Consider the following 66,948-nt stretch of genomic DNA (forward strand, 5'->3'; position numbering starts at 1 on the left):
TTTTAYACGGACTACTTACCGATATAGTAGGAACGATATCGTCCTAATTAAGATAGTTTAGGGGTAGTAGAGGGTGCTATAGTACTAATATTAGTAGTAGGGCCCTCTAGCTTCCCCGCGGAGGAGAGCGAGGGGTAGTACACGTATTAATTAAAGCATTCTACGAGGGCCTTAATTGTAGCACTTAAAAACTACTTTTAAAATATATTTTCTATTTTATAATTACTTGCTTCTAYACCTAAAATATAACTCCTCCTTGCTTTATAYGTTCGTACAATTTGTCCCTATAAATATCCTACGATTTATATTACTATCGCTCTATRTTAAAGAAATATACTACCCTAACCCTAACCCTATAGTTTTTAGCAAAGGTTTCGCTAAGGTTTATAACCTCTTACTACGCTAATTCCTTTCCCGTCTACCCTCTACCCTATTATACGCACATTCTATATAATAGGCCGCTCCCCTTCTATCCCCCCTAATCTTTATCTAAAAGTCGTTAAAMTCTAGAATAATAATACGAGTATTACCGACATTTAAACCTTCCTCTATTTATAATAGCTATATGCCTCCGAACGGACTATCCGTATAATCGTCGTAAAGAACGGTAGCGAACCCCGATAGTCGTTAAAGAACAGTCTTTACGATAATCCCCTTCTTTACATCCGAATAGCCGAACTCTTCTACCTTAAAGCTCTACTAGATATATATATCGTAGACAAATTAAACGAGGAGGGATTTGCGATTAAGTACTATACCTTTATACGGCTTCGGCGGAGTATAGGCATTAAGAAACGACTAAGAGAAGGAGAGTTCCTTAAGCGTTAAGAGGAATATAAAAAGATTATAAAGAAGGAGATTAATCGCTCGAACCTTAGAGCATATAGAACAATATTACTATAAATATACTTCCGTACAACCGATCGTACGCGGCTTGCGCTTAGTAAGTTAGTATATTTATACGATATATATCTATAGGGTAGAAAGGGGTTTACTAATATACTACTATATCGTAGGAAGCGACTATACGAGATAGCCCGCGAGGTCTATCCCGCTAGCCCGTATAATAGGGCTACGAAGTTTATACGTCGCCGTAAGAAGTATGTTACGCCTAGCCCTAATATAGTCTAGAGTATAGATATATACTATAAACTTAAGGACTATAGCTTTTAGATCTATGCTGCTATTAATACAGATACATAGTTTATTCTATACACCTATCTTAGACCCTCTGCCCGTATAATAGTGTCTATACTATCTAACTTTGCGAAAGCTTGCAAAAAGCTTACGAGAGTACCTCGTATTATTCGGATAGATAAGGGTAAAGAGACACTCCTTATCGCGCAGGCTTAATACTAATACGTAAGGATTATTCGTAGGCGTAAAGTACGCTTTCGCCGCTGCTTTATATTTAGAATAAGTACTACTAATGTCCGTATCGAGGCATAGTAGGGCTAGCTTATACGAGGAAGGTTTAAGGCATAGCATATAAGTATATAAAGCATATTATCTATATATACTTTAGCAACGCTCCCGTTATATCCGAATTTAATTATACGGGTTAGGCTAACTAATCTTAATATTATAGGGCTTCTTTATAATATTAAAGAAGAAGGGGTAGTTTTATAAAGCAAAGAAGGCTAACCGCATTRCTATAAAGTATATCTATATACCTATTATGCGGAAAGAACTAGCCTCGTTTATATATATATAGAACAAGCACCCCGTACGAAGACAATCTAATAGACCGTACGTAAGAGGTAGTATACTAAGCTATCGCTATAACTAGGTAGAGAAGGAGGGAAGGCTAAGTATTAGGTATCTAATCGATAAGGCCTACTTTAATAGTCTTATAGAAGCTTGCGTAAAGTAGGGTACGTTTATACTAGCGAACGTATATAATAGATCTTAAATTATTTGCTAATATATATAGATTCTAAGGAGTATATTCTATAGGAGATGCTTAAGCTCTGCTTAAGTATTCTAAAGATAAAGGGCTTTCCGCTCGGTCGACTAAGCTCGTACAAGTTTATACTAAGCGTATAAAAGCCGTAGTACTAGATCGCATACGAGAACCTCGTAGAAGAGCTACGTAAGGTTCCTAAGGATATGCTATATAAGATATTAATTCCCCGCGGCGGTAGGAAGTAGGAAGGATTTTAGGTCGACTCGGAAGATATTATATAGGCGTTTCGCGATTAGTGCGATAATAACCGCTCGCGTAAAGAGCTTAAGGAGGCACTAGAGGGTTTAATTAATAGAGAGCTTTTAAAAGAGGATAACTCGGAAAGTAGTAATAGCGATATATCGGAGGTTAATTATTAGTCGGATAAGTCGGAATAGATTATCGGTATAATAGGATTACGTTGCGTTCTAATGCTCTAATAGGACTATATACACCGGGGATATATAGCTAATATGCTTCTATCCCTACTAGTATTAGCGGCCTCGGCTACAATCTCTATAAGAACTCTATAATAACTATATAACAAATTTATGCGCCTATATATCTATATAATACTTATTAAGTAGCGTACGCTCTATCCCCCGTCTTTACGTAGTTATACCTATAGAGCGATAAAGGGTTGCCCCTTTACTAAAATYCTCCTCTAACCCCCTTYCTATAGAYRATATTCCTTCCTTTATACGAACRTATACGACGCTATATCTACGAGTCCGCTTTATAYYRATAGGTTCTAAGAAGCAAGCAAAGAAAGTATAGAAGCGTATATRCCCTACTYRGCCCTAATTCGAYTATATAAAGTATATACTAGATAATAAGAAATATTACTTCTAYRGCGATTATAACCTAATACCGCCGGCACCTTCGAATAAACCGATTATACGGGCGATACTAATGCCGCTACGGACGAATACGCTATCCTTAAGCACTATGCTAATTATTATTAACTCTAATAAAAGCGAGATATTAGACGACGAGGTTCTTAACGGATATATTAGTAGGAGCCTCCTAGATAAAGCGCAGCTTACTAGTATAAAGGCAACCTATATACGATAGATTAAGATCGAAAAGGAAGCGGTAATAAATCTACCGAAGCATAAGTACTATATAGGTAATCTACCCCCTAGCTAACGGTCGAAGGATAGTGTTATAAAGGCTATCTCTATAATAGCAACCGTATAAGTTAGGTTTATTATTACGATTGTTATTACGAGATACTATATTGCCCTAGATAATCTAGATAAGATACTAAAGTAGAGCAGGTTAAAGAAAGGTAAGGGGTTCTCTAAGTATACTATATATATTATATACTATTATTGCATTTGTCTATACCGCCGTACAATTAATTGCTAATAGGATGTAGGAACGCCTAAGAATATCGCGGTACCGGATTATAATATTAAAGACATAGCAGCTGCTATTCGTAGCTTCGGTAATAAACCGCATATTACTAAGGAGATAGAACATCCGGATAACACCTATATATATATTACGTAGTCGTATAATAACCGAGATAGGCCTATTTAACCTCTAGATATAGACTTTAAAGATAGGAAGCTAAGTCGTATCTTCCTAAACGATATTAATATAAAGGGCTAGCTATCTCGAAAGCAATATAAGGTGTTTCTTATCTTTAAGAGACGTTCTATATCGTAGCCTACGGATAACCTATTATACGAGGCCGAGGTTAACGTAAATCTTACTAAGGCTGCTACTACTCTAAAGAGTAAGGGCTCTTAGAAGAAGAAGAAGAAGGTAAAGTAAGAAGTTAAGGTAGAGTTAAAGCTAGTAGTTAAAGTAGAGCCGACCTTAGAAGTATATATACTATCTTTCCGTATAAACGTTAGTAGATAAAGTCTAATACTAAATTCGATAGGAGAGTAAAGAGCAGGTTAATACTACTATAGAGTATAACGCTACTAATAATAGTAACGACGAGTCGCTACCTTCGTTTAGTAAGATATTTATACGTTTCTAGCCTATATAATCGTAAAGATAGCTACTTACTCGATTATAGATTAAGGGAGAGCTAGAAATTAAGGGAGAGCTAGGAACCGAGGAAGTAGAGTAATAATATCCTACCCTAGAAGGTTTAAGCTATAAGCGGACGATCTCGAAGGTTTCGTAATTATCTAAGAATACGAGTAAACTACCCGTAAATTATACGCGTAATCGGTCGAAGCGTCGTTAATCTAAAAGGTTGCGATAAGAATAAAGATAGTAGGTACTTCGTAAGTTTAGAGAGGAGTTGTTTTTAGTAGTTTCGTTCGTTCCTTTAATAGATATCTATATAGTACTACTTTAATAGTCGTAAACGCATTATACGGGCGTATGTCTACTTCTCGATCTATCTACTATATAAAGGGAGTGCCTAATATATAGTTATAGATATAAGCTTTAGATAACTTTACTTCTACGATTAATCTATCGATTAGGACTATATCTACATACTAGATAAAGAGGCTATATCGGAAGCGCCCGTATAATAACTAAAAATCACCGCTARCCTCTCGGAACGGTTATATTCCGAGGTGGCGTAAGTAGTGTACCTTAGTTCTACTAAAAAAAGATTRTTGCAGAGTTGTCGCTAAAAGCGCACCGTAGTCGCTGAGTTTGCGGGGCAAAAAGCCAAAATATCCCGGTCAGATCATTACAGACTGCACTTTACGACACCTACTCTCCATCCATCTACACACACACCCCAACCCCTATCTACAACACCGCCTGCTCGAACCGCTGCTCGGGCTTGCTTGCGTCACCGGCCATTTGCTTCAGCACGCTTTTGGCGACGCAATTACTGCGCTCGGCCATGTGGCTGAAGTCGTCGCCGCGCTGCTCAGCATCCCCAAGCGAGCCTAGCATCCACATGCCACACTCCTGCGCCAAAGTGTTCCTCCGAAAATTGACACGATAGTCACGATCCACTGACATTGCTCCGCCGTCGAGCATAGAGATGATGGGCGCGACGAGTTGCTTGTCGACCACAAAGTTGTATCCCGTTGCCACGATGACAATGTCGAATGTCTGATCCGACATGGACATCTCACCTGTCCTCGGATTTTGGACCACCAAACGAAGTCGACCCTCCTCTTGCTTGGCATCCAGTACCTCGCTGAGAGTCCTCATCTGGAAGCGCCATTTGCTGGCATCTGGCTCTGCAATTTGCTGCGTGTACCTCGCCAGATAGAGACTCTCAAGCACCGCTAGGCTGACTGTTGATGAGGGCCCCCCTCCCGACTGGAGACGTTGACGAAGCTCGGCTGGAAAAATGCTGGGCTGCGATTCGTCCTTCTCGAGCGCGTTGCCTTCAGGTCGTAGAGCCGAATCGGCGACGAACAGAGTAGCTGTGTGCTGTCCTCTCCGCTTGTTTAGATCTTCGAAAACTTCGGCGGCGTCCTGGTCTGCTCCAACAACGGCGATGTTGAGCTTGCTATCGGTCACTTTTGCGAGGACATCGGCGCAGGCGCTGGCATGGACCACCAGCGGCTTCAACTGAGGCGCTGCCAACGCTGCCGGAACATGTGGCTTGGCTCCGGTTGCGATTATCACCCTTTTGGCCTGATACATGTCAGTACACACTCTCTGCAACATCCAGAACCACTGGCAGACTGCTCACTTGAATCTCTGTCATCGCGCCCGTCGTGGTATTCCGAGTTCGGATCGCCCATTCGGCTACTCGCCGACCAATCTCTACTGGTGTCACACGGACGGCCTCCTGTCCATACTGAACCCAATCCCGCTTCTGAATAATGTTCGCAGCCCAACGGAAATAATGGCCCATCAGTCGTCTTGAGGGCGCCAGCCTCGAGTTGTTCGCATAGTCAACTAGTTGTCCCGTCGCATGCAGGTAGTTCATAAAGGTAAACTCGGAGCGGGGATTTTGCGTCGTCGTCAGATCGCGGAGAAAGCTTGTCCCAACTGGTTTATCAGGCAGGAGACTCTCTGGTCTCCAGGTGAAACACTTCTCCCTTTCAACAAACAGCACACGTGCGGTGATGTCCTTGTCCGCCAGAACCGCTGCGATGGGCAGAGATGTTGTGCCAAATCCGATGCAGACGAGATCGTAAGGTGGCTGCTGGCCTGCTTCCTCTGTTCGATTGTCACGGACATGTTGGATGGCATACTCGTGCTGCTCTGTATGGAAAGGCATTGTCGCTGTTGTTTTGCATACAAAGCACTGTGCTGTTTACCGTGCGATGCATGGCGCCGCGAAACACAAACTCAACCCTAACCTAGCTATTACGTCTACGGACACCGCCGATCCCAGTCCGAAGCATTTGCCCAGCTCCTCGACATCAGATGCAAATTTAATCCCGCGAAAATTTGTCCGTCTTGCGAATGACGATGTCTCTTCGGCTCGGGGAGGACGCCATGCAGGTGTGGCACCCTGTTCCATGCGCCGCCATTCACGAGCGAGAGCTTAGCTTGTTGGTTCAGGGCATTGCTTCCACTTCCACGCAGCTGTCACTTCTTGGCGCTTCGGCTACTTCCAGGCGACGACTTTCACTACGGCGTGGCTAAACTAGCACCCATGGTCTCTGCAGCCAGGATTGTCTGCTCATCGGGCATATAGAGGACCCACTCAGCCACGTCCCACCCACGCTATAAAGATCGGCGGCGAACAGGATCGAAGCGTCCCGTATGGATCTATCCACGTTACATCTGATAAGATTGTACCCGCAATATGATCGCCTCTTGCATGGTGCTCCATCAGAATTTTCACATGTGTTCGAGCTTCCGACGGTAAAAGGGTCCGTGTATCCGCGACGGGCATTGCCTCTGACACCGCCAAGGCTTTCTGCGGGTGGGTAAAAGACGGATATGCAAATGCCGTCAAAGGCCGTTTACCAGAGAACCGCCGATTTCGCAGACCCGTGGTTCGAATATTTGCCGACACTCGTTGGCCTTTTTACATGCTGGAGCAACCGACGCAAGGGCTCATCGAAATCGATCCCCGGCTACTCTGGGTTCTTCGGGATCCTCAAGGCTGTACATTAGCCTGGTCAACGACAATGGAATTTCTCGGGGCAAGGACTTCATTGTAAGCCGTGCTGGATCAAGCGTTATGAAGGACTCAGTCATGTGAATGTTGACGGTGTGCATTAAGGCCAGCGTAATATGCCCTGATCTACTAGCTGAGTATCGCAGCCCGAGATACCAACTGGTGAGCGCTATTTCTACAACCTCGCTTCCTTCTGCCCTTTGTGGACCAATGCAATGCCGTTTGACAACACAACCTTGTCCTCAACCTTGACATCGAATCGGACCTCAATACAGCCGTCTCGTTCTTCGCCCCTCCACATCCGAATGTAGAGAACATCGGAAGGACGTACTGGACTCGCGAAACTGGCTCTGACATATCGAAGATCGCTTCCAAAGGCGGAGGTAACGGCATGAGTTGCAACGTTCCRGCTGTAAAGCCCATGCATAATAGGTGTAGGCTGTACGACTGCAGCTGTCACATGTGTGGCATGTAGGGGGTTGTAATCGCCGTTCAGCCGGTAGAGAAGGTGTGCCGTCGATGGGATATGATGTACGTGGGTGGCGGTAGGAGTCGCTTGTGTGGGCAAGGATACCGGGGAAGGAGACTTCGACGCTTGCAATATCTATGATCAGCAAAAGCAACGACGACGATGACGAGACTTTGGCGTTACCATTTGGACCTCCCCRTCCGCCCTGTCCCATGAAGACTGCAGTTTCACTCATTCGGGTGAAGGGAACTTCGATTCCCTTATCGAGTAYCTCGAGGAGTAAGTGCTCGGTTCGAACAATTGTGCTTTTCCCTACACCTTTATCCCAGATCTGAACAACGCTACTTTTGATCACGAAAGTGCGGTCTTTACTGGAAGTTGGAAGCGTCTTGATGACTTCCAGAGTCCGCTCCCCATCGACAACCCGAGCGATGTCTAGTGCAGGAAACCCAGGGATACAGTCTGGAGGAGGTGTCAAGTGTCTCGTGAAATGTTCCTCAAAAGATGATGTAGAACTGTAGTCGTGCTTGAATGTGAGCACAACTGGGAATGTTGGGAATGTAGTGAAATTGGGAGAAAGTTCCTACGGAGGAGTGTCAGGATTGCGAATGGTAGGACAAATGTTTAATAATTCGTACGTATAGATATTGTAGTTCTGATTCCGAGCAACCAATGCTGTATGCGAATAGTATGGCATCACGCTCATTCCAGGATGCGGGCTTGAGAGGATATTGGTAAAGTGTAGACATGGCTGCTGTTGTGGTCATTGGAGGTTCTCGTGGACGTATTTGTGGAGGAGCAAGGCGGGAAAAGAAGGTGGAAGATCTCGAGTTATATATGCACTAGTGACACAGCTTTCAACGTTCTAACAATTAATAAAACATCGAGAAGTGGCATGAATGGGTAAGTCGATACTTCTGTTGCACGAGCACGAGTGACATCCCTTGGAACTCAATTTTTCAAGATTGATCATACATAGCTACACCGCGCACTCTTTCCTCCTCACGACTCTTGGATTCTCTCACAACTTCGCAAAAAGCTTGATACTGGTACCGGCCACATTAGTCTCGCCATCAAAAGACAGAGGACAGATCTGAAAGAATCTCTCCCGGGAGCATTTCATAGCCGCCGAGCGCTTATGTCCAAGATCAATCAGTTTCGTGCTATCAATGAATGTCAGCATTGGAAGATAAATCATGAAAACAGCAAATCACGACTTACATATTGAAGCCGCAAAGAAGATCGTACGACAAGACAGTCGCATTTGTGGACTTTGGCTCTCCGACTAGCATTTGAGTCCTTGGATCATCCAGCCACATGTAGTGCATCAGAGACGACCACCACGCACTCACTCGATGTTTGCCACGGAAAGTAGTGTTTCCAACAAGTGAATGTCGGCCACGATCGAAATCGCCAGCATCGCATAAGACACCCATGTGATCCTGATCGTTGTTAGACTGATCGCAAAAGTTGATAGACGGGACTTGGACTCACTTCTTTCGCCCAGTAGACCTCATAGTATGCAAAGAATATATCATCGAATCTTGCCAGCATTGTGAGAACATGCGGATCTTCATGCAGATTGCGAAGATATGTACGATGCTGTTCTAGCGTGCCCGTCTCGTTCCATCCCGCGGCGACAAATGGATCATTCTGCCACTTGTTGAAAAGACCGAGATGCTCTTCATCATTGTAGTCCAAGGCAACCATGCTGAAATGCTCGTCTAGATGCGGGATGTATCGGCTGTAGATTACAGAGCCTGGCTTGGGCTTCTGTGGTCTGCGTGGGTGGAAGGCATGGACGCGTGACTCGGGAAACTTGGTGGTTGTAGTATAGTCCACTGGTGCCAGGGGGTATGAACAAAGCTCCCGACCCGCAAGATGATTTGTTTCTGGAGCCCAGACTGGGCGAGGTCCGAATGGAGAGCCTGCTCCCTGCCAAAAAGCACTTCGAAGTAGGACGACTTCGTTTGTGGACGTCTCTTTCGAACCTTCTGGAGTTGGATGCTGCACCACTAGACCCGTTTGTTGGAGCTGCTCTGCCAACGCATTGCAACCTAGCCCGACGAACTCAATGCGCAAGTACTCTAAGTCTGACCTCAATGATAACAGGCCGTAGATTATCAACCAGAGTTGGGCGACTGTGGGCGACTGAACTTCGTTCCAAACCACGGAAGACTTTGGACTTCGACGTACACGACCCCAGAAAGAGTTGATGTTCTCTGCTGGGAGTTCATTGGCACTCTGTTCTTGCTCGGGGTAGGTGAAGTTTACGTTGCTGTGTAGCTGCTCCGCGAGAGACTGTCCATCCTTTTGGGTGGGAGTCTTGCCAGAAGTTCGTGGTTCGTGACGGATGTTGAGGAGTTTGCTGCCGTACCGAGTAGGAGCTCGAGATTGGGCCACTTCATGTATACGATAAGTCGTCAGGTATGGATGCGGTAGTCGCAGTGTAAATGGTAGCGATGGTGAAGACATTGTGACTGATGGGTAGAAGAGTCACCAGACTTCGATGAAGAAGACCCTACTACTACTCTACTCCCCGTTCACGATACCGGGAAGCATTCTACAATACACGATCCAGCGGACACATTGCCAATACGGAAACAGATGCCGATGGCTCTCTTCTGCATGCTCGGCAGAAGTCACAAGGCAACAATTCTCACAGTCTTTTTTTTTCTCCCGCTTCCGAACGTGCAGGGCATCGCTGCGGAGTGAGGCGAGATTAATCAGGCGAGATCGTGATGGAACGTAACATCGTCCCACCCCAGAGTGATGTCAGGGTGTGGGACGTGGGTGCATGTGAAGAAATCTAAGGCGGACCCACAGCCCTCTTCCTTCCCCCTTGCTAGCGTCCCATCAGATAAAAATTTTATCTGATCACGCTAAGGTATGTTAGTTTTGCTCCACTCTCGCTTGGCGCGAATGCCGCCAAAGTGTAGCAAGTCGAAGCGGGCGAGCTTTCATCTCCTCTCGCATGWTGCATCGTACGACTGAATGGGGCAAGATGCTATTCTGGCTGGTCAAAGTGCACAGGACGCATCCACACCGCGGTAGCAGGATGGCTAGTGCCTGTTTCACCGATATCGCCGAAATGTCCGTCGCCCAAATTCCAGTGTCTGGACGCGACCGGACAGGAGAACACGTCCACCCAGTCGCTGCAATTGGAGTGCTTTGCAAAGATGGGCATCTTCTCAAAGACGGTGAGTATATGTTGATCATGTCAGGAGACAGCATACTAATTGCGTCGGTCAACAGAAGGCTGCGGCGGATGGAGAGAAAGGGGCGCCGGAGACCAGTTGGTTTGCCTATTTTCGATTGCTGTTCAGTGAAGGATACACAGTCTGGGATGTACTGCTCCTTTTCGGCGGCGTACTTGGTTCCATTGCAGCTGGTATTCCATTCCCTCTGCTTGGTATCCTGTTGGTGAATCGAAATTGTCATGATCGAGACCATCTGCTTATACTACTTTCTGCAGATTCGGCCAGCTCATCGATGATCTCAACAGCGCTTCGTGTGCTGAAGACGCTGGTGGAGATACATCCTCTCTCCAAAGCTCCGTAGTGCAGAAAGTTCTGTACATCATCTACGTAACAATCGCCAACTGGTAAGGAGATGTCGAGTGCGTCCTTTCCGAGCCCAACAAGCACTAAACCCACCCGATCTCCCTAGGTTTTTCGTCTACTGCCATACCACATGTTGGAGCTTGTTTGGAGAACGTCTGGTTCGGCGCCTTAGAGGTCGTTATCTTCGCAGTCTGCTGCGCCAGGAACTAGCATTCTTCGACACTCTGCCCGCTGGCGATGTTTCCTCAAGACTCTCGATTGATTTGGAATCCATCCAGACAGGAACCTCCGAAAAGGTCGGTATCTGCATATCGAGCGTCAGCTACTTCGTTGCATCGTACGTCGTTGCATTCATGAAGTATGCGAAACTTGCCGGCATTCTGGTCTCTCTGATTCCGGCATATCTTCTCATGGCATTCATTGGCTCCTACTATATCAAGCGCTATTCTGGTCGGGTCTCGGATCAACTTGCTGCGGCAACTTCCATCGCTTCTGAGAGCTTGAGCAAGCTGACCATCGTGCATGCCTTTGGGGCCAGTGCTCGCCTGGAGGCAAAGTTTGGCGAGTATCTTGGAGAGGCACGCACTCAGGGGTTCAAGAAGGCCATCACTGCTGGTGTTCAGCTTGGACTTCTGTACTTTATCGCTTATTCCACCAATGCCCTCGCGTACTGGCAGGGTTCGCGTGGTATCGCAGAGTCGGTAGGAACGGATGACAGCAGCGCACGAGTCGGTGCAGTATACACAGTCATTTTCCTGCTCATCGACGGTATGTTGTCACTTCCAATCGCTGTGGACAAAGTCGTCTCGTCTATCGTTGAAGTCAACTGACGTACGCTCAGCTTCTTTCATCATTAGCCAGATCGCTCCTTTCATGCAGATTTTCGGCACAGCAGCTGGTGCTTCAGAAAAGCTCAAMAAGGCCATCGGACGCAGATCAGAGATTGATGGCACCGACTTGACATATGGTCAGCATCTTGACACCATCGAAGGACGCGTCAAGCTCGAGAACATTACGTTTGCATACCCGAGCCGTCCGGATACGAATGTCCTCAATGGTCTCTCCATCAGCATTCCTGCATACAAGCACACGGCCATTGTCGGTCAATCTGGAAGTGGCAAATCTACCGTGGCTGCATTGTTGGCGAGGCTGTACGACCCTCACCAGGGATCCGTTCAACTCGATGGGCATGACCTGCGCGAACTCAACGTCGCCCAAGTCCGCGGATGCATTGGGGCCGTACAGCAAGACCCTTGCTTGCTGGACCGTAGTATATTAGAGAACATTTCTCACGGCTTCCTCAACTCTCACTCGTCTACTGCGGAAGAGACGGATGCGATTTTGGACGGATCAATCGCTAATTTCGCTGCCAAGGTAAGGGATGGCAGCTCATTTGATGCTACCCTTTCTACGGAAGGTCAAGCTGTCAAGGACGTTGTCGAACGTGTCATCAAAGCTGCGACAATTGCCGATGCCATTGGGTTTATTCGCCGCCTAGAGCATGGTCTTGCAACCAACGTTGGTTCTGCTGGCAACCAGCTGAGGTGAGTGCATATCRAACATAGTCCCACTCGATAGGGTCAGCACTGACTCATCTACCAGTGGAGGGCAGAAGCAAAGAATCGCTCTCGCTCGCGCAATGATGAGAGACCCTAGGATCCTCCTGCTCGACGAAGCTACCTCTGCGTTGGACTCAAGGAGTGAACGGCTGATTCAAAAGGCTCTTCAAGATGCATCAAAAGGTCGAACAACTATCAGCATCGTTCATCGCCTCTCGACGGTGAAGGATGCGGATCACATCATTGTGATGCGAAGTGGCAGAGTCATTGAGCAAGGCTCACACCAAGAACTTATGGCTGCCGACGGGGATTACGCTAGTATGGTCCGCCTGCAAAACGTCAGTCAGCATGATGATACAGCTACCGAAGGCGCACCAAGTGAGACCTTGGATGATGCCATCTCTTCCACAGCTGCAAGTGTCGATGCCAGCGAGGAGCACTCAGGAGAGAAGTCAGCCATTGTTCCACATGGCGAGGAAAAGGCCGAAACCCTTGACGAGGACAAAACTGCAGATGCCAAGGAGCCAGCGAAGCGTGGTATTGGATCCACTCTTCGGGGCATGGGAACTCTTACTCGTTCCCAGGCGTTATATCTGCTCATTGCATTCACGGCATCTGCAATCGTGGGAGGTTCATACACCGGAGAGGCGGTCATCTTCGGCCATACCGTCAGCAGTTTTAGTGCGTGCAGGACAGCTGAGCAGATCCTTACGTCTGGTCGCTTCTGGGCCCTACTCTTTTTCGTTCTTGCCGTGATTGAGTTCTTCGCCAACTTGATCATGGGCTCTCTATTTGGTCTTGTGTCGGAGAACACCCTATTCAAGATTCGAATACTATCATTTCGTACTCTGATGGGGCAAGACGTAGACTGGCATGAGTCGGGTGGGAGAGATGCTTCATCACTTCTATCGTACATTACGACGGATGCTAACGCACTCGCTGGTCTGACGGGCACTATCCTCGGAACCTTGTTCTCCATCTTGCTCAACACCGTCGCGGGTGTAACGCTCTCATTGGTCATTGCTTGGAGAATTGCCATTGTCCTTGTGGCTTGCATTCCGTAAGTCGATAGTCCAACCTGCATATTGCATTTTACTGACTATTGAAGGATCCTTGTCGGTGCCGGCGTGATGCGACTACGTGTGTTTGCCAAGTTCCACGAGAAGCACGCAAAAGCATTCTCCAGTGCTACTGGATATGCTGTCGAATCGGTGAATTCGATCAAGACGATCTCAATGTTCTCTCTCGAGCAGGTGTGTTCAATAGTCATTCATCTACCTCTACCAAAGCTGACATTCGAATAGGAATCCGTCAACGTATACCACCGTGCTCTGAAAGCGCCATACGAAGCAACGCTCAGAGCCATTCTGTGGAGCAACGTCTGGCTGGCTTCGGCATACAGCATCAGCAACTTGGTTTATGCACTCGCCTACTGGTGGGGTTCACGAAACATCATTGAAGGGAGATATAGCCAGCAGGACTTCTTCATCGTCCTACCGGCGCTGCTTTTCAGCGCGCAAACATGTGGGCAGCTCCTTGCTCTCGCACCCGACTTTTCCAAATCTAGRGTCTCTGCAACTCGCATCCTGGACTTACTCGATGTTGGCACCAAAGCAATGGTAGTCTCCCCAAAAGCCATACGGTCCAAGTCTCCTTGGGCCGGCGACGTTCGTCCCAACGAGAAGGACGTCGAAACCGCCAATGATCTTGGAGAAAAAGCACGCATCTCCGGAGGAATGCACGTCGAATTCAAGAACGTGGAATTCTCATATCCAGCTCGACCAAACGTTCAGGTCCTGCGCGGAATGGACATTGACATCAAACCAGGCCAATTCTGCGCGCTTGTCGGACCCAGTGGAGCTGGTAAATCCACCATCATCTCTCTAGTAGAGCGCTTCTACCGCCCCTCATCTGGCAAAGTCGAGCTTGATGGACGATCAGTTTCCGACTTCGTAGGYTCGGATTTCCGCAATGATATCGCACTCGTACCGCAAGACTCAGTCTTATTCGAAGGCACCTTGAAATTCAACCTATCCCTCGGAGCCAGACCAGACAAAGACGTTACGGACGAGGAAATTCAAGAAGCCTGCAAACTAGCAYACATCCACGACACAATCATGGCATTACCAGATGCATACAACACACGCTGTGGACCCAACGGCAATCAATTCTCAGGCGGTCAGCGACAACGATTATCCATCGCAAGAGCACTTCTACGTAAACCCCGTTTGCTGTTACTCGATGAGAGTACCAGTGCCCTGGACTCTGAGAGTGAGAAGATGGTTCAGGATGCTTTGGAGAATGTGCGCAAGGGTATCACGGTTATTGCTATTGCGCACCGACTACATACTATTGAACGTGCGGATCGAATTTTCGTTATTGAGGATGGGAGATGTACGGCGAAGGGTACTCATAGGGAGTTGTTGCTGAATAGCGAGAGCTATCGCACGAACGCTTTGCATCAGGTCTTGGGGGAGTGAGGCACTCTTCTGCATGATGGGGGAGTACTGGGAAGGTCTAATATCGGGGTCGTGCGCCATTACTAGTTTCAAAAGTTCTATATCAATGTTCCTACCTATCAAATTCTTCTACTTCCTGATGATTGCTCCCTTGTCTCACTTTATTCAACGATAAAGGTCATATGGGATTCAAACGCACATGCTGCCTTGAAGAATCGAGATCCGGCCTCCGGCCTTGATCGATTAATCTTCACCTTCAGATTATCACCCAGACCACTGCGAGCAGATTTCGGAACTCACATCCTCAGACAAAGAAATCAAACAGCAAACATTCTACCATTAGAATCATACCACTTGCTAGAAAGAAGTACGATGAATATGTTGTGCATATTGAACCGTGAACAGCGACTTGATATTCCCCTCAAAAACTCGCTCTCTCCTTCTACCGCTCCTCTAGCTTACCCCTATCCCAACAATCCCTCTACGCTGCCGTCCCAGCCGCATCGATCTCTTCGAGTGGTAAGTCGTGTATTAAGCTAATTCTCCGCCGGCGTCTAGAAAAAGCCATGCAGTTTCAATTTTTTTTAGAATGGGCCTCTTGTCACGCATTCATGTTCAAAAAAATGCCAGAGCAGTCGATATGAGAGATCATCAACAAGAGTAGCGAGCGCACTTCATTGCTCTCTCGATTGAGTTAACCTTAAGGAGGCCGTTTGGTGGCACACGAGTCATGTAACGTTGGGCGAAAAGATGTCACTCTGGACAGAATACAGGCCTCAAAAATTCCCGCCCTCAATATTTCCCAACTCCTACCATGTACCTTACTTAGACTCTCGACAATGATATTAGACGTCGCCATCAAATTCGGATGCTTTGAAGCTTCTGTACAACGTCCCGGTGCAAAGCATTCGAGAGTCGCACAGCCATGGCATCCTCTTCATCGTCAGCGTCATGAGGAAGGAAGCTGCCCTCAACGCATGTCCTAACGACATCGGAGTATGCCCAGCCAGCATTCTCGGCAATCACCCCAAGGACGTCACGTCGTTTATCCAGGACGATGGATCGAACAGATGGGAGATTTCTTCGTCGTAAATCAATCGCGGTAATGACCTCGATGGGCTTCCACATTGCAATTTCCGCCAAGACTAGGCCTAGACTGTAGATGTCATGGATTTTCCTGGATCTCCCGGCATTGTAGGACAGAAGATCGGGATGCCGGTAGAGATCATGCTGTAGGGAGAACTGATGCGTGACAGTCACTTCGCTGGGGAGCGCAGGCCGGGAGAATTCGTATCCCGACAAGAACGGCGCGTAAGGATTGATGGACTGATCCGCTCCTGCGGCAAAGAGGACGTTGTCGCTCTGGACGTCTTTGTGCACCCAACCTACAGCATGGAGATAGAGGATTGATGCCGCAAGTGCATTTGCCATGGCGAGCCGAGCATTCAACGTCGGTTTGCGGGTGCTGAGTATTTCTCGCAGGGATGTAAAGGGAGAATTTCGACTATGCACAGCCGATGGCCATTCATACACCAATGCATATCTTGGCCATCCATTCAGCTGACTCTCGTAGCAACCCAAGGCATTGTGGAGAGCGAAAGGCTCGGGGTTTGTCTTTCGCGGAGAGCAATGCGGCCAGCTCTCTCACCCGCTTCTCGACCGTCTCGCGGTACGGTCGCTGAGAGAGAGGGCTTCATCCACGCTTTCTCGCCACTCCATCCACACTTTTTGACCCCGGTACTCTGCTGACTGACGTCCTGTGGATTTAGCACCCTCGGGCCAGGAGAACTCGCCACTTGACAAGCTCAACCCATCACGCCGTGCTGGATTCAGCGTCAACCTCAAATGGTGTGCTTTGAACTCAGCCAGTGACACCAACACTAGAGATTGCGACTGTCGTGGCTCCTCGACGAGCGTTTCCGCCTGAGAAAAGATGCTTTCGGATTCGGAACCGCCGTCCAGTCCTCYATTCGTGAAACGTACGGCACGTACGAGGTCATGTATCTGTCCTAATTCGTTGGCCACTTGGAGCAATGCCAGATGCGTCTGTATTTGCTCCACACGGAGCTCCTCTACACTGCTGCGATCAAGGAAGGACTCCATGCGATTGTTATACTGGATCAGTCGGGAAATCAGTCTCTCCAGGCCACCTTTCCTCAGCATCGCCCAATTGACTCGACTTGCGACCCGGCTGCCTTTGCTCCAGACCGTCAACGTTTTCTCCAGAAAGTTGAGCTTCCGGATGTCCTCGACTCGCTGACTGGGAATCTGATTCACCGAACTTTGTGCAGCGGTGAGAGGGTCGTATTTTGTGGTCACTGCGAGACACGCTCGGAATGAAGACTGGACCTGTTGCAGGATCTCCACCACCAGATTACTGTTCAGCTGCAACAGTTTGCTTGGTTGATCGAGTAGGTCCTCTGCCAGGCCAACCTTTTCACCCCAGAGGAGACATCTTGTCTGCTCGATCTGAAGACAGGTTCGTAAATGTTCGTACTCTTTGGGCATGTCTTTCACCTCGATGAACATCTGGTAGCCTTGCGGTACGATGAGTTAGCGGTTTTCAGACTCGGTTGTACTGTATTTACCCACCTTTAATGCAACCTGAGAAGACCTGCAATGCAAGAGAGGTTGCCCCCCAGCCCTATGCCGGCCGCTGTTACTGGGTCCATGGCTGCGATTGGAGTTCTTTGCGGTGGTTTCTGCGGCGTCGTTGACTATACCTTTGTAGGTATGGAGTTTTGCATGACTCGATGGAGGCCTCGCTACACTGCTGCACCTCAGCCTCAAGGGCGCAGTTCTGGGGCGAACTAATCCTGCCCACTCTACGATCAGCGGCAAAGGCGCAGCGTTCGAGGCGAGCAGTGTTTGGCGGCCCAGCGATCGACTTATTATGACGACCAAACTTTTGACACCACACCGATCACCATGCGCAGCTGATCTGCAAAAAGTGGCAGTATGTCTGGATAGTGGACAAGGACAAGGCTGAGCATGCCTCGGATAAGCCCGTCAGCTTGTTTGTACGCGATGGATGCAGCCAACATGCAGGGTCAGCACTGAGAGGTGTGCACCATACCCCAAAGTTATATCAAAGTCATCGCACTCGCCGGGCTTGCATATATTTTCCCCTGCGGGCTAGATCTTTACTGGCAATGAGGCACCACCGCGCTAAGACCAAGCGCTTCTCACCAGATCAGAATACATACATTTCCGATTCGATGCGTACAGATGGGTTTGGAGGAGTCATGGGCGCTCTTCAGTGCATTATCTCGCTGGAAGAATTTCGTACTCAGATCAGCAAGCTTTTGCCGTGCCCTGGAGAGGGTCGAGCTCCCCGAAAGCGACTGCGAGAAGGCGACTACGATGGAATCACAGAGTTGTTAAAATTACGTGGCAAGAGAGATTGGTCTTTGTTGCCCAGAACCTTCGCAGTATTGTGGCCGCTTGGTCTTGAGCACTTCATGGACAACTTCATTGCCGACAACTACTCTGACATATACCTTCCTTACACCGAGCAAAATCTTCCCGACGCTATGACTGGAGAAGCTCGACAACTCTTTCTAGACTACCAGAATAATGTTCTGATAAGTAACGGGGCCAAGATCGAGTCTGGACTCTATTCACATATGAACCTTGAGGGCAGTGCTGCGGACCTGTTCTACCGCAAGCGACTACTGGGCAGGGGTGGCTTTGGAGAAGTATACCATGTCATCGGGAAAGCCTCCCTGAAGCACTTTGCGTGGAAAATCATCTCTAGACGACACTTTGACATGAAGAAAGAGCGACTACTGCCGCAGACCTTCCAGAACGAGCTGACGGCCCTCCAGTCACTTCGCCATAGGCATGTGGTCCGACTGGTAGGCTCTTACAGCGATGCGGACCACGTTGGTCTCCTAATGCAGCCGGTAGCCGATCAAGATCTTTGGAAGTTACTCAGTGAACCAAAGGGGAAGCAAGAGCACCGTGAGCGTTGCCTTTGCTTGCGAGGATTTTTCGGATGTCTTGCTACTGCGGTAGACTACTTTCACAACAACACCACGAAAAAGGTACAGCACAGGGACATCAAGCCTCAAAATATCTTGGTAAAAGGAACAAAAATTTACATCACTGATTTTGGGACTGCCCGGCTGCGGGATGTGGACTCGGGCGACGTGACAGAGCCCACGGCTTCCACCATGGTTGCTATCTCCTGGAGATATGTGGCACCCGAGGTTGCTCACGGAGTAAGCGTTGCTGCGTTTTGAGGTCAAAGATTTCGTCGCTGATATATATATATACAGGGTACGCGAACATATGCCAGCGATATATGGGCGTTGGGCTGTGTATTCATTGAGATGTTGACAATATTGGCCGGCAAATCGCTCTCGGATCTTTCAACGTTTATGCAACAACGACAATCGAAGCCGGAAAAAGACCAAGGACGCTTTAAATTCTTCGGAAATTACGAGTCGATTGTCTTGTGGCTTGAGATACTTGGTGAGAGCATCAGGAAAGGGGAAAACTCTCAGGATATTCAGATGATCGAGGTGATTATGGCTATGCTTTGTATGGAACGGCGCTCTAGAATCACAGCACCACACCTGGTACGGCGTATTTTCCAGCTGGAGGGACTTTATCATGGACACTGTTGTAGAGGTACGGCGACCCCATCGGGAATTGGAAAATGTGTGCCGCTCCGACAGGACTCGTGGCGAAGCGAACGACTCCACCCTCCAAGAGGTTGATAGCAACTACTCAAGTGAAGCTGAGGCTTCTCAGAAGAGTACCGAAGATGAAACGCTACTGGGTGCTCACATCCTACTGGAAAAGCCTGTGGAATGCTATCAGCCGCCTAGAGTAGAAGACAGCGAGAACACCATCATTACTGTGGCGGCTCAACATCCCAAAGGAGATGATGTTTTGATGGAAGACGTGACGGTACTGATCAGCAATACGGGCCGCATCACAAACAAGAATCATAACAGTATTGGGGCCGATGCCGTCGAAGATTCCCAAGATCACCCGACTTCTCAATCAAAGAACGAAGCAGCTTTACCTACGACGTCACTTATGGAAGAGCCCAAAATTGGCCTACCGTGTACCTGGCCAACTTGTAGACCGCTCAAAGGATTTGTTCTACAAACATTTGATGGCATAGAGTATCTTCGACAGCATTTGAGAACGGTTCACATGGTCCACGATTTTGGGAGGTCGTATCTCATACCGGACAGCAGATATGTACCAGCAATGGAACTGAACGAAAAGAGCGGCGCCTTCAAGTTGCCGGAGTCTGTTTGGGGAGAGAATGCAGGAAATGTCAAATCCACAGACATTCCTTTGGGAAGACGACTTTCGTCCCTGGCAGGAGTCTCGGTAAAGCCAGGGCTCGAACGGCCCCATGTCAAATACGCTATCTGCGCAGAGATTCCCACAGCGCCAGAGATTGCCAACGCAGACCAAGTGGGAGCGTGTAAGCTGGTTGACGTTCCTCCAAGCACGTACGTACCGTCGTATATCCTCGGTAAGTCAGATCCACCAGAGTCCCGGAAATGTTTTGAACGTTGACATATCGAAGCAACCAAAAACAGATTCTCCCAGCTCGAGATGCTCAACAATAAAAGGAGTGCTCGGCCTCCGATTTTCCTATATGGCACCATGATGTTTCCAAGTGTGATACTTGCCTTGCGCGAAAGATTCATAACATCAGAGGGAACGTACTCAGCGCAGCTAGGGAGGCGTTTGTTCACGGTACCGACAGACTGGGGTGGAGCAGATACATCCTTGCAGGCTGTCGCCGCACAGATGACACCTGCAATGCTTTCTGGATATCATCGGTTCCAGCTCCCTCGATCTAGCGTAGCTTATGCAAAGCCATCGTCCGAACCAGGAGCTCAAATAACCGGGATTCTGCTTTTTGGATTATCCTCAGATGCTCTAGCATGCCTGGATACCCTTTATGGGAGGAATGGCCCGCGACACCTATTCGACGAGAAAGTCCGTCCAATGCGCGAGTGGAAGGAAATGAGACTTTTCCGAGAGCATGTCAAGGTCAACATCAACATCGCTGGCGGCGAATCGCTTCAATTGTCCGCGGAAACGTACATTGCAAACTCATTGGAGATCAACCTCCCAGACCAGCTCAAGCCTTGGGACATGGATCGCTTCATCAAAGGTCAAAGCTTTGGCAAACTAAGCGGTCAGGCACAGTATCTGGCAGAAGAAACCAGTATCGCAAAGACCTTGAGAAGTCAAATGGTCCTCCATGGCGACAATCTCGTTTCACTCATCCTAGAGCGTAATCTAGACGGCATGAACCGAATGCTGCAAGACGGCCACGATATCAATGCTTCATCGCTCAAATACGGCACAGCACTCCAAGCTGCCGCCTGTATAGGAGACTGCCAAGCAATGCAAACATTACTTGATCATGGAGCGGACATCAACGCCCAAGGTGGCGAGTACGGCTCAGCAATCATCGCCGCAGTAGTAGAAGGCCACACAGAAGCAGTGAAATTCCTCCTCAAAAACAACGCAAAACTCTTCCTCCCCGGAGGAGGAGGAGGCAAATACATCAGTGCGATTTTCCAAGCCGTAGATTTTGAACGAGCGGAAATTGTATCCATGTTGTTGGAGAAAGGTGCCTGGTTAACTTCCGACTTTGATGAATTACTTGATCTTGCCAAGGAGCGGAATTTTAACGAAGAACTATATCAGAAACTCTTGGAGTATGATGTTCGTGATCTACATGGAAGAAAACGAACCAAACGTTTAGCARGCCCCCAACACGGGAACTCATCTCCTACTGCYAGCAGCGATACACTACTCGCCCCAACAACCCTCTCAACAGGCCTAGCATGTCTCCTCGAAGTCCAGCGACTACACAACAAACCCGGGAAATGGACGGGCAAGAAACTCGTGGCTATAATGCGCATAGGGGGGATACAAAATGGCCTCGATATAAGGATTTTGGAGAAAATTCGTCCTTTTGCGCATTCGTTTCCTAAAATTCAGAAGTTCTTCGTGGATGCTCTTGGAGCGAGTTTTGAGGGCAGGTTTTTGCCTGTAAGGCATACGGATCCTAGTGATGCTGGGGATGGTATGGGAAAGTTTACTAGTACTACTACTACTACTACGAGGAATATTGATGGGAAGGAGATTAGGGATGCGGTTTTTGAGTTGTTTGAGGGGGATTTGTGGCGGGGTGGATAGTGAGGGGGATTGAGAGTATGTTTGTTTTTTTATGCTATGTATACTATACCAGTGAGATAGATCCCCTTCTTGGCATTTTTAAATCAGAGCTGTCGATGTGAGAATCATTCATTAGGATAACAGGCGTCCTCAGTCCTGTCCTGTCCTGTCCTGTCCTGTCCATAAATATCCTGAGGCCGCCGAGCTCTCTACGGGCTCGATGGATTTAAAGCGCTGTTATTAGAATTCCCTGGTACTAACTAGTAGAGTGGCCGCCCGGGATATCGGGTAGTCTTGCTTAGTTAGATCGTACCTCTTAATACTATGTTAAAGGGTTCATTGTTCAAAAATGCCATTTATGTCGCAAATTAATAAGGCCGCTTAGGCAGTGTTTTAGAAACCTCCATCGCATAATAAAAGAGAAAAAGTTAAGTAAGGTGAAAGTGAAGTCGGCCGGAAAAATTTCTTGAGCACGGGCCACAATTTTGGTTGTCAGGCCTCGGATCAACAATGGCAACCAGGGCATACTCGACATCGACATCGACATCAACATCAATACCAGAAGACGTAGCCAAACGATAGCACTACTGCTCCATCAACTTAATTTCATCATCATCATCATACTCCTTATCCATCAACATCAATCCACACCAACATTCCCTCAAAAAAATGTGGCAACCCTACACAGAAGAAATTCAACGACGTATGTTCATAAAAATCAAATCCCTCGTCCATCAACCTCATCCTAACATCCCTCCCAGTGCAACAAACAGCCGAAGACGCAATCGAAAAATGTATGTAACCCCCCTACCCCATCCAAAAAAAAAAAAACCCCCCTTCACCCCAAAAACTAACCCCCCTACAGTCCACTCAACAGCCCAAACAACAAGCCTAGCCCTCCTCATAACCAGCCTCCTAATAACCCTCCTCCTCTCCCTCATAACCCTATCCCTTTTCATGCTCCTAATAACCACAAACCCCGATCTCTCTTACGAAAGAAAATTCTACATAACGCCTCTCATGCGAGGTATAACGCGAGTCGTGTTTTTCGGCTGGCAGATTTTCGCTTTGGGGGGTTTGACTGCTGTTGCTGTGGGGTGTTGTTGGTTTTTGGATCTCGGTTGGGTTTTTGGGGGGGTGATGGTCGTGGTTTTGGGGGGGTGTTATGGGGTTTATTGGTCGGATTTGGGGCCTGTGCCGCCTCCGCATGGGGGTGATGTTAAGAGGGGTGCTTGAGATTTGTTTTTGGTGAGGTTATTATTATTATTTTTTGAGGGTTGAATAAGGTGTGTAGTGGATGGTGTTAGGGAATGGAAGAATTGTCTTTGGGGTGAGGTTTTGATGGTTTCGTTTTGTGATTATGTGGTGTTGGATTCCGCTAATATTGCTTCAGACACGGCAGGTACTGTTTCCTGGCGTGCATTATATAGTACATTGTCGTCCTCTATACCTCGGACGTCTATCATATCTTCCGGTAATCTTCATGTGACCTCCTTTCATGTCGAACAGAAGTTGAGCATATATCACTCAAAAACTCCTTGCTCTGGTATTCCTCCCCCAGAGCTTCGTCCCGCATCTTTCTGGCGCTCGACATCCAATGGTGTCATCGGTTATACCCCTCTCGAAGCTCTCTCGGGATGTGTCCTTTCACTCCCGATCAGGTTCAAGCTCTTCCAACAGCTTGAATCAATTCATCGTGATTCGGATCTGTTGTGAGTTCATTTCCGCCGCCAAATCTGCAGCATACTCACACAGCAAGAACGGCAGTAACAAATATAACCATGATGAAGGAGGTGACTGCGGGTGCCGAAAATGGTGAAGCTCCAGAACCAGGGTTTTGAGAAGATTGAGCACCACCCCCGGTTGCATCAGCCTTCTCAGTCGTGCTCGGACTCACTCCTGTGCCACCAGTAGAGCTACCGTGCTGCGCAGAGCCGGAATCGCTTGTAGAGTGACTGTTCTTCACACTCAACGTGCTCTTCGAATAAACCGCCACGCCGCCCGTAGCAGCGCTCAGAACCTGTCCGTCCTCCAATGTCACAGCACCAGCTCCTGGAGTTAAAGTGTACGTTCCAGCAACAATCACCCCGCCATCCGAAGACTGCACTACAGTCAATGCACTACTTCCAGAAACCGTCACGACAACTGTATCCGCGTCTGGAGTGGTGGGTCCATTTGTAGGTTGGGCATCGTCAAAAGTAATCATGGTGGTATGGTCGAAAACAATTCCATCGGATCCATAACTTGCGACAATCCCATTCGGCAGTGTCTGTGCCGCGGCGCCGCTCGAGTATGTGACGCTGCCGACAACTGCGTGATTACCCGATCCGGTCGCCATGTATGTTTGTCCACCGATCTCGACAGAGGCTGTCCACGGCTCGTTTGATGGGACGGGAGCTTTTGCTGTAGGTAATGTTGGTGCCGCGACATTCGGCTCAGTAGCCTGATCTCCGCTGGAAGCGGTCTGATCACCGTCGGAGGTAGCCTGGCCTCCATTAGAGGAAGAATTCTGATCCTCGTCATGGCTAGCGGCAGAAGATTGAGTCTGCTCGGCCGGGTGACTACTATAGGTAGGAGGAGGAAGCTCATTTGACAACGCTGTAGCGGTCGTTGTGGCCGTGGCGGTTGGTGCGACCACGGTCGACGAGGGAGAGGCAGGCTCCTTGGTCTGTGTGAACGACGCCGGCAATGTAGGCTTAGCCACTTCCGAACGCTCAGTCAGCGCGAGTGGTGGATCCCAAAGACCATTGTACCACATTTGACATCCCTTGAATTCAGGACTGAGGTCTGTAATTTGAGGTGGAATGGCCAGCTGCGGACGAAAGTAGTTCTCTTTAATCACGTTGCACCAGCGATTGTCTTGCTCGTTGAGACAGATGACCTGCCCATTCCACGCCGACCAAGGAATTGGCGTGTGGAAGTCTGCGTAGTTGACGGGATAGCCAGTGATCTGATCCGTCGTCATGACTTGTTGGAAATGATCTTGACTATAGCGGAGACTCAGAACGGACTCGGACGGCATCGCTAGGATGGCGTCTGTAACTCCAGTACCGAAGGTTTTGGAACATCGATCCACTGCGTAGACGGATGAAATCGAGATGTAGGCTGTACCGGAGGTGAAAACGTGCCCGTCAGCGACAATGGTCTCCTTCCCATCAGCTGTGGCATACCCCCGGAGTGAGGCGTCGGTCCCAGTGTTGTTTCCAACAGACTTGCCGGCATACGCTGAGATGACTGCGCCCGGTCCATAGTGTGTGCGGCTGGCAGTCGGTTCACTCGCGCACATATCTCGGCTGACGGTAGTAGGCACCGGCCAGAAGACGAGCTGAACGCCCTCGCCGTAGATTGTGCATTGACCACAGCCGTAAACGTCTTCGGTAGCACTCGCATATGATGACGCCTGGGTTTGGTTCATACACGGAGGCGTTTGCAGAGGTGGTGCAGTAATCTGAGGAGGTCTCGCCGAGAGAGATGAAAGGTATGTGGCCCAGAGGGGATCGCAGTCCGATGGCGAGATACTGCACGTCGGCGCCGGCTGCATGAAAGCCGAGTTGATGGTCCCTACAATCGTGCTGTAGCCGGTCACGGGATTCACATAGGTCAGTGTTCCAGAGGACAGCGTGGAGTAATTTGATGCTGTGACGCGAGGATGTCCATCGCAGAGCGTACTAGCATTGGCAATGTAGTCGACGTAGGAATACGACGTGCCTCCGAGTGCCAGAATTGTGGTGGAAACGTACTCGTGTGCCTTGAGGTACGCGCTTGATGCAGAGTTGAACGAGGAGTACGCCGATTGACAGGCACTGGCATATTCGGGCCCGGACCCTGTCGAGGCAATCTGAGTGATTGTGGGGGTCGGTGTTGACAAGGCCTCAATCAGATTGGAATATGCAAACAGCGCCACCAGCAAGCCCGCGGGCAGTTCGAATGGCTTCATGTTGAATGCCTCGGGGCCGTCTTTGAAGGCACAGCTCCCTCTCCGGGTTTCAATTCTCTAGCCGTCGGGTCGATGGTCCTTTGGTCGTGCGAAATGACATTGACCAGCAATGGTTGGTTCGCCGTCTGCTGGAGAAGACAAGAAAAGCGAGTGAAATGTCTCCGCAGCGATGTTGTTCAGAGGGCGAAGTTGTCAAGACTCAAGACTCAAGAGACAGACTACTGTGGAGGCGTGCGCTATTCGACGTATGCCGGTCTTGCTTCTCGTATACAACTAACTGCGCTAGTCCTGCGCCCAGATCCAAGCTTCCCGGTACATTTCGCGTCATCGAGGCTCGTGCGCTGTATAAGTCGCATGGTTGTAGAGATTGCATTGAGGATTGATTGTGCGGAGGGCGCTTTATTGGCGTTGATCGATTTAAGAGCCGTCCGCAACGGGTGTCTGGCCATAATATATTGGTGATGCAGTGTATTGCATGTTGTTTTTTGGAATTCCTTTGGAGCTCTCTCTAGCTCTGCGCAAAGACAAACGCCGAGCAGCCAAGGATAATTAATTGGAACACTGATGGGCCACGGCAATRCCGATCCGCTGTCCTACCGAAGGAATGGTTTCTCGCAGACTTTTCGGCATGCAGGCCACCGCCATTGTTATTAAATAACAATGGACCTCCCTGCAGGCCACGACGACCCACCACCGATCGTGATGACMGTAATAATGAGAAGAACATGTCCTTGAGCAGGAGGGAGCGACGAAGCAAATCTCATTATTATTCTCCCACTATTTAAATGGAAACCGGCATCTGATGGAAAGCATCCATATGTCGACAAGGTTTTGCTACTTCCTATTCTTGGGAATCACCACCCGTCAGTAACCTTAAACCTAACTTACGCCACCTCCGTCTTCTTCTCGACCATGATGATGACCGCAGCTGCTGCTTGTTGGCTGTTAACACCAAGCTGTGTAGCGGTGCGGTCGATACGAAGCAGCTGTTCGCTGCATCTCTTGATGATCTCCTGAAGAAGCACACCTCTCGTTCGGCGAGATTCGAACAGCGGAATCAACCTTTTTTCCATGACACGCGTGGCAGGTAAATATTGATCAACCACCCTCGTGTTGCAGAGTCGGATGCCTTCTCCACGCTAGCGCTGCACTCCAGGTTACACTAGCAGGCTGCTCACCGATCATCAGTGTATGGTGCAGCCACGCAATCGATTTGGAGGACCCATACCGGATACTCCGTCGTCGACTTGACTGGCTGGTCTACTCAACGGATGAGCCAGACGACGATGAAGCCGGCTTTTCACTGCTGCTGCGTTGCACCCGTCTAAGCAACTGCATTTCTTCTCGCTCTCCTTCTGCTTCACCCTCGGCGGTCTCGGCCACCATTTTCCTGCTCATCTCTCCAACCTCCGCCCTCATGTACATACAGCTTCTTGTCGTCCTCCGTTTCCGCCAAATCCGCACGCCATGCCTTCCCAATAGTAGTACTCATCACGATCCTCCAACCCATCTCTTCTTCTCCTTTTCTCTGCGTCAGCATGTACGCCGATCCTCTAGCATGAGGACTCGCAGGGAGAGCTTTCAACACTTCTGGGTGTGACTCGTGGGTAAACACCGATCATGACCACTTTTCGAGCGAAGTCTTTGTCCCTTTGAGATTCTCATTCAGGATGGCTCTAGTATCGACATTCTCCATCTTACACTGAATGAGTCGATGAAGAAATCTCGACGGTCACCAGGGGTTTTTTGGCCAGATTGGCTCACTGCAGATAGGTCACATATGACCAGTGTTGGAGAGGTGATGTAGTCTCCGGGCGAGCTGGGACGTGCGAGGCGGGACTTTTGATGAGTTCTGTGTAGATGGTATGACCGGGGATGTCGCAAACTTGGTGGTCATAGACTGTGACTGTTATGAGTAAGTTGGAGTGCCGAATACGTGCCAGCTTTTGAAGATGTGGTTCCACACGGCTTTGAAGTTGTCGTCCTTCAATGGCTGATCTGGTGCGTATTGTACGCATTCCACAGTCCAGGATCTTCTTCCTCACGGACAGTTTGCCCGGTTTGCGAAATATACCTCCTTTTTCAAACCGTAGCTTGAAAGGTCGTCCAAAGTTTTGAATCTACTTTACGTGGATTGGGATGATTTGAGCGAGGCTAACATGGCGGCGTAGAGCATCGTTCCCCTTTCCACTGCTTCGGCAAAGGTCATGACTTGCTCGTTTGGCATGTCGTGGTCAGTATTGCGTTTTCACCTGGGTGAGAGCATCTTCGAATCTTCTGTTGTACYACACATGCTGTGCTCGCGTGCAGCGAGGGCTGGGACTGGAAGATGTGGTTCATATGTTTTAGCAGGGTCACTGTGTTATGGAAAGACCTTGGTATCTCGAAATAAGAATGCAACGGAAACGGCTTTGAGAGGAGTGACCAAAGCAGCAGTCGGTGATCAACAACAACATGTTACATGCCGGTATAACTTCCAACGAAGCTCGTAGTGTTCGCTGTCCGCAAGCCACAATTGCTTGACTATACTCATTGCAAGCTTGTTGTAGTCACAGAAGCATCGCGTGCTGTGGAGATTTGGATATACATCCGATATAAAGCGTTCTCATCAGTTGAGTCGGTCTTGCGGTGACAATCTTCCTCTGACCTCTCCTTTGCTGCGTGTGCTCTGCTACCCCAACCCTAACCCTGTAATTATGACAAAATGAAATCTCGACGAGTCCTAGCTCACCCTCAGCACGCATCATCTGAAGAACTCACCAAAGACATTCTCTGCCGCGAACCAACTGAAAAAGGTGAGTATATTGCAACAGCATGTGAAAGTGGAGACACGCGACCTTATCTCCGACAATTCTGACGCACGGGCCACTCGGGTGAATAATCTCTCCGTCATCGAGCATCTCTCACAAACAAAGCTCCACGCTCGACGACTCTCCGTCGGCCTCATCCCTCCCCCGTATACTTGCCACGGCAAGTTCGAGGTGGAATGCTTCGCCCTCTCTCAATATGCCAGCGATGCGTAAGCAAAACGCTGTCAGCTTCATCTGCAGCAGCTCTAGCTTCCCAGGTCGCGCGAGGTAGCACACGAGCATATTCTCGCCCGCATTTCTCCCCTCGAAGAATCTCCCAAATCACCACTCGAAGACAAGCCGGTCAATTCCAACTCCTCGCACCGCCATCACCTGCCTCGCTCGGAGCGCCCGCGGCGGCAAAGACATATCGCCGCTCGCGCAAATGGACTCGTCGACTCTTTCGTCTGGCCCTGGCCACGGGAATCATCTACGCTATTGATACTCAATTCTATGACTCGAGTCTGACGAGATCGGCGCGAACTTTCTCCATGGGCCTGCTCATCGCGCTGGATTACAAGCTCAACTTTCGCGCGGATCCCTGGATTGGCGATGGGGTTCAGGATTTGCATAATCGAAGTGCGCAGAGAATATTCGATTTGTTAAGGACGAACGGAGGGCTATACTTGAAGATTGGCCAGGCAATTGCTATGCAGAGTGCCGTGTTGCCGCCGGAATTTCAAAAGATGTTTGCAAGAATGTTCGACGATGCCACACAGAATAGTTGGAAGGAAGTACAGCAGGTGATTCTGGAGGATTTCGGGAAATCTGTCGAGGAGGTATTTGGTGTCTCTTTCACTGGAGATCCTTCCAAGGGTGTCATGGAGCGGACAGCCCGTGCCAGCGCTTCCGTCGCCCAAGTGCATTGGGCTCGCCTTCCAGATGGCCGAGAAGTGGCCATCAAGATTCAAAAGCGAGAAATCGCTCGTCAAGTTGGTTGGGATCTCTGGGCTTTCCGTGTCGTCTCGAAAATCTACTCGTGGTGGTTCGACCTTCCACTTTACCATCTCGTTCCGTATGTCTGCGAACGCCTCATGRCAGAGACGGACTTTGAGTTTGAAGCCTCGAATTCTCGCAAGATGCGGGCTTTGATTCAGAACGAGCCACGTCTAGCAGATCGAGTCTACATTCCAGATGTCTATCCTGAGCTCAGCAGCAAACGTGTGATGACCGCAGAGTGGATCGAAGGCATCCGGTTATGGGATAAAGAAGGCAWCACAGGAACCTGGAATGGCGGCTGGCGAAAAGGGTCGCCAGGCGCGGGCGCTGTGGGACTTCCTCCGCCTGATGCCTCTGTCATCCGATCAGTTTCCACCAACGACCCTCTCAACGAGAAACTCAAACCAGTACGCGATGCATGGCGAGGGAAAGACCAGAAAGGAGGCTTGGGACTAAGTCTGAAGCCTGTAATGCAAACAATGGTTGATCTGTTCTCCGCCCAGATGTTCCTTTGGGGTCTGGTGCACTGCGACCCACATCCAGGCAACATCTTCATCCGACGTCTTCCCAATGGAAAGCCCGAACTTGTGCTCATCGACCACGGCCTTTACATTCAAATGTCACCAAAGTTCCGCAAAGAATATGCGCTCTTCTGGCGCTCACTCATGACCTTCGACAACGCGACGATTGCTCGAATCACCAAGGAAGAATGGGGCATCGATGCTCCCGACATGTTTGCGTCCGCAACATTGATGAGACCATACGAGGGCGGCGATCATAAAGTGATGAACGAGATTCGGAAAATGTCCAACACCGAGCGCAAACAGAGACAATTCGAGATCCAGCAACACATGCGAAAGTCCGTGAGAGACATTCTTGCGAATCAGGACCGATTTCCCCAGGAGTTGATTTTCATCGGGAGGAATTTGCGGATTGTGCAAGGGAACAATCAGTTTCTCGGTTCTCCCGTGAATCGCATCAAGATTACGGGATATTGGGCTAGTCGAGCGCTTGTAGAGGACCGCGATAAGAGCGTCACGCAACGATGGGGAGAGTTTGGAAGGCATTTGTTGTTTAGATTCGTGTTGGCCAGTACGGATTTGTGGTTCTACTGGTCGAGGTTCAAGCAGGTGTTTGGGAGAGGCAAGGGAATGGATGATGATGTCGAGGAGTCTATGAGGAAGATGGCTGAAAGGTGAGTCCTTCTTTTCTGGGCTAGGTACTTTCGAACTCTGGAGTGTGATTGCTGACATTTCTTCTCTTAGCATGGGCGTTGAGCTTCAACATGGTGTCTTTGATGGATGAAGCATAGAAGGGGATTGAAYTGAATTGCCATGATAGACTAGATTCCTGATATCCAGCTAATCAATCACAACATGCTGTGAGGATGACAGCGCAACCTGCAACCTTCGACCTTTCAAGTACATTGTGACTCACCTTCAAAATGCGTGGTCTCTCAAAGGAAGGTCACATCATGTCCGGGCGCGCCCCGCAACAACGGCATGCAACCACACACGGCCCGAATATGAGTCTTTCGTGTTCGCTAGGTACCTGTCGATCAGTCATCACCTAAGGTATTGATGAACAATCAATATCATCCATCCATCATGACACACACAGTAGAGTAAAGCCATTAATTGCTCAGGGTAAGGTAAGGTAGTGCTCTCGGTGATGCTGGCGGACATGACCTCCGRGCGTGGCGTGGCATGGCTTATGTAGGGCGCAGCGGATGGATGTTGCCGTGGACCGGGGGGGGRGGGGGAGCGCGGCTTTGACGTGACGGCGTTGATGGCACGTCGAGATCCGAATTCCGCATTCCGAATCCTTCCACCGAAGTGGAAAGTTCGCTTTATAATACACTGATGATTCCTCTTTTTTCCCTCCTTCCTTTCCTTTTCCCTCCGTGCGAATGAATGGGACCTGAAGTTTGCTGCCAACAATAAAATATCTTTTTTTTTTTTCTTACGGTGGAATAGAACTAATGGCGAAGATGATTATTTCGGGTGCCACCGCTACATGGCGCTGCTCTAAGAGGTTGTTGTTGTTTACTGCTACGTTGGGATTATTTACTGGTGAGTGGGCTCTTTTTACCTTTTTTCTTGTTTTTTTGCTGGTTGAGGATTTATTTGGAAAGGATGCGGACTGGGGAGATTTTGAGAGTTTTGAGGGCTGGTGTTATCGAATTCTGGATGGGATATGTTGTCTGTCACTTTGCTATAGAGGACCGTCTTCAGAATCATTGGATCCAGGATCATTGGCTCTCTCTTCAGTGGCGAAGTGGCGTACGTCTGGCCTGAGATATGGGACTATCCCGCAAAGCAGAGGACTTTTGCGAAGAGACGATTTCCAAACCACGAGGCTTGGATAGTGTGACGGAGAGGGCTTCGTCACGATGGATGCTCCCGCTTACTCTGAGAAAGCGAGCAAGAGCGATCTATATCCAGCGACTGAGCCTGCAGTTGATACAAGTCCATGGATCCTTCTAACGCCTGGTACCTTATTGAACGAACATAATGTCGAATGCTGACGAATTTTGGATCTTCAGAAAACTTCCTCTATGGCTTCATTGTCCCCCTCTTACCATACATGATTGAAGTTCGCCTCGGTCTTCCCCCTTCCTTCACCCAACGAACCACAACCGAGCTCCTCTCCGCCATTGGTGCCATATCAATCGTCTCGGCACCTATCATAGCCCATCTCGCGGATCTCAGTCCCTCTAGAAAATTCCCACTTCTGCTCTCCCTCCTAGGTTGCGCAGCTGGAACTTTGCTTGTAGCTACCACCATATCCTTACCCGCTRTTTATGCAGGCCGGTTGCTGCAAGGAGTTGCCGGGACTGGCGCCTGGATCGTTGGGTTTGCCATGCTTACAGATTCGGCCAAAGGAGAGAACCTTGGCAAACTGTTGGGATTCGCGGGAAGCTTTATAACTGCAGGGATTGTGCTGGGTCCTGCTGCTGCGGGTGTCTTACTTGAAGTGGTGGGGTACTGGTGGGCGTGGAGTCTGCCTCWATTCTTGCTGGCCATATGTTTGGTTGCAAGATTGGCAATGGTGGACAAGCCAGTCTCTCCACAAAAGGAAGGTGCTCCCGCATCTCAGGACGAGGACGAAGGAGATGTCGAAACGGCTGCACTGCTACCTAAAGTCAGCGACGAGGGAGACACCAAGACTCCGTCCTCCACCAAAAAGACTGGCTTCTACAAGATCATTCTGAAAGATCCGACCGCATGGGCCGCAATGTTCAACGTCGTAGTTCTTGCACTCATTATTTCCGGATTCGACGCCACCCTTCCTCTCCACCTCCGCGATACTTTCGGCTGGGGTCCAGCGCCCATCGGATCAATCTTCCTGGCTCTGCAACTCCCTGGCATGTGTTTGGGTCCTTTGGTCGGTGGGCTACGGGATCGTATCGGAATTCGCTGGCCCACAACAGTGGGCTGGGCACTGATGGTTCCTATATTGTGGTTTGCGGGCGTGCCTGGGAAATGGGAAGGCGTTGGAGAAGGCGCCTTTGTGGGCTGTATCATCGCTTTCGGGACCATGAGCGCCCTTATTAGAGGTGCTGGCACGTTCCAATTGACCAGTAAGTCAGCGCTTCGCGAGATTGAGAAGTGGAGCAGGGTTGTTGTACTGATGTGTGACGTTCAAACAGCCACACTTCATCGCTTACGATCAGAGGATCCGGATATCTTTGGACCTGGAGGAGGAAGTTCCAAAATGTTCTCGTTGACCGAAATCTCCTTTAATGTAGGCCTGATTTTGGGGCCGCTGATTTGTGGATCTCTCTCCGAAGCTTACGGGTTTGAGTATACGGCATGGACATTGGGTGAGTGATTTATTTATACATTGCCTGTTGAAATTTCATGTTTGCTGACACGGCTGCTTACCTTTTTAGCTGGAATATCGACTTTGGTGGCGTGCTCTTCTTGTATCTTTTTTACACACAAGTCGGCTGTACGTGAGGAGAGGGTGGATGAGGAGACTACTTGATGTGATATATATATACAAGGCGTTTATGAAGAAATGAAGTACATGTATGAGTGTCGGCGAGGGCCTGAAACGATTAGATTCGGTGGAGAGAGATGAATTTCAAGCTCGGGTGTGTATTGTCAGTATATCAATGTATGAAAGATTCGAGGACATTTACTTGGAGGAGTCCATTCACTCACTTGATCTGTAATACGGGATTTTCTGAATATTGAGCTAGTGGATGTATATAGGGGGTGTTATTCACTTGTAGATAGGCAAGCAATCTAGTTATCGATTCTTCATACAATAGTTATTTAACAAAGAGGTATAAATGCATAGTAATAGAACTCTGAGAATTTCAGTACTAGTTAGACATGACCAGATTTAGCGAGTTCGACAGGGTAAGAAGCCTACCATGTCTTGGATCTTAGACTAGGACCGTTTAAAACTTTGTCAAGACTCCATCTACTATCTCTACGCTCCGGGCATGGAGTCATATGCAAGGAGTTAACGACACAAGCCTCCAGATAAGCAACGCGGAAGTCCCGCCTTCTCCTAGAGTATTCCAACACACACCTCTACTCCCCTATTACGAAATCAAGAACCCTAACTATACATCCTCCATCCCTCCCGACATTCCTTCTTTCCCCTCTTCTCACAGCCCTCCACATCTCTTAACTACGTATCTACTCGTACGGTCTTTATAGCAGCAGCATTCGCCCTCTTGTCTCCGCAGCATGACGTTTCGATGATTGGCTCGGAAGGACCCGGCGCTAGCTAAAGTCCAGCAAAAGCCCATTTCCTCCCTGCTCATGAAACAAAATCTCATCTTTGGAGAGACAAATCGCGAGAAAAGGGCGGATTTCTACCCCATCTTGCGTGGACCCAGACATCATAAGTTTCATTGGTCCGGATAAACCCGGCGCTAGCTAATGTCCACCAAAACCGCAATTCCTCTCTCCTCATAAGAAAAGTTCCAATTTTCAGAGAGACAGACCACGAGAAAAGGGCGGCAGATTTTCGCCCTCACCTTGCGTGAACCCAAAGGTCGTGAAATGTCATTGGCTCGGCTCGATCCGGCGCTAGCTAAAGTACAGAAAAGCGCGGTTGTCTCGTCGCTTCTTGATTTCGTGGGTCGTTGTGGAGAGCGAAGCTGAAGAGGGCGGAAAAGGGCGGATTTGGCACCACCTTTCCTTGCGTGAAGATGTCGAAAATCTCCGGGAATTGCAGAATTTGGCGATTATGGGAGGAGTGTGGTCATATACGCCGAGTAATTGACTATGCCTAGTGATGYCGTCGTCGTCGTGTCACGAAAGGACAAAGGGGATCTCTTCTATTGCGTCTTCGCAATGTGAAGAAGGAATGAGTGAGTCGGAAGAGACAGAGCAGGACTTAGGAGGATTCGGCGGCCAAGACGAGTGTTTGGGACGACGTCAAGTACCGTCTGGCACTTCCTCTGATAATCAGAGAATGATCATACACATCACGATCTAGCATTCTATCACATCTATGAACCCTCGCATTAAATCTCTCTCACAACTGCCTGCCCCCTACCACACTCTCCCTCCCTCAAAATCTACCTTACTTGGAATATCTCTCCCTCCCCTCCGCATCCCTCCCAACCTGCTGCCTCCCCTCCTCCTGTCTCTGCCAAGGCGCCTTCCCCTCTCTCTCCTCCCTCCACTCCCTCTGTTCCCTCAGCGCCCCTTTACCCACCTCCGTGTGCGCCGCCACACGTTTCAAAAAGTCGATCCCGTAGAAGCCCGTCATGGCGGCTTCGGCATAAGGTTTCTTGCCTGCATCCAAAAGCCTCCCGTTTCGCAACGCACCAATTGCAACGCCTGTGCAGGATGCGATGATGATTCGACGACCTTTTTGGCCTGTCCAGGGGCCGGGTTCTTTGCGACATCGCCAGGCCTGGAGTATATACAAAATTAGTGGGGAAAGGGGAGGGAAGGGAGGGAACGTCAACGAACCTCAATGGCAGCGGGCCAAGCAGCTGCTTTCGCCGCTTTGAGAATGGTGTACGCTTCAGAAGGTTTATATGGATCTTCTCCCGGCGGGTAATCATCTCTCCGACGCGATCCCGAGCGAGAACGCTGGGAAGTTCTCCTTCGATCGTTGCTTTCACTTTGGGCTCGTTGACCTCGATTGTTCTGCTGTTCGTCTGCATTCCTGTCGGTTCTTCTTTCTCTATATTCTGTTTCTTGGCCTTCTTCATCTTCATCCTCGGACGCTCGTCTTCGATGACGCTGCGTATTTCTCCTTCTAGGTTGGTAGTCATAGAATTCGTCGTAGTAATCTGCCCTCTGTCTCCTGCCACCAAGGCTACCGCTGGTCAGAGGCATAGATTGCATGGGAATGTAGACTTCCTGATTGTTTTCATTGCCGGAACGACCCCTTCCGCGGCTTTTGGAGTCGACTCGCTGATTGCTATCGGGGTCCCAGGGGTCTTCTCTGCCGGCTAGACCTTCATTCTCGTCGGACCAGCGGCTACCGCGTCTGCCCAATTGTTGGTCATATCTCTCATTGGGCTCGTAGTAGCGGGAAGAGTAGCGCTCGCGGCGTGGCGAGTACATGTTTGGCGGGTAGTCATTGTCGTTGTAGCCGTTGCTGTTGTTGTTTCCATTGTTGCCATTGTTGCCGCCGGTGTAGTACACTGCGTCTTGGTATGGTACATAGGGAGTCGGTGCGCCAGAGTTGTAATTGTGAGATCTGCTCTTCTTTCTCCGTCGTCGGTTGGGATCTTCCCCAACATCCGAGACGTCTGATTTGATTTCTTGGTCGCCGCCTCCATAAGCGTTCCCGTTGAGGGCATGTAGGTTGTAGATGCTGTGTATTCCGTCCTGTGCAGAAGTCATGTTGTGATGATGAGAGAGTTGGTTTGCGTGGAGGTGAAGTTGCAGTTCTTCGGAAGATGGAAAGATGGACAGGTGGAAAGTGAGGCATTGAAATGAGGAACAGGTGGTCTATTCTCCCAAAATCAAACAAACCTGCACGATTCCCGTGATCAAATTGCATCGAATTCGTTTCATCACCGTGACGTTTGATCCTTCTCCATCGCAGCGCTGTGCTTACTATCCTTCTCTCACCGTGCTTGAATGCATTCAGACCGCCTGGTTTGAATCACGATCCGTAGCGTCGCATAGCGAATGCTTGGAAGGAATTCCTGCCAACAAGAATAATTTCGAAAATAAGCCAGCCCAACCAACTCACTCTTACGACTTGCAGTGTCATGGAATGACACGCCACCAGACATGAATTTGATCCTGTCCCTCATGTTCACCAGGGATGCCCATGGACTTCGGATTGCGGGTTGCGGAGCCCCGGATACATTTTGCTACACCACATATTTGCCGTCGCGAAACCAGTTTTGAATGTTGATTTACAAGGATATCGCTGGTGTCGGCGGAGATTCTTCGAGGCCGGACACGACACCGCTCTTGCGCCGGCAACACAGCCATATTTGGTTGAGATGCAGTCACGTCTTCCATTCTGATAGGAATGTCCTTGATTGGGAAGCGGCTTTCTGGTGTTCTCGGATTGAGGTGGCCATCCATCCCAAAACCTCCGACAACAAATAAGATGGTCCAAGCAGCAGGAATTGGGACGGCGGACGCACTCCCCGGTGGCAGAGTGGCAGGCAAGAACGACTCGGAAGTTCCAAGCTGGCAAACGACTAAGGTAACCGCCGGGGCTATTCTTGTCTTGTTGTTCGCGCAACCAGGTTGATGGGTCCAAGGTTGAGGTGACTCTTCCATTTCCTCCATGGAGATGAAACCCGCCGTGTTTGGAGACTGCGTCACGGCACAAGGTCTGTGCGAAACATCAATCCAGTGACCGCGTCCACATCTTGTCGATTCCCGTGTGCTTCTCAGATACTTGTGTGTGTCTTCATGGATGCATTATTAATGTTATGCATGCCGCATCAAAGATCGGGCCGTGTTTTTTTTCCGGCAGGCGTCTTGATCGGCGCGGTAGACGGTGTCCACTCACGAGACATTCATCATCCAATACCCATCGGATAACAATTCGTCGGCTTGACCATCCAACACCTCATGGGATGGAATGGGTCCAAGTCACGCGAGCACCAAACATGATGGGCAACACGTGCAAGGAAGCTATGGCAGGCTCACCTTTCCTTCCGTCCTTCAACACCAAGCTGAGCCATCTCATCTCCCCGCCTTTGCTTTTGCTTTTGCTTTTGCTCTCCCTCTTCCTTTCCCTCTTTTTCTCCCCCGGCAAGCGCTGGAGAAGGCGATACGCCACGCTTCGCATCGTCCACTCCCGCATGAGAAGTCATGACTCTGTAATATTTGGCCCTGCAGGCAGCGATACCGCACTGAAGCGTCGCCGCGACCACCTTCCAGCGCACCTTTTCTCGCCGCAATTCCACCAGCTGCTTCACCTCCTCCTCCGACCACTTATGAAATGACCTCTCCGTGCCAGTGTGGCGGTAGGAACGGTAGTAATTACAGGCATGGCGGACGGAAGACACCGTGTATTGAGGGAAATGTTCGGCGCACACACGATCCGCGGTCCAGCCCGCATCTCGGAGTGAGAGCATCGTCTCCTTGTCCGATGGAGTGATAGCAGGAGATTTAAACTTGGGCTTGAAGGGCGTTTTGGTCTGCCGCAGCTTTAAGATTCGACAATAGATGCTTCTTATGGTGCGATTCAAGCGCGCCGCTATGAGGACCGGGGGAAAGTTGACGGCGTAGAGATCGAGCATGTGGTGATGCTCGGCCGGTGTCCATCGTCTTCTGCGGACCAGTTCTTGCCCATCTCGTCGTAGAACCCACAGGCGATTGACCACCGCATTATGTGAGCGTCCAACGGCCTCTGCGATCGACCTCTTGTCCATCTTCTTGCCGATCAGCTCGCGCAGCACTGCCTCCTCCTCCCTACTCCATGCCACGTTCCTGATCTCGTTCGGTGTACGTGTGCGTGTAGGTGCCGCGCTGGTGACATGGTCCACACGGGCATTGTCATGTTTGGTGGGATGATCCACACGAGCACCGTCATGTTTGGCTCGCCATCCCTCTTGGAACCGAACTGTGTGCACCGCCCTCCACACGCTGCCATCAGTCACCGTGCCGAGCCTTCGGACGGCAAGCATGTCGTAGGCGTGTGATCAGAAAGGTGCCCATGGACGACACCGTGGGGTAGGTAGGTAGGTGGCGTAGTCGGGCGGCTATATTCATTAGCTTCGGTCAATTCAGCTCGTCATTTACCGACATGTTTAATCAACCCCACGACATCACTCCAACGCGTTCAACTAACTCATCCTCCACACCTCTCCCACAAGACAATCATAGTCTTTCTCACTCATCACCATGCCGCCCGCCAACACCCCCCAAAACAAATCTTCCGAGCGCAACGAATACATCCCCTCCTTCATCGCCAAGAAACCCTTTTACATCGACGACGCCACAGCCTCCGACTCCGACTACCTCGAACATCAACGTCTCCAGTCCGACGCTCTCAACACCAAGGACTCCCTCGCAACCGCGGAATGGTATGCGCGAGGTTCCAAGAAAGGCCCCGCAGCGACCAAATACCGCAAAGGCGCGTGCGATAATTGCGGATCTCTATCTCACAAGGAAAAAGATTGTCTGCAAAGGAAGAGAAAAGCGGGAGCGAAGTGGACGGGAAGGGATATCGCTGCGGATGAAGTCATCAAGGATGTGAAACTAGGGTGGGACGCGAAGAGGGATCGGTGGAATGGGTTTGAGGCGGGAGAGTATGGGGAGGTGGTGAGAGAGTTTGAGGAAGTGGAGGCCATGCGCTTGGCAGCAGCGAAGAAGGATGGTGAGGGGGAGGGTGAGGATGGGGAGGATGGAGCAAAATATGAAGCCGAGACGGACATGGGGAGGTCTCAGAAGAACTCGACAAGAAATTTGAGATTGAGAGAGGATACGGCAAAGTATTTGAAGAATCTCGATTTGGAGTCGGCGAGGTATGATCCCAAGACGAGAAGTATGGAGGCTGGAGCGGAGGGTGCGGCAGGGAATGATATGGTTGCAGAGGAAGGGTTCGAGAAGGCTAGTGGTGATGCGGGAGAGTTTGAACGGGCGAGCACGTATGCGTGGGAGACACAGGAGCGGGGCGACAAGGACAAGATTCATATGCAAGCCAATCCAACCGAGGCGCTGCTGTTGAGGAAGAGGAAGGCGGAGGATGAGCTACAAAAGGCGGAGACGAAGAGGAAGTTGCTTGCGGACAAATACGGCGATCAAGCAGCCGTATCTACGAAACCCAAGACTCTTGCTGCGGGCGTGGAGGCTAGTGAGCGATATGTCGAATACGACGAGCGAGGAAGAATCAAAGGTGCAGAGGGGAAGAAGAAGGAAAAGAGCATGTACGCCGAAGACGTCCTGATTAACAACCACACTTCCRTCTGGGGAAGCTGGTGGAAAGACTTCAAATGGGGCTACGCGTGCTGTCATAGTATCGTTAAGAATTCCTTCTGCACTGGGGAAGAGGGATTGCAAGCTGCGATCGAGGCGGAGAACTTCAGCAAAGGACTCATGCTTCCTGCTGCTCCTCTCAAAGAAGACGAAGAGGTCTCGCGAGCAGAGGCTTGGAAGGAGGAAGAAAATAGTGAGAAGCATGTTCCGAATGGACAGGATCGGCCTGAGAAGAGCAATCTCGATGAAAGTCGGAGACGGATGGAGGAGCTCACTGCTGGGGTGACGGAGGCTGAGATGGAAAAGTATCGCAGAGCGAAGACGAACTCCAATGACCCCATGATGAAGATGTTGGGTAAGGATGAGTTGTTGGATTGATTGCTCGAAGTGGGATGACAATGGGGATGGGAATGGGTGGATGTCATGGACTTGCGAAGTGCTCGTAGTTCATATGGCAGATGCATATCAATCGACTCCTGAGGTCGGGTTAGTGAGACTGAATCTTTCCGTCGCTCAGAGCCATCACTTCTCCTCATCATTCTCTGCTACCTCTCCATCTCTCACTCTTTTGACAGTGCACAATCCTCTCGCTCCGAATTCCCGCAACTCCCGCTATCGTAATGCTAAGAATCAGGTATGCACTAGGGTAATCTATCACCCGCGCGGTGTCGTCCTTTCCCTCTACCTTCTTCACCTCACCTAACCACATCGCTCACCTGGAATTCCAACAACCAGGTACCTAACCTAAGATCTCAAATCTGGAAAACACAGCCACGACAACCAATCATGTCATGCCAAACCACTCGCAAGAGGAGCAAATGCAATGGTTGATCCTCGCTGCCCCTCGGCCGATGTACATACCGCTGACGTTGTGAGATAGAGGAGTGTCTAGATCGCATCGCTGCCAGACTACACCGTCTCGATGCCGAGTCTTTTTCGGTTGCGGGACTGATGAGCAGTCAGGGCGACTCGGCTGCGTGCGAGGATTCGTGCTGTGTTGAAGAAGCTACGGTTTCGTCTGCTGATGAGATTGGCAATGACTCCTGCTGTACCGTTACGAAGGCTTCTGAATCCGCATCATTCGAGGGAAAGATTGAGGGCGTTGGATCTGGATCTGGATACTTCAATGATGAGAAGGCTGGTGAGACGAGCGATGGATGCTGCAGCAAGGACGAGAGCGGGGCCGCTGACTACTGCTGTTCTTCTGAGAAAGTCACCAAAGTCACCTCTGCATGTTGTGCAAGGTCTATGAAGCCGAGCAGTGGTTGTGATGTTCAGTATGGGAAGGAAGCTGCAGATGACTGTTGCTCTTCTGATAGAGCCACCCAAGCGAACTCTGGATGCTGCGCACCGACCACAAACGCAAGCCGTGGATGCTGCAGCGAGAACGATCTTCCCGACAAGGCAGTGATTACAGGCTCCACGGCCATGAAGCAAAAGTGCAACGCTTCTCCCTCAACGGTAGAATTGAGCTGCTCTGCGGGTGAGAAGGCATGTGGTACTTCCCCTTCAAATAAGTCTGATTGCTGCATCAAGTCCCCGAATTCGAGCTTGATATCAGTCAAAGACTGCAACGATACTTGCTTCCAGGAGGAGGACGCTCCAAGCTCAGCTCCATCAGCAGATGTCAACAACTTTCAGTCTACGATGAATCGCCTCGAGGCAATGCTGAAAAAAGGCCAATGTCTCTGTCGTCGTGTCAAAGAGCAGTATGGCTTTAATTGCTGCGACCCTGCATCTGCTACGGCTGGGCTAGTAACACGTAAGAGGGGTGCTTCTCCTACCCCATCTAAGAAGAGTTCTACAGAGGACAAAGCATTTGCAGTCTCGAGTGCGACTGCAATCCACACTCGCTGCTCATTTGATGCTTCGGACGAGGTCAAGAATAGGAAGAAAGAGGCTACCGTCAAGTCGCACGCCCATCCGGTAGACATCGAGAAAGATTCTGCCAGAGAGCACGTCGTTCTCGATGTGTCCGGCATGACTTGCACGGGATGCAGCAAGAAGATGATGAATGTCCTCAACGGCATCTCAGGCTTGTCCAACGCCCAGGTGACATTTGTATCTGGAAATGCCGAGTTCGATCTGGATCTAGCCGTGGCTGGAAAAGCTGAAGATGTACTGGCTCGCGTAGAGAGGGAGACTGGCTTCAAGTGCTCTCGCCTGATCAGCGGACTTCATGTCCTGCACGTCATGATGTCCCCTGCAGCTGCCAAGGGAATCTCAGATGCTTTGCCCACAGGTGTGATGTCTGTTGTTAAAGACAAGAAGAACAAGGACAACTACTACATCACATACAACCCTCGGGTAGTGGGAGCTCGGTCTCTATTGCCACCTACTGCCAATCTTGCACCTCCGCAAGACTCTGTCGGTGTTGCAGAAGGTAAAAGGCGACTGATTAGTACTGCGACGAGCACCGTGTTAGCAGCCGTTTTGACAATCCCTGTGGTTGTTCTCGAATGGTCTGACAATCAGTTGCCATCCGAAACGGTAGAGCTGGTAGCACTGATCCTGGGTACTGGTGTGCAAGCAATTGCTATTCCCGAATTCTATATTGGAGCCGTCAAGTCACTGATCTACAGCCATGTCATTGAAATGGATATGCTGGTCGTCATCAGCATCACGTCTGCGTACCTCTACTCGGTCGTCGCATTTGGTCTTCAGCGAGCAGGGGTGAATCTGGAACAAGGACCATTTTTCGAGACCAGTACGCTTCTCATCACCCTCGTACTTCTCGGGCGACTTATGGCCGCTTGGGCAAGGATGAAAGCCCTATCTACCGTTTCACTTCGCACTCTTCAGGCAGATACGGCCTTACTGATCGGACCATCTGGTGAGCCGACGAAAGTCGATGCCAGGCTACTACAACTTGGCGACTCTATCGTGATACATCCGCACAGCCGCGTCGTTACAGATGGCTCTGTGTCACACGGAACAAGCGAAGTCGACGAATCCATGGTCACTGGCGAAAGTCTTCCCGTATCAAAACAGAGGGGTGACATTTTGATTGCTGGTACGATCAATGGATCTGGCACTCTTCACGTGCGCCTTACCCGCCTGCCAGGAGAGAACAGTATCACTGACATTGCCACACTGGTGGAGAAAGCCGTTGCTGCGAAGCCAAGGGTTCAAGACCTTGCCGACAGGTTCGCCTCTTACTTCATACCGGCTGTCGTTGGCATCGCTGTCATTGTCTTCTGCATTTGGATTGCAATCGCAATTCAGATACGCAATCGCAATGGAGGTGGTGCAGTTGGTCTCGCTATAACTTATGCCATAGCTGTGCTGGCCATTTCGTGTCCATGTGCTCTCGGCTTGGCCGTGCCCATGGTTCTTGTTATCGCTGGTGGAGTCGCTGCACGAGCTGGTGTTGTTATCAAAGCTGCAGACGCTATCGAGAGGAGCCATAGGATCACTGATGTCGTTTTTGATAAAACAGGAACATTGACCGAGGGCGATCTCCAGGTGATACACATGCAAGCCCTCCCTTTGAATGGGCTATCGGAAGATGAGATCTTGATCCTTGGAAAGACGTTGGTTGAGAGCAATGAGCATCCTGTTTCTGTTGCGGTGGCGTCTCACCTGGCTGAAATTGACATGTCCTCAGGCTCGAAGCCTAGAGTGGAGAACGTTACTTCTATCCCAGGTGGCGGCATCGAGGCTCACTATCGAGGCTCTCTGATCAAAGCGGGAAACCCCTATTGGCTCAACTTGGAACACCACTCGGCCGTCTTAGGACTGCTAGAGCAAGCCATGACAATCCTCTGCATCACTCTGGCACACGAATTGATCCTTGTTATCGGTCTTAAAAGCTCCCTTCGGTCGAATGCAGCAAATATCATAGCCGACCTTCACCGCCGAAAAATCACAACGCACATTGTCAGTGGCGACAACCCAGCGGCTGTACTCGACATCGCTCGCACCCTCGGCGTCGAAGAATCCAACATTCGCTCCCGCAGTTCTCCCTCTCAGAAACAGGAATACGTACACACTCTCCAAAACACGTCTTCACCAGGTAACAAGAAGCGAACCGTTCTCTTCATAGGCGACGGCACGAACGATGCCGTGGCTATCGCCCAATCAGACGTTGGAGTCCAGATGGGATCCGCTTCAGACGTCACGGGCGCTATCTCGGACGTTGTGATACTCTCGCACGATCTATCGGGATTAATCACGCTGCTGGATTTGTCGAAGCGGGCTGTGAGAAGGATTCAGTTCAACTTTGTGTGGAGTGGTGTGTATAATCTGTTTGCAATCTTGTTGGCGGCGGGGGCCTTTGTGCGGGTGAGAATTCCGCCGGCTTATGCGGGTTTGGGAGAGATTGTCAGTGTTGGACCTGTGATTTTGGCGGCTGTTTCTTTGATGTGGAGCAAAAAGGTAGGAGTTAGAAGTCAATGAGGGGGATTGGAAAAGGAAGAGAATGGGAGTGAGGTCAAGGGACGGGGAGAGAACGGCGATGAATGACGACTCCGGAGCGAATGTTGCTCACGGGCGATATCTCGCTCCCTGCCTGTCGTCTTTTTCCTCTTATCAACTAAATGGAAGTATTACAGGCGAAAATCTGGTGTAACCGATCAGAACACAGAAGATTCCAGACAGAAGACGGGTCAGAAAGCGACATCTACCCGGTGATACACTGCTTGATTGACTTTTGGTTCATCGAAGAGATTCATTGACAAATAGACGTCCAGAACAATTCGAACTCCTGCTCGGATGACATGTTGGTTGTTCAGAAAGCCTCCGACGTACAAGCAAGCAGCCACACGGAACTTCCCAACCCATCGAAGACGCCTTCCATCGCCACCAAGTCCAGAGCGCGTAGGAAAAAGCACCGAGGATGGCGTTTAGATGGCGTCTCCCCGCCTTGTGGGTGCAGATCACAGAGCTTGTCAGACCTTAAACACTCTTGTCTCCTGCCTATTGTGGTAAGCTAGCGGAGAGCTTGACCGTGCTTATCACTGCCACATAGCTGTGTGGATGAATGCGTCAGACATCTTTACAAGTCTCGCCAGAAACACCATCATCATTGCGGGTCTACGCTTGTGTGTCTCTCAACGAATGGACTACCTCGGTCAGCATGAGGGGAATGTATAAGAAATCGAGCCTTCTCCCTGATAGAGGGTCAGGGCTGTGTCTTCGTCCATCGCGATGCATCTTCAGAATTTTTCCGTGGTTGCGGCTCTTGTGGCATCAGCATTCGCCGCCTCTACTCCAAGCAATTACATTAGTCATGAGAAGAGATCTCAGAGCTTGAAACAATGGGTTAAACGGGAGGAGGTTTCTCGACAGGCTGTCTTGCCGATGCGAATTGGTTTGAAGCAGCCCAATGTCGAGAATGGCAAGGGTGACGAGCTTTTGCTCGAAGTGTGAGTTCGGCATGATCTGATCAATTTTTCTACACGACAGAAGCTCATCATTCACAGATCTCATCCTGGCTCCTCTCGATACGGCCAGTGGTACTCTCCCGAGGAGATTATCGAGATCTTTGCTCCTCCACAGGCCGCTGTCGATGGAGTCAAGTCCTGGTTGCACGAAGCTGGAATCGCCAAGGAGCGCATCTCACATTCTGCCAACAAGCAATGGATTCAGTTCGATGCCCAAGTCGAGGAGGCCGAGAGACTCCTCAAGACCAAGTACTACCACTACGAGCACGAGCCTACTGGGAATGTCCACGTTGCTTGTGACGAATATTTCCTCCCTCAGCACCTGACCAACCACGTCGACTACATCACCCCCGGGCTGAAGCTTCTTGGCGGCGGTAAGGCATCTAACGGACGCCCTTTGAACGGTCGCAAGAGGGATCTCGAAGCTCGTGGTTTCCGTACCGGAAGCAACCAAAATTTCTCTCAACCAATCTTCAAAAGTTTGGTGAACATTCCACTCAATGTTCTCAACAACTCCGCCCAACTGTCCCGCTGCGACCAGTTCATCACGCCAGATTGCATTGCTGCAATGTACAACATCACCAAGGGAACCAAGGCCGCCAAGGGTAATGAGCTTGGAATCTTCGAGGAGGGTGACTTTTATGCTGCTGAGGATCTTGTTGAGTTCTTCTTGACTTTGGCTCCTTATATTCCGATTACTACCAGGCCCAAACTCGAGGGTATCGACGGTGGATTCGCTCCTGGTTTGATTGCCGGTGGCGAGTCTGATCTTGACTTCCAGATGTAAGTCATCTCTCCAATGAGATAGTATTCGTTTTGTGCTGATCAGTATGCCCAACAGCTCTTACCCAATCATCTACCCTCAAAACTCGGTTCTCTTCCAGACCGACGACCTCTTCTACGCTCTCGGTCTTGAGGGCGGTGGTGGTTTCTTGAACACCTTCCTAGACGCCATCGATGGCTCATACTGCACATACTCAGCCTATGGAGAGACCGGAAATGCCGACATCGACCCCGTCTATCCCAACCCTAACCCCCTCGGGTACCAAGGAAAGCTGCAGTGTGGCGTCTACAAACCCACCAACGTCATCTCCATTTCCTACGGCGAGCAAGAAGAKGATCTCCCCACCAACTACCAGCAGCGACAATGCAACGAATTCATGAAGCTGGGAATGCAGGGTGTTTCCGTGGTCATCGCTTCCGGCGATTCCGGAGTAGCCGCACGATCCACAGACGACGGCAACGACGATGGCTGTCTCGGAAAGGGCGAAGCCTTCAACCCGGACTTCCCAGCTTCGTGCCCCTACATCACCGCTGCTGGAGCAACCTACCTGCCACCCGGCGGTGACGCCAAGAAGGATCAAGAAGTTGCCGTCACACGATTCCCCAGCGGAGGCGGCTTCTCGAACATCTACAAGCGCCCTTCATACCAAGACGGCGCCGTCTCCACATACTTGACCGCTCACACACCCTCCTACAAAACCTACAACACCTCCGGCATGAACAACCCACCGGAGAGCGTCACCAACGGCGGACTCTACAACATCGCCGGACGCGGATACCCAGACATCTCAGCCGTGGGCGACAACGTCGTGGTCTTCGTCAACGGAATGCCGGAATTGATTGGCGGAACCAGCGCTTCGGCACCTGTTTTCGCGGCGATTATCAATCGTATCAATGAGGAGCGACTGGCGGCTGGCAAGAAGACGGTGGGATTTTTAAACCCTACGCTGTATTCTAACCCGGGCATGTTTAATGATATTACCGTGGGGAATAATAGTGGGTGTGGCACTCCCGGGTTTTATGCTGCGAAGGGATGGGATCCTGTGACGGGGTTGGGGACGCCGAATTATCCGGCTATGTTGAAGGTTTTTACCGATCTTCCGTAGGTGGATGGTGGATGATGATGGTATGATGGTTGTGGTGTCAGTTATGTATTGGGAAGAAGGAGATGAAGGTGATGATTATATGAGCTTTATGAAGATTACCATGTATTTTGTGATTTCACTCAGGAACACTATCATTTTCGACCTCAATTTAGTATGAGGATGCTGCGTTACCTTGCTCGGTTTCAAGAAATGAGCTTGTTGGCTTGGATGGATGTGGATGCAATCTCTCATCCAATTGATCGAGTAAGGAATCCTATCCATCAAATAAGAGTCCGCATTGCAAGACATGCCAAATAGATAGGGGGATGTGTCCTAAGTTGCAGATTGGGCTTGTACGACACATTACTTGATTGAGGTATCGTTCAGGTAARTCGCGACCATCGTAAATGCCTCATAATGCATACAAGCCAACAATTTCACTATTTTCAGGGAACCTGTAAGTCTAGTACCTTGCTACGAATGACAACAGATTGAATCGACGAACCATCAGGTCAAAGGAACGCGGGCTGTTCGTGAAACATGAAACTACTTGCTGAGCAAAGTATTCAATAGCCGCAGAGCAATTCCCAACTCGAAGTCTTCAAGGAGGCATTCTTCTCTATCAACATTGCCCTTCACGTCGAAAGACCTACGCCATGAAATCCATCACACTTGTTCGCTAGGTTAAGAAGAGGGTAGATCGAGGAAAGGAAGCTCTCGTTCCCTACACTCAATCCATCACATGTAAACCTTGGCATCCCGGGATTTCGATTTCGAGGAACGGCTAATGTAGCTCATCGAATTTGTGCATTACATTCAATTCATTGATGCAAAGTATCGATGAATCTTGCCCAACATTCATTGAAGCAAAAACCTCACCTACACAAACCACAGATCGCTGTCGTCCAAGATCTCGTTTTGGACACACCAGAATGATTGGCACCAAACGTCTCATACCCATGTCATGGCATACATTTCATCTACATCAGAACCGCCCCCTTCCTCCCTTTTACTCCTCATTCTTCTCCAATTCAATCCAGCATGACATCTACGCACTCAACCTCCACGCCCTCATCGGTAGCGCCTGCAAGCCCAGTGCTCGAGGTTTGATGAATCCCCAAAACGTCACGACGCCAAACACCACACACAGGATATTGACGATGTAATATCCATCCCGTTCAATCACACATGCGCCTCCACCGTTGATGCATCGATGCTTCTCCGCTTCTTGCACACAGCTGAAAGCCTGCGTGATGAGGTCTCCCTTGAGGGAGGAGAGGATTGTTTTGGAAGGGTCCACGGCTGGATGGCACGTGGCTTTGGTGAAGATGTCGACGAATTTGAGGACGAAGAAGCGGGGGAATGTGCCACCGAGATTGCTGACACTGTGTTGCATCATTGTTAGCAGATGGTATTTGGGGAAGGAGCGGATGAGGAGCTGGCTGGCTTACGTAGCGAGAAGTGTCATGTAGGTTCCGCCGATCGCCGGGTCGGAAATCTTGGCGTGGAAGGCGGAAATGGCGACGAACATGACGGTGCTTGTGAAGGTGGAGTAGACGTGCTGTACGATGATGACGAGGAGGTAGGAGGTGGTTGTTCCCGAGGGCGGGAAGAAGGTTACCACGAGTTGGGCGGTGATCTGCAAGGTCAAAGGTCAGCGAGACGGCAGGTGCAATGGACGGACGTGTGTCGACCTACGGCAGCGATGAGTCTTCCGACAAAAGCCCAGCACCAGACGCGGACGGGTTTGTACTGTTCACTCCACTTGCCGGCGTAGTAGCCCAGCATGATTTCAAAGGGAAAGTCGATGAGGACGGTCAGGGCGAGGTCTTCCTGGGAGAAGCCTTTGTCGAGGAGTTTGAGGTTGGTGACGGCGTCGTTGGCCTGGAAGCCGATTTTGGCGATGAGATGGATGACGATGAAGGTTTGAATGTTGCGCAGCTTGAGGATTCCGCCCATGGTCTTGTACACTTCCCACACCCCTTCCTTTTCTCGCGTGAAGTTTTCCTTTTTCATCACCGCCAGCCCCAGCGTCACGGCTATGTACATCCATCCCCAGAAGGTCASATAGGAATTCAACGTCATCAAGCCGACATCTTGCGGAGTGGTGCGGAAGTATTTGTTGGCGAAGTCCGGGGATTGGAAGGCGAGGAAGACGGTGTAGGACAAGAATTGCCCGGCCGTGAGTCCGACCGTCTGGGCGGTGGAGGCGTAAGAAAGGTTGGAGGGAGAGAGTAATGTCAATGCCCATCCTGTTCATGAGGAAATGTCAGTGTTCCGGTCAAGATCGTGCATTCCCAACACCACACCACTCACCGTCGACGGCAATATCCTGCGTCGCACACATAAAGACCAAAGCGAACCACCAGCCGGTGAATCCCCAGATGCCGGCACCATTGTCCTCGCCCGCCTTTTCCATCATCTGCTGCGCACTGGCACCCAACCACAACATCCCAAACCCACTCAACATCTGAATGGGCAGGATCCAACTCTTCCTCCGCCCCACCTTGGCACTCCACCACGCATCGACGATGGGACTCCACAGCAACTTGAGCGAGTAGGGATAACTGGCGAGGGAATAGACTCCAATCTGACTATAACTCAAATGGCTCTTCAACAGAAAGGGCACACTGCCGCCCGCCAGGCCCATGGGGATTCCCTGCAAGAAATACAGCAGGACGAGTAGCAAGAAATTTCTTCGATCCTGCTCGGGAAGTTCCCAGAAGCCTTTACTGCTCTCCTCGCCGCCATCTGCCTGGTCGAGGGAGAAGGTGTCCCGTCCCATCAATCGATCGCGTGCATCCGCCGAATCATCATCCACCACCTCCACCGTGCTGGGATGTTTCCGCCGCTCATGAAAGGCCCCGCCATTCATCTCGTCCTTGGTGTTGTTGACGCTGGTCGTGCTGCCGTTGGGCAATTCCGCGAGGGAAGAAGAAGTCGCCTTCTTGCCTTTTTTGCCGGGCATCGAAGTCGAATCGTTGTTGTTGATGATGTCGTTGCCGTGTTCGTATGCGTTGTCGATGGGTAAATCTTCAAAGTCGTCGAGTTCCACACCTTCTTCTAGCGATCGCGAAGAAGCTTGTTGCTGTTGCTGTTGTTCTCGGAGACGCGCTTCGTGCAGAGCAATGGTCGGTGCTACAGCGGCGGATCCGGCAATGACGAGATGAGGAAGAGGAGGAGAAAGAGGGGGTGGAGGATGGATGTGTGAGGCGACCATTCATTCACTTCAAGAAATGAGTGGAAGAAGTTCCAACTTCTCCCCCCACAAGACGAGACAAGACAAGCGCGCCCGCCCTTCCAGAAACGACGTGTTCAATCGGATTGCGGCTAGGATCGGCGGGGTTCTTTTCGCTTAAAAGTTAATACGGCGCTGCAGGTGCTGTTAGCGTGTTTGGGACGGGCGACGGATCACGGAACTGCAGGTACGGTACGGCGCGGAGAGCTTCTTCACGTGGGAGAGGAAGGTATAGTAGGTGGAGTACGTAGTGTTTCTGTCTTTCTTATAAACAACCTACATCCAACAACCTTCCCAATCGACTTGASCGGGTCGGGTCGTCAATAAGGTAGGCCTCGATGCGATGAACAAAGAGGAAATGCGGGCCGACAGAGTGGGTCCGTTGCGCTAAAGGGATCCGCGTCGACTCCACTCCTTCAATACCTCCTCCTCCGGGCAATACCTGTCAGAGTCCTGCCATTTCCAAGCCCATGGTTCATCGGACTGGTGGGATGTGCACGACACATTGCACGGTAGACAGCGACTCCAAAAGTGTGTTATTGGGGAATTGAAGGAAAGTTGCAGAGGACAGGGCAGTTGCACTCCCGTCCCTCAGCCCCATTCGACTTTCAACATGTCTTCCCTCCTGCGGACGACATGTGTACACTCTTTCCATCAATTGGTACATCCATCTTCTACGCCTGGACTCCGGAGTATGCACGGCCTGCGTTTTAATACCGCATGGAAGCGACAAGACCGACGACTTCCTCTACCTATCAACAGTCCGAAGCACTCTCAATCCCGGACATCATCCACCACGATTTCGCCCTCGGCCAAGGCCCCGAGGAGTCAGAAAAAGTGGACTCAATCGGATCTGGATCTTCTCGAATACATGAAGCAGCAGAAGACACCAATCTCATACATCGCCACACAATTGGATCGCAGCGTGTCGAGCGTCAAAGCCGAAATTAATCAAGGGCCAAGGCTTGGTCGCACGCGGAAAGGGAAAGAATGGACTGTGGCTGAACTCGAAAAACTTGTGGAATTGTAGGTCGACCTACGCGTGTCTTGCTAACCTGGCTAATGCTCTCATCGTATAGGAAGCAGCAGGATATGCCGATCAAGACTATTGCACGTGAACTGGACAGGTCGGTCCGCAGCGTCTACTACAGGATTGGCAGTCCGCAGTTTCATAATCCTTCTTTCCAAATAACATGGACCCCGAAGCCTTGGACTCGGCATGACATGGGTGTTTTGGCAGAACACATTTCGCTAAAAACCCCTACTCATCAAATTGCTTTCGACATGGGCCGGACGCTGACAAGTGTTGAGAGACGCATGCGGGATTTTGCCGGCGATAAGGTTCCTAAAGGGCACGGCGGCATTCCCTTTTCCAAGCAGGAGGACGAGAAGCTACTACAGCTTGGCGCCTCGCGCAACACGTGGTATGCACTTGGACCACATTATCCTCTTCCACGCCTAGCTGAGTCATCATTCGTAGGAAGGCCGTTGCACAGCAGATGCCAGGGCGTCGTCCTGATTCTCTGTGCAGGCGTTACTGGAGACTGAAGTGGATGGCAGACTGCCCCAATACGCCTAGGGACTATGTAAAAGAGTACTGGACCGAGGAGGAGGACGCCATGACTAGAAAACTTGCCACTGAAGGACTTTCGAACAGGGAGATTGGCCGCGCATTGAACAGAACGCCCCGCGCGGTGAGGGAACGGAGAGCAAAAATGGATCCCGACTTTCAGCGCACGGTCTTTCCGTGGACTCCTGAAGAGACTGAAATTGTTACAACTTTGCGATCCCAGAAAACGCAATGGAAAGTGGTTGCTATGTCGTTGGGATCACATCGAACTTGGCGGGCCGCGCAAAAATACTACCATAATGTCATAAAGAAGGGACATTTTCGTCCACTCACCGATCAGAAGACTGTGGTAAGCTCGACCAAGTCTCCCTGTCCTCCTCCATCCCGCCATTCGYCAACCGTTACTTTGACTTCCATCAGCGGCAAGCGGGGCTATGCCACCAAAAGAGCTCCACGTGCGACGAGCACACGAAAAGTTTGGACCCTGGAGGATGTGGAGACTCTGGCGCGTATGAAGATGGATGGAAGATCCGGAGCGGAAATCGCTCAACACCTTGGCCGGACGGTCAATAGCGTGTGGGCGGCAGTAGGCAGAATCTCAGGTGGCACCCAGAGTTTCCACCGACGTCGCTTTCTCCCCGCAGACGACGRGAAGCTCGAGAGACTGCGTGACTCGGGCACGCCGTGGTAGGACTTTGATGCTTGTCTTCGTAATATCTGCAAAGCTTACACATTTCAGGAGGACAATCACGTCCCAGTTCGTAGGCCACTCGATCTCGGCATTGCAGCACCGCTACGCGAGGCTGAAGCAAGGCAACGGCACGAGCCATGAAGTTCTCTGCATGTCGTGGACAAGGGAAGACGATGATCAATTACACGAGTACAGGCGCCAAGGCCTCAAACCCAAAGACATTGCTACAGCCATGAACCGAACGCCGGCGGCAGTTGCTCGGAGACATCCTCGGATGAGAACAAGACAACGACCGGCACAGCCGCGGTCGCGGTGGTCGACTGCTGACAGTCATACACTTTATCGCATGAAGGCTGATGGCGTGCCCGTGGGGAAAATTGTGGGAATGCTCGAGGCACCACGCAGTGTTCGCGCTGTCCATTCCCAGTGGCTTCGCATTCGTGATCAGGTCGAATGAAATGTGTGGTTTTGTAGCGTTGAGCGGCGGGGTGAGAAGAAAGATGATCTTTTCAGGGGAGCAGATCTGGAAGAGCCCAAACACTCGGAGTGAGACGATCAGCTCAGTCTTGGAAAAGCCGGGAACTTGAAGATGACAGTTCTTCTGATGTTGAGATATTCGGGACAATGCACCCTTTTACCGGTTCGATCATGATCCGCGAAGATTCTGGGGGGAACCTCTGCCCGATGGGATGGGCCTGCCTTGCGTTTCTGCATCCGGAGCTCTTCTTTTCGGGGCCATGATGTGTTGGAGAAACATACCATGAATACTTTCTCCATGCGAACATCATGGAGCAAGCTTGGCTTTCTGGAATACAGTGGATAGATATCCTGGCACGATAAAGTTCAATGTTTTTCGCCATGCATATAATTTAATTATGTACATGTACGTACATTCAAGAATAATGATGATCGCATAAGTCAGATGTGCAAGAGAGGAGGAGCATGACCATGACCATGACCATGATGATGATGATGATGACCTAGGCGGGTGCAGGAAAAAACAAAGCAAAAGACTGCCACGTTTATTTGCTCCAAGATAAAGTTCCCTCGAGCCTTCAGGGTCTGGTTGATGTGAACAGGGGTACGTTGTCTGAGATTCCGATCGTTTCCATCATCCTTGCATCACATCACGTCTTCTTGTAGACATTATACTTTGAGAGAATTATTGCTGTGAGGTTTGGGTAATAAAACTTAGCAGTTGTTGGGATGTACTGGCGTTGCGCGGTGCGGATGGTTTATACATTGGATGGTAGGAGTGTTATGTTGGTGATGATTGATTGATCCACGGGCTTTGGTCAGATATGCTCGACTTTTTGCAATGCACTGTCAGGGCACACCGACAGTTATTCACCTGACTCGAATTTCAGTGAGTGAGTGGATAGTATGTCTACTGAGTTGGCTTTGTGTGATTGAAATTTGAAAAACGATTAGGGTAGGTATTATAGTAGATCTGCAGTATACATGTATCCTTCCACGATTCCTCTCAAAGCGTCATAGCAAGAAGTCCGTCGATGCGTTGTGGTGTCGTAGGAGCGTCCGAGGACGTCTTCTCGCGATCTGACCTGCGAGTGTACCGCCCAACCGTAAATTCTCAGTGGGCCCATGTCGTTCGTGGACAATCATCTTGCAGCTTAGATCACATATCGAAAGCTCTTTCTCTCTTGATCCGTCAGGTTGGCCTTGGAATAGTTAGCAAAAGAGGCTTCCAGTCATGTTCGCGAAACAAATTGGCACTCACCCAAGTCTCAGAGTCATCATCAGCCGTCACCATATCACTAGCCTTGCCATACAATTTATCCCTCCTCTACAGACCGGCCAGTTAGTCGATATTCAGTGCTTTATATTTGGCATTCGGGCTGGTACGTACCTTGTTGACGAACAGATAGTATACCGTCAGTAAAGTCGCCATACCAATCGTACCAGCATTGCCAACGACCATGATGACTTTTGCAAGATGGTATTCCGGCTTATCCTGAGGTCTCATAGCGTATGGTCCAATGATGCCTCCTAGCGCTACGCCAGCACTCATGAGGACCGAAGATATGGAGCGCTTGGTGTGGCCTCCTACATTCGCCGCCATCCACTGATAATGAATTCCCAGTACGCACTAGGAGTGGAAATGGTCAGCGCGGATCACTGGATGACAATTTTGCTTCAAGAAGCAGTTACTCACAGAACCGAATTGCACCAGCCAAAGTCCTGCAAGTGGCCCAGCGTGGTTGGTGCGAGGCATGAACGCAACCAAACAAGCTCCCAGGATTGTAATGGCCAGGTAGATGAATATAACCGCCGGCCTGGGAAGAACCTTCAACCGAATCAGGCAAAGGGCAGTTACAATGCTCACCCACGCGATCGCGCCACTTGGGATGTTCAACAGTGCCGCTTCTTTCGACGAGTAGCCAAAACCTCGAATCATAGTAGTGCCGTAGGTGCTGATGATAGCAGATGCGGACATGATACTCGTGATGCTGAGGAACAACATCCAGATTTGAGGGTCGAGAACAACGGAGATGAGTTGTGAGAGCTCGAAACGAGTGTTGGAAATTCCTGTGCCGTTCACGGAGACATAGCGTAGGATGGTTCTTTTCTCCACCTTGGATAGGAACCGAGCGTTCATAGGAGTGTCCGGTAGGAAAAGGAATGCGGTCAGGCCGGTTAGGAAACTGGCCACACCGATTGCAAGGCACATGATTCCTAGACCATTGTTAGCCATGAGTGCATGATAAGAAGAACTCGGAGATTAGTGTGAACAAGTACGCACGCCATGACGCCAGGGAAGAATGTTCTACATTCTGAAAGCCGTAGGACATCGTCGCCCCAAGCATGACAGCGAAGCCGATGGCGGAATACCAGAATGCGAATCGTAGAGCCTGCTCATCCTTTCTGTAGTACTGGCTGGACAGCAGCATCAGACAGGGGGTGATGGATGCGTCGGAGAATCCCATGAGTATGCGGACCGTTAGGAGACCGCTGTAGCCTTGCACAGCTGCCGTACACGCGGTGAACTGTGAAGTGTTAGTGAAAGTCATAGCCAATTCACAAACGTGCCGACCTACGATGCCATTGCAGATCATGTTAAACCCGACCCATTTGCCGATTGGTAGCTTGTTGAGGGCGAGTGGGATTATTGCAGTCATTGCTAGATATGACCAGGAAATGGCCGAGACGCAGTTGTTCATCTGCTCCCCCTGAAGATTCAGGTCTTCGGGAAGTCCCATGACGATGGCATAGCCCAAGAGATATTTGTCTGGCGGTCGTATGTCAGTGGAGCTGGAACATCAGATTTCAGCAGAATTGCTGCGAACCTAGACCATGGAACAGGTAGAGAGCCCACATGATTGGAAACATGTGTTTGTCAATCTTCCGACGAAGAGCTTTTGGGTTGACTTCCTCCTGGCTGTTCGCGGACTCGGCATCGACTTCGTGAAGAAACTCGTACGCTTTGTCGACGGAGCCTCTTCTGTGGCTGGTAAGATGGTWGGCGTCTGCATTGCTGCTCGGAGAAGGAGAAAGTGAATGCTGTTTCTCTTCGTAATGAGATGCCTGATGGCTCTCCTGGAGAGTCAACTTGTTGTCCATTGCGGCGATAGTGTCTCAGTTCAGTGTATTTTTTTTTCGGCCTGATAACAAAAGCACACTGCCAGAGCGGTCACATACATAGATATGAAGTTGGTCCCTGCGAGCAACCCTGTTTATAAACAGATAACTACCGGACCAGTGTCTGCATGATGCAGATAAACGAGGGAGTGCAGTGCAGATACCACACCTGCATCCTGTACGACATCCAAGCCAGCGATTCCGATGGGAGGGATGTGGCCAATAGATGCCGTACAGCGTGCCAAATCTTCAGGGATACCATAGAAACAGATCCATGACCAACTCTCTCCGTCGGTTTCCGAATACGTTTCATAGTTTCACGGACCAGGTGAGAGTTGTCTGAGAGTGAGCGGTCAGTGTAGGTACGGAGTTACGAGTACCTACTACATGCTTGTGCGGAACGTGCCATAGGTCAGCTTAGATGATTGCGCTTCATGTCGAAACTTTCCTGTATCTCTCAATAAGTTTGTTATTCCTCCAGACGAATGCTGATCGCTCTCAGTGCAGCTAGCGGACACAAAGCCTTGTCCACGAGTAATGCACATGATGAGTTAGAATCCGTGCGCTGGACCAATGATTAGCATAGCAGCATACATACAGTACATACTGATTCGATGTTCATGTTCTAGAAGGTGTGGAAACAAGGACGCACGGAAGCCTCTGCACAAGCCTTTCAGAACGTTGTAAACTTGTAGCATCCTCGTGGTACTCCAGCCGCGGACTGCAATAATGATAATAAAACTTTACCCACTTGCGGTGACTTGACTCAAGAACCACCACGGCTTCTTTGAGCGCGTCAAAGTGTTGAGTCAGGGGCGCAGAATTGCAGCTCGGCCAATCCAAATACCTGTAATGCTCGGTGACTAGTCGATGCTACCTCTTGGAGGGCCTCGTTGTGCACTGCGTTGAGGTTGGCCGTATGCTGAGCAGACTGGACGACTTCTGGCCATGTTCTGACTCTGGCGATGATAGTCGTGGCTAGTCAACATGCCAAGAGTCATATAAGAGAACGGGTCGACAGGTGTTACYAGGTTGTAACTTGGGTGAAGCTTTGAGAGGAAGAAGAAGAAGAATAGGTAGTGGGAGCAAGATCGTACGACGGAACAGCCGGAATTCTACCGATTTGCGCCGACTCGGACGCGCAGCTGCTTACCTTACACTTACACCTTCTCCAACACATCTACTCAACATCTATCTGCTCATCGCGTATGTCAGCGCATCAATACCTCACACCTCCAGAGTAGACCAGCGACGGCCGCAAGACAGATATGAATCCACCGAGGAAGTCTGCGCATTCCGCCCTACGAGGCACATCCCAGCATGAATGGCGAGTACATGGCACCACCATGCCATGATGAATAGACGACGGACCATCATTCTGGTCCTGTCGTCTCTGTTTTCTTCTGCTGTACCATGCGGTTGGACTTGTTTACGACTGCATCACCATCCAAAAAGGGTCTACAAACGGTCCAAGAAGGCCGACGCCTATGACGATCCCACAGAATTCAACCCGACGGTGTCACCAGCCTCTGGGAATGTGCCCGCGTACTTCAGGCGATGGACCGCCGTGGTTTGTCAGAGCAGAGACTTGGTCATCTGGCCATGCGTGCCGTAACCGACGAGCGACTCATATCAAAAACCAATGCGCCAAGTCAAACCATCTCACGTGGAGACGGACAAGACATTGGCATCTGTTGGCCTTCGCACAGATGATGCTTGTGAAGGATTCACCAAGAAGTGGGGACCTTATTGTGGAGTGCATCAAATGAATTCAGCATCTCGATCGGTTCGTGGGAGGTGAGTATCCACTTTTCTCTTCTTTGCCTTTCATTCACCAGCCTATGCCTCCAGCAATGAAACATCGCTACGCGGCAACATAGCCATCTCTTTGCGTGATTGAATTGATGCAGATTCAACAATCCACCTGTTACACATACATTCTTGCACTTCTATGGGATGTGGTCAATAGCCAAGACTGCCAATCCTTGTCAGGCGTCATCGCGCCACAAAAGCCATCCCAAGACATTTTCTTCYGCGAAACTTCGTCCGGAAACCGCTCCACAAAGTCTTGTACCATCGCGTGGCATACGTAGTGCCAACGTTTTCATGTGGAGTTCCATGTGCGAACGGTTGCGATTGTTGCAGGAATGGATGCCACGCGAAGAATAAGTATGGCTCGTCTTTCCCCAGATCTACCCCATCCGTACCCATTTTTCCTCGTTTACTCATCATGGCGGCCCCAAGGAAAGATGAAGAATCTGCGGGCCATATCGAAGCCGAGAAGCGCCCTACAACCTCGAGTGCTTCATCTTCTTCGGGAGACAAGGCTCACCGTGAACGTGTCGAAGATGAACCTGTGCGCCAGTCCAGCGTGGCGGCAAAGTTGCGCAACCCACTGGCGGGCATGACAGAGGAGCAAGTACTGGCAGACGCAGACGCATTCGTTGATGCCCGCGGACTTGGCGACAAGCGCGATGCATTCCGGAAAGGCGCTCTCCTCTCACGTGTTGCTCAGCGGGAGAATGGATTTGAAAACATTTCAATGCTGAGTGAGGAAGAAAAAAGTTGGCTGCGTGATGAAATCACTTTCCGCTGGCGTCACCCCTTTCAGCTCTACTTTTTGGTGATTCTCTGTGCTGGCTCTGCCATTGTGCAGGGAATGGATCAGACTGCCGTCAACGGAGCACAACAGTTCTACTTCGAACACTTCAACATCAGTGATGATGCGGTATGGCAACGAGGTCTACTGAACGGAGCGCCCTACCTAGCCTCCGCTGCCGTTGGATGCTGGACCAACGCTCCTCTCAACAAGTTCTTTGGCCGTCGCGGAACCATCTTCATCTCCTGCTTCATCAGCTTTGCGACTGGAATCTGGATGGCAGTAGCCGACTCGTGGTACAATCTCCTAATCGCACGATTCGCTCTGGGTTTCGCAGTCGGTGCAAAGTCTAGCACGACGCCCGTCTACGCTGCGGAATCGGCACCCAAGACCATCCGAGGCGCGTTGACCATGATGTGGCAGATGTGGACTGCGTTCGGAATCATGCTCGGCTTCGTCGTCTCCGTCGCCTTCCAAGACACGACCTTCCTTGGCGGCGAGAACAGTCAATGGCGATGGATGCTGGGTTCCACTTCGATTCCCCCTCTCATCGTCATGGTACAGGTCTATCTCTGTCCCGAATCCCCCCGATGGTACATGGAAAAGGGCAAATACGACAAGGCATTCAACTCCCTGCAGCGTCTTCGTAGTCACGATATCCAGGCTGCTCGCGATATGTACTACGCTTTCAAACTTTTGGAAGTTGAAGCCTCCCAGCGTGAGGGCAAGTCTTTGTGGAAGGAGTTCTTCTTGGTCAAGCGCAATCGCCGCGCGGCCCAGAGTAGTTTCTTCGTCATGTTTATGCAGCAGTTTTGTAAGTCCTCATCCCACGTTGTATGATAGGTCGAAGCATTTGCTAATTGGTATCCTCTTTCTTCCAGGCGGAGTCAACGTTATCGCCTACTACAGTACCCAGATCTTTGAGAATGCCGGATTTTCTCGTTCAAACGCCCTACTAGTCTCACTAGGAACCGGCATCGTCAACTTCCTCTTCGCCATTCCAGCCGTCTACACAATCGACACTTTTGGACGACGAAACTTGCTCCTGACGACCTTTCCATTAATGTCCCTGTGTCTCTTCTGGGCCGGCTTCYCCTTCCTCATCCCAAACCGCATTAACCCCAATTACGTTCCAGGCTCCGACCTACCGGCAGAGCAGCCGACGATACCCTCTCAAGCGCAGCTCGGCAGCGTTGCAGCAGCAATTTACACCTTCATGGCAGTTTACAGTCCGGGAGAAGGTCCTGTACCATTCACTTACAGTGCCGAAGCTTTCCCGCTGTACATCCGTGATATTGGCATGTCGTTCGCAACGGCAACAACTTGGGTGAGTTGTGCTCCAGATTTCGAACCTAGTGACCTTTTCTGGCTTTTCCAACTAACAATCTTTCCGCAAAGGGTTTCAACTTCATCCTCTCCCTAACCTGGCCCGCTCTAGAAGCCGCTTTCACCAGCACGGGCGCTTTCTGCTGGTACGCAGCCTGGAACATTTTCGGCTGGGTTTTTTGTTATTTCCTACTCCCCGAGACGAAGAATCTCACGCTCGAGGAATTGGATAATGTCTTTGGCATGTCGAATCGTGAGCATGCGACGTACTACACGGAGAAGTTGCCTTGGTATATGAATAAGATGTTGAGGAGGGATGTGGAACCTTTTGCTCCGTTGTATCAGTTTGCTGAGTATGAGGCGGAAAGTATCCGTCAGACGAGTGTTGCTTCGGAGAAGGCACTGTAGGGGGGAAATTCTTTTGAAAAAAGTGCTAGGCTTGCTGGCTGAGATACCCTTCATCATTCAATAAAATTGTTTCACACTCTTCATGTATATGCCGCCCTCTTGACACGCTACGTCGCCCGAATGTCCTACCTTTACCAGCCCAGCATCTATGAAATCGCGTAATGCAGAGGATACATATTATGCTTCCATGTCTTCTTGACAGCGATTCTGAATTCCACGGCGATCAAGCATTAATTCAGCACGTACGAGAAGATTGTCCGAGCCATGGTCCTCTACCAACAGGCTTTGAACCAACCGACTCCATATTCCGATACAAGTAAAACGTGAATACTGCGCAAACCTACAATGTTGCTAATTGTGAGAGTTGCCACAAATAGACATCACACGACTATCCTCAGTGAATGAAATGCTCCAACTTTGACCCTCAGTCTCTGGAGAGTATCTCTCTCTACTTCCCGCTCAATTTTCGAACATGTCATGCATCGACGACCATTTTCACTTCCACCCTGAATCGGTGGACGCTCTTTTTTTCCTGCACTTGATATGATTTGAAATTCACCTCAATACCGTATTCTCACCATTGGAGTGATGAGCATCCATCTACCCTAACACTAACCCTAACCCTAAATTCAGATAGCTGGAAAATGTCAACGTCGACCTCATCCGGCAGCACCAAAAACGAGAGACATTCATCGGTATGATCCTGGCAGCGGACCTCTGCTGTATTGTAATGGATATATTGAAGTGGAGAGCACCTCCTTTCCATCCTCACGTCATCATTCAACACTCTGCCTCCTCCCGTTCCCCAACCCTTTCTTATCCCTCTTATCCCTAATACCCTTGACCCTCCTCCCCCTCATCCTCTCCTCACTTCCCCCAAAAAGCTTTCCATCAACTATAACCCTCCCATACTCATCCGCTCCCGCTCCAGCCACATGCACAGGCGTCTTCCCTAGTCCGCCCATTCTCTTATTCAAACCCTTCATTTCCACAAGCCTGGCCTCCTTATCAAACGCCTTCTTGGCTTCCACTTTTGGGTTATCCTTGGCTTTGAGATCGGCTCTCACGACCCTCGTCTTGGCTCCGAGCGCCCAGAGATCTCCCCATGAACTTTTTCTCGCGTCGSGGAAAGCTTGCTTGGAGAAGGAGCGGGGAACGGTCCAGCGTTCGAGAGTTCCAGAGGGAGTGCAGAGATCTAGAATGACGTGCCCGGTTCGTTTCATGGGCGGTAGGACGGCACGAGGAAGTTCCAGTCCATTTGGAATACTACGCTCGTCTTCGAAACCTTCAAAAGCCTCCACAGTAGAGCTCTCCCCTTGTACAATGGGTCGCGGCAACGTCTCGGGTGCACGGAGATCTTTGCCTCTCATGACAGCCAGGTATGAGAATTCAACATCCTCATGATTCTTCCCTTTGGACCCAAAGATCTTTTGCAAGAAAGCAGGGCGATGATACCTCTGCTCAAACGCACAAATGGTACGACGACCTTTCACCATGCCTTTTTGGGTGTACATTGGGCATCCAGTGTGATTGGTGCACGGAGCGATAATCATACCAGTCTCCTTTGGCTGCATGAGAAGGTCGGCATATTCTGTCGTGCCTGGCTCTTCAATGTTGGTGGATCGCTCTGTGKAGCCGGGAGAGGATATGTGGTTGTCTAGCAGCAGATCTCGAGCACTGGCGATCATTTCGAAGCCACGAGGTACACCCTTCTCCAGCAGAACGAGAACCCCACCGTCGGAGTGAAGCAAGTGCCAGAGGTTCTGAACATGAGGTTTACGGACGTAGTCTTCACGTAGTGGCCAAAGCGTGTGTGGCGCGATGATGATATCGAACTTGCCTTTGACTTTGGCTTCCTCAGCATGAATGTAATCAGGTAGTCGAGGGATGAAACTTGTATTGTCCAGCAGTTTGGCCGCCCGCCGTCGTAGTACATCGCTCGCAGCGAGGACAGTGGCGGAGCCGAGAGGAGCAGATAGATGTTCGCCGCCGACTTTGCCATCGGCTTCCGCCAGTGCCATGGGCGAGTCCAGACCGTCCACGTCGGACTCATGCATGCGCTCCCATTCAGCGCGTAACATATCCCGCACAGCTACGACACCAGCACCCGCACCTCCAGCATCAAGAATGCGTAGCTCGCCCCTCTCCGCCTTGCGGACTAGATCTTCCGCCCAGGCCGTGCCCAAGCGTTTGCGAGTCTCGACCAGCACGCTCGCCACGCTGGCGTAGATTCCCGGCATGAGCGTGGAGAGGAAGACATCGCCATCCATCTCCGCCATGTTTGTCTGTGCAGCATCCAGTGTGATTGCCTTTTGCTGCATCAGCTTTCCCCGCGTCGGCGTCGAAGTGGAATGAGGCAAGCCAGGTCCCCCAAAGATCCGATGGGCGGCATCTGATAGATGTTCCGATCGATCCGCAACGAGCAGCGAGATGGGGTCGATGAAGGTCGCACGGGGAATGTCGACGGGCGCAGGGAATCGGTTGGCGAGTGTGATGGGATGCGTTCGTCGAAACTCTCCTTCTCCCTCTCCCTCACTTTCACCCAAGTCTTGCACCTCAGCCTGAGGTTCAGCCATAGCCCTTCGTATATCCTCTGCCAGTCTCTCATCGCCACTGATTTTCCATTTCTTCTGCCTCTGCTTCACGGCCGCTTCCATCTCCATCTYCAGCTCCTCCTCTTCTGCGTCAAACTCCACTTCGCTTCCATCTTCTCTTAACAGCGTCATATCTCCCACACCCTCCGCATCCTCCACCTCGAGCATGTCCATCTTTCGCAATTCCCCAAACAATCTCTTATATACCATCCGCTCCTCCTCACCCAGCAAATCTCCCGGAACAAGCTCACTCCCATACCATTCCCGCAATCGCCTCACCCTTTCTTCAACACCATCACCTCCGTCCTTCCCTCCCTCTCCCGGTGTATCAACAACACCAGCCTGCATAAATACACTCTCCCTCCATTCTTGCTGGGAAATCTGTCCAGAAGCATACAAACTCTCCACCAGTTCAATCTCTTGTCGTCGAGTATAAGCCGGCCGTCTAGCAGTGGCACTGCTACTGAATCCTCGGTTCGTCCATGGTTTCCGTGGGAGACTCGCTCCGCCGCTGATGATTGCTCTCCGTGATTGCAATCCACTCCTCGCTCTCGCCACTTCTTTGGCACGAATCAACGTCCGCAGTCTGCATGTCGTGCATGCAGGCGCGTGGATCACACGCTGCATAATCATCGTTGATGATGCTGTTGATAAAGACAGATGGATTTCATATCCATCTCGACTTTCCGCGTCGTCAAAGACCGCCCAATGAAATGTCACTAAATTCTGACCAACACGAAGTCACGTTACCTTACCCGTACCTGCATCCAACGACACCTCTGTTCTTGGTCTGCCAAAAGTTTGACAGCAGTTCAGAGTCTAAAGTCTATCGCCGTCCACTCCCACGGTACCCTACCGCCCATCGTATTTTGCCGAGCAGACCTCACTTGGAAGTTGGAACGACACCAGCTCGATCGACATCACCCATATCATGAGTTGAGAATGAGACAATGTTGGACCGGAAGAAGGAAAATATAAAAACTGCATAAACGCCTTGCGTGCAACACATCTCYCCCGCGCATGGCTCTCCTAGCAAGGTGCTTTTCAGGCTTGATCTATTGCTGCACCATAGTCTCCATGCCGCTCCTCGAATTGCCACCTCCCCATGCCTTTTCGCCTTTCCATTAAACAGACCCATCATATCATCCTCCGCCGCGTAGAAAACCAGATGCTGAATAGGAAATAAAGTCAAAGTGCAGGGGTGTTGGTTGGTCCATTTTTTGTGGGTTTGTTGTAAGATATCGTCTTGTTGGAGTGGTTGCTCAATCGTTTGGTGTGGCTTTGTAGATGACTTAATCGTTATCTTCATTTGCCTGCAGGTGAATCCAGCTGTGCTTATCCGTGTCAATTTTTCCCATTTGCCGATGCAAGGTCGAGAAAGTTGAGTGTGCTTGAGGGATAAAGCGCCGAAAGCCCTGCCGAGTGACACTGCCAGAAATGCTGTTCGACTGCCATGACACCCTTGTGCGTCATTGCGTCCGCCTCTCATTGCTTGGGAAGCCTTCGCCCAGATTGTGCTCAGTTGCTCGATGGTTGAGTGATCGAGCTGAGATTCGTCCGGGAGAAAGCATGCAAGCGAGAAGCGAAACAACAGCCATGTGAACGTGCACCAAAACCGATATGAAAAGTGGGGATCCCTGGTTCAGTCCGCGTGAACCTTTTCCAGAGAAGAGCAAATACAAACAAGCGGCCGATGCTGCCATGTGTTGCTTTGCTGATGATTGAAGTTGTGAGTGGCGACCCTGCCCGTGCTTGCAAGCCTTTCAGTAGTTTTGGTAGCCAGGCTGATCAGCACCGCGCTTGCTGGAGCGAAGTTGCCTAAAGACGAGGAAGCAATGTCGTTAGCCAAAGTCTTCATGATCCCCTCGCGCCAAAGCAAGTTCGAACGCAGAGGAGAAGGCGCCTTACAAGACGGAGAGTGGCAGGACATGTGTATGTGCACTCACATTCCGGTGCCCTCGGGTCTCGCTGGGACCGCGCCACGACGATCCTTGGAGAGCTGGCCGGTCTGTCCACCAGTAGCCTGAGCAGTGCGGCGGCCCGACTTCTCCTCGGCCTCCTCGGCGGCAGTACCACCCTGAGCCGCAGCAATAGCCTGGGCGTTCTTCTGGTACTTGTAGACGGTCCAGTCAAAGACGTAGTCGTACTGGAAGCCTTCACGCACAAAGAGATCGCGGAAGATCTTGCGGAGGTAAGAGTAGTCTGGCTTGTCGTCGAAGCGCAGGCTGCGGGTGTAGTTGAGGTAGATGGCGAACTCGTTCGGGAAGCCACGGCAGAGGACCTCGGTCGGGGTGGTCATCTTCTTCTCCATGATGCGGTCATACTTCTGCTTCTTGGTGGCCGCCTTAAGACCTTGCCATGGGAGGGAACCACGGCAAAAGTACAGCATGACGTAGCCCAGGGACTCCATGTCGTCGCGACGAGACTGCTCTGGGAGGTTGTTAATGGACATTCCTTGGAGGGATCATGGATTGTACATACCAACGCCGAGATGCGTGTTGATAGAAGCATAGCGGGCAGTACCAGTAAGGTTCTTGTTCTCGCGATATGGAATGTGGAAGTGGGTCTTGGGGTCACGGTACTTCTTGGCCAGACCGAAATCGATCACGTTGACCTGGTTGCCGCGCTTGCCAATGCCCATGAGGAAGTTGTCGGGCTTGATGTCGCGGTGGATGAAGCTCTTGGCGTGGATGTACTCGATGCGGGAGATGAGCTGGTCGGCGAGGAGGAGGACCGTCTTGAGCGAGAACTTGCGGTTGCAGAAGTTGAATAGGTCCTCAAGGGAGGGGCCGAGGAGGTCGAGCACCATGGCGTTGTAGTCACATTCTGTTCCGAACCAACGCACGAAAGGGATGCCGACGCCGCCAGCGAGCGACTTGTAGACGCGGGCCTCGTACTCCAGCTGTGGGTGCTTGGCCTTGACCGACTCGAGCTTGATGGCGATTTCCTCGCCGGAGATGATGTTGGTGCCTATAGAAGTGGTCAGTGAGTGAGTTCGGAAGGGCAGCACATGTTGGGGGAAGACATACCCAGGTAGATGTCACCGAAACTGCCGCTGCCAATCTTACGGCCGATGCGGTATTTGTTGCCCACGCGGAGATCCTGCTGTAGTGTCAATGCTGCCACCACGTCGTCGGGGAGGGACACGGGCATACCATGGTCGTCATGGTGGGTGTATGGGTTCACGAGAACGCTCGTGTCGGGGAAGATGGGAGGTCGATGTCGGTGTCGAGGAGGATGACACTACCGCTGATGGCGCGACGGCTCGGTATTTCTACCGTTCTTGGTGTTTTGGCGCGTGACGGAGCGGGGTGGGGAGCGGTGGTGTCGGTGGTGACGAAGAAGTGAGCAAGCTGAGGCCGGATGTCAGTTGGAAGGCTCAGGTCA

At 50.4% G+C, this 66,948-nt stretch overlaps 23 protein-coding genes; 11 read left to right on the forward strand and 12 right to left on the reverse strand.

The window, feature by feature from the left end:
* Positions 1 to 4,675: 4,675 nt before the first annotated feature.
* RCC_00896 (uncharacterized protein) lies at positions 4,676 to 6,113 on the reverse strand (the record flags this gene model as incomplete). XM_023766102.1 has 2 exons in its annotated part: positions 4,676 to 5,521; positions 5,580 to 6,113. 2 exons carry the CDS (start codon positions 6,111 to 6,113, stop codon positions 4,676 to 4,678), a joined length of 1,380 nt encoding a protein of 459 aa, XP_023621870.1.
* Positions 6,114 to 7,140: 1,027 nt separating this feature from the next.
* On the reverse strand, positions 7,141 to 8,201 carry RCC_12138 (related to peroxisomal dehydratase; the record flags this gene model as incomplete). XM_023766103.1 has 3 exons in its annotated part: positions 7,141 to 7,559; positions 7,618 to 8,017; positions 8,073 to 8,201. 3 exons carry the CDS (start codon positions 8,199 to 8,201, stop codon positions 7,141 to 7,143), a joined length of 948 nt encoding a protein of 315 aa, XP_023621871.1.
* A 254-nt stretch (positions 8,202 to 8,455) lies between these two features.
* Positions 8,456 to 9,909, reverse strand: RCC_12139 (related to acetyltransferases, including N-acetylases of ribosomal proteins; the record flags this gene model as incomplete). XM_023766104.1 has 3 exons in its annotated part: positions 8,456 to 8,597; positions 8,656 to 8,876; positions 8,929 to 9,909. 3 exons carry the CDS (start codon positions 9,907 to 9,909, stop codon positions 8,456 to 8,458), a joined length of 1,344 nt encoding a protein of 447 aa, XP_023621872.1.
* A 704-nt stretch (positions 9,910 to 10,613) lies between these two features.
* RCC_00898 (related to multidrug resistance protein) lies at positions 10,614 to 15,036 on the forward strand (the record flags this gene model as incomplete). XM_023766105.1 has 8 exons in its annotated part: positions 10,614 to 10,634; positions 10,690 to 10,853; positions 10,910 to 11,038; positions 11,104 to 11,765; positions 11,839 to 12,541; positions 12,600 to 13,616; positions 13,665 to 13,809; positions 13,861 to 15,036. The coding sequence occupies 8 exons, from the start codon at positions 10,614 to 10,616 to the stop codon at positions 15,034 to 15,036; spliced, it is 4,017 nt and encodes a 1,338-aa protein (XP_023621873.1).
* A 1,623-nt stretch (positions 15,037 to 16,659) lies between these two features.
* On the reverse strand, positions 16,660 to 17,544 carry RCC_12274 (uncharacterized protein; the record flags this gene model as incomplete). The annotated part of the gene is made up of 1 exon (XM_023766106.1): positions 16,660 to 17,544. One exon carries the CDS (start codon positions 17,542 to 17,544, stop codon positions 16,660 to 16,662), a length of 885 nt encoding a protein of 294 aa, XP_023621874.1.
* A 932-nt stretch (positions 17,545 to 18,476) lies between these two features.
* RCC_12024 (uncharacterized protein) lies at positions 18,477 to 19,739 on the forward strand (the record flags this gene model as incomplete). XM_023766107.1 has 2 exons in its annotated part: positions 18,477 to 19,238; positions 19,296 to 19,739. The coding sequence occupies 2 exons, from the start codon at positions 18,477 to 18,479 to the stop codon at positions 19,737 to 19,739; spliced, it is 1,206 nt and encodes a 401-aa protein (XP_023621875.1).
* Positions 19,740 to 19,917: 178 nt separating this feature from the next.
* Positions 19,918 to 22,203, forward strand: RCC_12025 (uncharacterized protein; the record flags this gene model as incomplete). XM_023766108.1 has 2 exons in its annotated part: positions 19,918 to 20,515; positions 20,570 to 22,203. 2 exons carry the CDS (start codon positions 19,918 to 19,920, stop codon positions 22,201 to 22,203), a joined length of 2,232 nt encoding a protein of 743 aa, XP_023621876.1.
* Positions 22,204 to 22,851: 648 nt separating this feature from the next.
* On the forward strand, positions 22,852 to 23,418 carry RCC_12026 (uncharacterized protein; the record flags this gene model as incomplete). XM_023766109.1 has 3 exons in its annotated part: positions 22,852 to 22,885; positions 22,944 to 22,976; positions 23,048 to 23,418. The coding sequence occupies 3 exons, from the start codon at positions 22,852 to 22,854 to the stop codon at positions 23,416 to 23,418; spliced, it is 438 nt and encodes a 145-aa protein (XP_023621877.1).
* A 511-nt stretch (positions 23,419 to 23,929) lies between these two features.
* Positions 23,930 to 26,119, reverse strand: RCC_00900 (uncharacterized protein; the record flags this gene model as incomplete). Its single annotated transcript, XM_023766110.1, has 1 exon — positions 23,930 to 26,119. The coding sequence occupies one exon, from the start codon at positions 26,117 to 26,119 to the stop codon at positions 23,930 to 23,932; it is 2,190 nt and encodes a 729-aa protein (XP_023621878.1).
* A 2,986-nt stretch (positions 26,120 to 29,105) lies between these two features.
* On the forward strand, positions 29,106 to 31,212 carry RCC_12146 (probable ABC1 domain protein; the record flags this gene model as incomplete). XM_023766111.1 has 2 exons in its annotated part: positions 29,106 to 31,102; positions 31,173 to 31,212. The coding sequence occupies 2 exons, from the start codon at positions 29,106 to 29,108 to the stop codon at positions 31,210 to 31,212; spliced, it is 2,037 nt and encodes a 678-aa protein (XP_023621879.1).
* A 676-nt stretch (positions 31,213 to 31,888) lies between these two features.
* Positions 31,889 to 33,897, forward strand: RCC_12275 (related to vesicular amine transporter; the record flags this gene model as incomplete). XM_023766112.1 has 4 exons in its annotated part: positions 31,889 to 31,979; positions 32,453 to 33,490; positions 33,560 to 33,733; positions 33,803 to 33,897. The coding sequence occupies 4 exons, from the start codon at positions 31,889 to 31,891 to the stop codon at positions 33,895 to 33,897; spliced, it is 1,398 nt and encodes a 465-aa protein (XP_023621880.1).
* Positions 33,898 to 35,457: 1,560 nt separating this feature from the next.
* RCC_00902 (uncharacterized protein) lies at positions 35,458 to 36,737 on the reverse strand (the record flags this gene model as incomplete). XM_023766113.1 has 2 exons in its annotated part: positions 35,458 to 35,793; positions 35,853 to 36,737. 2 exons carry the CDS (start codon positions 36,735 to 36,737, stop codon positions 35,458 to 35,460), a joined length of 1,221 nt encoding a protein of 406 aa, XP_023621881.1.
* Positions 36,738 to 38,008: 1,271 nt separating this feature from the next.
* Positions 38,009 to 38,995, reverse strand: RCC_00903 (uncharacterized protein; the record flags this gene model as incomplete). The annotated part of the gene is made up of 1 exon (XM_023766114.1): positions 38,009 to 38,995. One exon carries the CDS (start codon positions 38,993 to 38,995, stop codon positions 38,009 to 38,011), a length of 987 nt encoding a protein of 328 aa, XP_023621882.1.
* A 217-nt stretch (positions 38,996 to 39,212) lies between these two features.
* On the forward strand, positions 39,213 to 40,664 carry RCC_00904 (related to Pre-mRNA-splicing factor slu7; the record flags this gene model as incomplete). Its single annotated transcript, XM_023766115.1, has 1 exon — positions 39,213 to 40,664. The coding sequence occupies one exon, from the start codon at positions 39,213 to 39,215 to the stop codon at positions 40,662 to 40,664; it is 1,452 nt and encodes a 483-aa protein (XP_023621883.1).
* Positions 40,665 to 41,072: 408 nt separating this feature from the next.
* Positions 41,073 to 44,684, forward strand: RCC_12116 (related to P-type ATPase; the record flags this gene model as incomplete). XM_023766116.1 has 2 exons in its annotated part: positions 41,073 to 41,112; positions 41,167 to 44,684. The coding sequence occupies 2 exons, from the start codon at positions 41,073 to 41,075 to the stop codon at positions 44,682 to 44,684; spliced, it is 3,558 nt and encodes a 1,185-aa protein (XP_023621884.1).
* Positions 44,685 to 45,434: 750 nt separating this feature from the next.
* RCC_12117 (related to Tripeptidyl-peptidase sed1) lies at positions 45,435 to 47,716 on the forward strand (the record flags this gene model as incomplete). XM_023766117.1 is given in 4 exon segments in its annotated part: positions 45,435 to 45,652; positions 45,710 to 46,453; positions 46,512 to 47,555; positions 47,560 to 47,716. Coding segments are annotated over 4 exon segments (2,163 nt in total).
* Positions 47,717 to 48,586: 870 nt separating this feature from the next.
* Positions 48,587 to 50,758, reverse strand: RCC_00906 (related to SD08430p; the record flags this gene model as incomplete). XM_023766118.1 has 4 exons in its annotated part: positions 48,587 to 48,923; positions 48,990 to 49,177; positions 49,237 to 49,790; positions 49,855 to 50,758. The coding sequence occupies 4 exons, from the start codon at positions 50,756 to 50,758 to the stop codon at positions 48,587 to 48,589; spliced, it is 1,983 nt and encodes a 660-aa protein (XP_023621886.1).
* Positions 50,759 to 51,647: 889 nt separating this feature from the next.
* On the forward strand, positions 51,648 to 53,494 carry RCC_00907 (uncharacterized protein; the record flags this gene model as incomplete). XM_023766119.1 has 4 exons in its annotated part: positions 51,648 to 51,802; positions 51,856 to 52,200; positions 52,257 to 53,033; positions 53,086 to 53,494. The coding sequence occupies 4 exons, from the start codon at positions 51,648 to 51,650 to the stop codon at positions 53,492 to 53,494; spliced, it is 1,686 nt and encodes a 561-aa protein (XP_023621887.1).
* Positions 53,495 to 54,668: 1,174 nt separating this feature from the next.
* On the reverse strand, positions 54,669 to 56,616 carry RCC_00908 (related to permease of the major facilitator superfamily; the record flags this gene model as incomplete). XM_023766120.1 has 7 exons in its annotated part: positions 54,669 to 54,716; positions 54,776 to 54,841; positions 54,905 to 55,144; positions 55,211 to 55,731; positions 55,799 to 56,042; positions 56,094 to 56,284; positions 56,343 to 56,616. 7 exons carry the CDS (start codon positions 56,614 to 56,616, stop codon positions 54,669 to 54,671), a joined length of 1,584 nt encoding a protein of 527 aa, XP_023621888.1.
* A 2,248-nt stretch (positions 56,617 to 58,864) lies between these two features.
* Positions 58,865 to 60,967, forward strand: RCC_00909 (related to myo-inositol transport protein ITR1; the record flags this gene model as incomplete). XM_023766121.1 has 3 exons in its annotated part: positions 58,865 to 60,047; positions 60,115 to 60,560; positions 60,632 to 60,967. The coding sequence occupies 3 exons, from the start codon at positions 58,865 to 58,867 to the stop codon at positions 60,965 to 60,967; spliced, it is 1,965 nt and encodes a 654-aa protein (XP_023621889.1).
* A 776-nt stretch (positions 60,968 to 61,743) lies between these two features.
* On the reverse strand, positions 61,744 to 63,735 carry RCC_00910 (uncharacterized protein; the record flags this gene model as incomplete). Its single annotated transcript, XM_023766122.1, has 1 exon — positions 61,744 to 63,735. The coding sequence occupies one exon, from the start codon at positions 63,733 to 63,735 to the stop codon at positions 61,744 to 61,746; it is 1,992 nt and encodes a 663-aa protein (XP_023621890.1).
* Positions 63,736 to 65,324: 1,589 nt separating this feature from the next.
* On the reverse strand, positions 65,325 to 66,728 carry RCC_00911 (probable casein kinase-1 hhp1; the record flags this gene model as incomplete). XM_023766123.1 has 5 exons in its annotated part: positions 65,325 to 65,379; positions 65,508 to 65,991; positions 66,043 to 66,531; positions 66,591 to 66,663; positions 66,717 to 66,728. 5 exons carry the CDS (start codon positions 66,726 to 66,728, stop codon positions 65,325 to 65,327), a joined length of 1,113 nt encoding a protein of 370 aa, XP_023621891.1.
* Positions 66,729 to 66,743: 15 nt separating this feature from the next.
* Positions 66,744 to 66,948, reverse strand: part of RCC_00912 (uncharacterized protein) — a gene marked incomplete at both ends in the record, with an annotated part of 768 nt that continues 563 nt past the window's right edge. Inside the window, one exon of the mRNA XM_023766124.1 lies at positions 66,744 to 66,914. Coding sequence (XP_023621892.1) covers positions 66,744 to 66,914 — 171 coding nt within the window.

The sequence above is a fragment of the Ramularia collo-cygni genome, assembly GCF_900074925.1.
Source record: "Ramularia collo-cygni strain URUG2 genome assembly, contig: RCC_scaffold01, whole genome shotgun sequence".
Lineage (NCBI taxonomy): Eukaryota > Fungi > Ascomycota > Dothideomycetes > Mycosphaerellales > Mycosphaerellaceae > Ramularia > Ramularia collo-cygni.